This window comes from Strix aluco, chromosome 8 (assembly GCF_031877795.1).
Source record: "Strix aluco isolate bStrAlu1 chromosome 8, bStrAlu1.hap1, whole genome shotgun sequence".
Taxonomy (NCBI): Eukaryota; Metazoa; Chordata; class Aves; order Strigiformes; family Strigidae; genus Strix; species Strix aluco.
In genome coordinates, this window is record NC_133938.1 from 30,033,599 (window position 1) to 30,084,816 (window position 51,218).

The 51,218-nt window shown below is 49.3% G+C and overlaps 2 protein-coding genes across 5 annotated transcripts; both read left to right on the top strand.

The window, feature by feature from the left end:
• The first annotated feature begins 2,825 nt into the window (after positions 1–2,825).
• On the top strand, positions 2,826–25,863 carry RGS8 (regulator of G protein signaling 8). Of its 3 annotated transcripts, none has more exons than XM_074832924.1 (6): positions 2,826–2,950; positions 9,640–9,698; positions 13,644–13,745; positions 14,687–14,751; positions 23,240–23,406; positions 25,092–25,863. In XM_074832924.1, exons 1-6 carry the CDS (start codon positions 2,846–2,848, stop codon positions 25,272–25,274), a joined length of 681 nt encoding a protein of 226 aa, XP_074689025.1. In that variant the 5' UTR covers positions 2,826–2,845; the 3' UTR covers positions 25,275–25,863. The 3 variants fall into 3 exon arrangements, with proteins under 3 accessions (XP_074689025.1, XP_074689024.1, XP_074689026.1); XM_074832923.1 differs by lacking the exon at positions 2,826–2,950 and adding an exon at positions 8,754–9,026; XM_074832925.1 differs by lacking the exons at positions 2,826–2,950; positions 9,640–9,698 and adding an exon at positions 11,551–11,727.
• A 12,246-nt stretch (positions 25,864–38,109) lies between these two features.
• On the top strand, positions 38,110–44,840 carry LOC141926694 (regulator of G-protein signaling 16-like). Of its 2 annotated transcripts, none has more exons than XM_074832921.1 (5): positions 38,110–38,834; positions 40,128–40,229; positions 40,913–40,974; positions 42,283–42,449; positions 42,730–44,840. In XM_074832921.1, the coding sequence occupies exons 1-5, from the start codon at positions 38,479–38,481 to the stop codon at positions 42,928–42,930; spliced, it is 888 nt and encodes a 295-aa protein (XP_074689022.1). In that variant the 5' UTR covers positions 38,110–38,478; the 3' UTR covers positions 42,931–44,840. The 2 variants fall into 2 exon arrangements, with proteins under 2 accessions (XP_074689022.1, XP_074689023.1); XM_074832922.1 differs by lacking the exon at positions 38,110–38,834 and adding an exon at positions 38,851–39,544.
• The last annotated feature ends 6,378 nt before the right edge of the window (positions 44,841–51,218 follow it).

Here is a 51,218-nt window from a genome sequence, read left to right on the forward strand (position 1 = left end):
CACCATCCTGCGTGGCTGTGAATGAATTTGCCCTTTATTCATCGCTCTCCACCCGTGCTGAGCCTAGAGCCCTGCTCTGCTCACAGGCATACGTAGATGCTGCCACTTGCAGCACTCATTCAGCCAGGCTTCAAGACCCTGGTGCCTCTAATCCCAGACAAAACCCAGGCCATGGAGCAGGAAACACAAGACCTTTATTCTTAGCCTGGAAAACCTCAGTGGTGGTTCTCCAGGGTGTCGGGCGATGAATATGCAGCTACTGGAGCTCTTGACAAAGCTGGGTGAATAGCAGCGTTTGTTGTTAGCCCTGAACACACACTCCTCTCCCATTGGATCCGTAGCCTTCACTGCAGCTTTTCACAGTTACATAAATATGGCCTATTTTCCCCTCACGAATTAACATTTTGCTTGCTAAGTTTAGGCGTTCGCACATGTACAAAACAAGCCCTCTGATTTTTCACACACAGCTGGAAGTCCTGGCTCCTGGAGAAGCCGTCCCTGCCTGTATAAAGCCTTCACAGTGGTGACGGACAGTGGTGCTGATGGTGTCCCCTTGCAAATGGCACGACCCCGCAAAGTCCTGGACATCACACTGCAAATCATCTGAGGTGCCTTGTCCTTTCTCCCCCTGGGAAAGTCAGACCCCAGCTGTGTGGGTGTGAGGATGCTGGAGGGTCTGCCGCCCTGGCAGGCTGCACGGCGTCCTGGAGACTGGAAGGTTGACTGCTTGCTTTGGGGCACAGAGCAGATGGCTTCTCACTCCCCAGAAGACACAGATGTGGGTATTATTTTCCCCAAAGATAGTTCATGCCCTCCCCCCTGAATGTATTGGGAGATTGCACTGCAGTGTATCTGCATTAGAAACAGCCCTGTAGAGAATAGATGTCGCTTGGAAATCTCCCAGCCCTGGGGTGTAAGAAAGCTATCTCGCATCTACTGAGACTCTGGGTGGCTTTGTTCGTGCTGTAATACAGATGCACAGGGCTGGAAAACAGATGCCCACTCCCCACCTTGCAGTGATATTACTCCCTACTTCAGCAGCCTAAAGGGATCCAGCTCCCCAGTGCCGCTGGGGTCTCTCTGCGGTGGGGAAATGGTCAGGATCTTGACACAGCACCAAATCTCAGCTTCTTACTCCTCCTGTGGTGGGAATAAGGTTGTAGGTCCTGAAACTATCATCCCCTGGGCCAGTGTATCTGCTGCTACAGTCAGAGAAGCCATCCATAGCCATGGATCCACAGTGAGACCTTTTCTATTCCAGGGCTGACGGCATGCTGTGACTTGAAATATGTTCTGACAGCTCCTGGCAGTGACCCGTGAGGGAGATGTTTCCTGGAGCTGGGCACCAATGTCCTGAGGCCAGCTGAGCCAGGCAGGCGGTTGGGGTGCTGGATTCTGGCTCAGCAGGACTGGGTCCCATCCTGCTCTGCTGTAGACACGTGCGTGTGATCTCAGGTGAGTCTTGAAGGTGTGTTACTGAATATAGTCACTTAGAGATACAGGCGGACCTGGCTGTACTCTCAGGTTAACTGCTGTGGAGGGTATTGACTTGGAGACTTCCTGCACTTGCAGTTCTGTGCATCACACCCATTGATTTTTGTTAACAGCAGCCCTGCGGCTAGATATCCGTGTGTCTCTGAAATCACAAGTGGGAAACCTCAGAGTAGGGAGCTGTGGTAAATGGGTGATTGGGGGGGTTTCAGGAGGGGTTTCGGTCTTACCCTTAAGCATCTGACTTTGCTTTCATTTTAATCCTTCTGACCAAACTGAGCACCACAGGCAAGACCCAGCCCCTCTGAGCCGTAAACCACTGGGGCAGAAGAGGGGAAGAGGTTTGGGATCTTTTGAAAAGCTGAAAAAGGCATAAGGCACAAAGCTCTCACTTCCTTTCAAAGGGGCACACGCTTTTAAACATGTGATGCTTTAGAAAAACACATTGTAAAAATCTGTGGAGTGAGGAATTGGTGCCCCTTTGGGGAGGATTATGGCTAGATCTCTGAATCCCTGGCGTTTTGGGTCTGTCATTGCAGCAGATCAGCAGAGTGTCAGGGACTGCAGGCAGCTCTGCACACAGCTTTCTGTGCAACACACAAAGGGGAGGTGTTATGGCTGGAGCATCTTTCCACACCCTCCAACACCCCTGCCAGACCTTTGGACCTGCATCAGCACGTCCCAGCTAATGGGAATGAGAGGCGGGGGCTGAGCTTTACACGATGCTGGTGCTTTGGGTGTGTGCAACCCACTTTGTGTCCATCTTGACGCAATGTCATCTTTAAAAGCTCTGGGTCAGGCTAGCCCTACGCCATCCCTCGGCACAGCTGAGGAGGACTGGGCTTGGGGTTATGTTTGGAGGAAGAAAGGAGTCATCAAGGAAAAGCCGAACTCTTATCACCACAATCCTTTCCTGCCCTCTAGAACGGCCCTTTCCCTCCCTGGTAAAAGCAAACAAAGACGACAGAGACCCCAGTGCCCAGGCAGTAGTTTTCCTTGCTCCGATGGTCCATGAGGTCCTAATCTCTTCCCTGTCCCTTTTCCTCACCATGCCCCCAACCAGCAGCGGATGCTGGCGAGTTCTCCACAGGCAGCAGCCAGCCTGCAGCAATAATGAGAGCAAGTCAGGCAGTGCCATCCTATACAAGCCTCTGTCTGCTCTGCGTGTGTGCATCTGCGAGAGCGCGCGCTCTCGCTCTCCCTTCTCCCCCTTCCCTCTCTTTCATAACCCCCCTCCTTCCACCAGCTCTTGTTCATTCCGCGAGATGCAGGGCTAGGGAGCCAGGAAAATTGGCACAGTGCTGCTTCTCCTCCAGAGATAACTGTGCCCGGGCTGGGTCATTCACCCTCCCCGATGCACCAGGAGTCTGCAGACACTGTTCCTCAGGGTCCCAACCAGCCATGTCCATCAAGCACCAAAAGCCACGTAGCCACCACCCTGCTGCCAGCTGCAAGACAGGTAAGAGCTAGGAGGGCCTTGGTGGGTGATGAAAGGCCCTGTGGTCCTTCACTTGGTTACGAGTCCCTGGGGGAGGGATTTTTGCTTGCTCCTGCCCCAGTTTTCTGGGGAAAAGGATGGCACCACAGGCAAAGCAGGAGGGGAAGGATGCTGCTCAGATGTCACCCCTGTTAATGGCATGGCAGAGCTTCTCCTGGTGCATTAATCTTCCTGTGGTTTCTTATGAATGGTCAAAGGGACACAGACATCGCTTCTAATTAGCAGGCGGGGCAAGAGAGCTGCGTATTTCTTACGTTAAGCCTGGCCCAGCCCTGGCTGGGCTGATACAGGAGAAGGACTGGTTCTGGGGTGATCTCCGTTTCAATAGGATTAGCGGTGGGCCTTTGATGCTGGGAGAAAACATCGGTCTGTGCTGGTGCCTGCAGCTCAGGGATCTTCACTATCTTTTCATTTTTTCCCTCCCTTTGCTATTTTTGTTATTTTAAAATGGTGGATTGTATTTCCTTTGAATATTTGGCTATCTGTGACACTGTGACTAACACCCGGGCTGAATGCTGGGGCTGAGCTAGTTAAAAATAAGACTAATTGGTGCAAAAGGAGAATGTGTTGGAGATGAGAGAACTGCATGCAGCAGAGACTGTAGCGAAAACTTGCAGATGGCAGGAGTGTGCACACTCTTTGAGGGAAGAACTGAGGGCTAACCCGAGGGGCTCGTTTTCCTGCAGCCCCAACTGCGGGGCTGCTGTAACTCATGGGGGTCCCTGCAGTGGCAAGGGCCGTCTTTTTGCCATTTGATGGGTGGGGGGAATAACCTGGTAGTTTGGCACAGCTCAGAAATACAAGAGACCCGTTGTTCTGGCATCTTCTCTCTGTGGCTGATTATCACTGCACCCGGTTCCAGAGGAATGCAGTTGCATCTGGGGAGCATACACGTTGCACAAAGGGCTGTGCTTTCGCTGTCCTGTTGTGCTGCCCTTCTCTGAGACTCGCTTGTTCCTGCAGCTCTGGGCTCCTCCGAAGCAGCGCTGTCTGCGCTGGCAGGACAAGCCTGGCCTCTTGCCCTGCAGTCCTTCCATGCAGCTCTGGAGACGTTGCCCAGTTCTTAGCGCTTGACTGGTGCAGGCGTTGGCAGATCTTGGTGTGCATCTCTATCCAGACTGGCAGGACACAGGCGATGATTGCAGGCCAGTCTCCCAAGGAGAGATTGGTGCTGGATGCAGCAGACATTGTTATAAAAGAACCACCGTCTGCTGGAGAAAGAGGATGAGCCCATCTAACTCACTTCATTTATGTTTTAATTAAGGCTAGAGCAGCAGCCTCCAGAGATGAAAGAGAAATCCCAGCTCACCCATGCGGTTAACTCTGTTTGTATTCCATCGTACAAATATCCATTCAGCTGCTCACGTGTCTGAAGTTAAGCACATGCTCAGGTGTTTTGCTGCAGTGGGAATGACCTCTCAGTGCCACGTTGTGTATCTGTATAGTGGTTAATAACCCCAGTAAATCCTTGCTGTAGGTCCTGGATGCCCTGTATGCCCAAGTCTTTGAAATAGCAGTGATAAGAGCAAAGAAGCATAGACCTTGTTCGTCATAAATGGATTTGTGACTGCAACCCCGAGATCTTGGGGCTGATTTCTAACACTCAGTAAATGTTTGCAGTGTTCAGCACACAAAATGCAGGCTGCTTGCTAGCACCTCGAATGATCTCTCAGCAGAAAATTAACCCCATCTGTCGGCAGGCCTCACTCCCTGGCCCGTGTCGACCATCAGTTCTCAATCAAAACGTACAAGGGACGGAGCATCTGTGGTAGCGGATCTTTGCGGAGCTCTGTCTGTCGGGGTGGATCTGTCTCGACTTCCCAGCCATACACACCAACTGCGTTATAGACGCTGCCATATTGAGAGCAGCAGCGATGCTGAAAGCTGGGAGGACTCCAAGGCTGCACAGAGCAGCTCTGTGTCAACTCCAATCCTTTCTGCCTCCCTGCTCCACGCTAACAGCATCCTCTCCAACGCACACGCAGAGGCACCGATGCGCTGCTTTACGTGTAACTGCTCCTGGGCATGGGAGCACGTTTCCTCAGAGAACAATTATGAAATTGTAGTAAAGTGCTTTAAAGGGGAAATTCTTCCCTTTGATTCCTGTCTCCTGTGCTGCCCCTCTCAGCCCGGAGCCTCCCACACTGTGCTTAGCTGTTGGTTTTGCATCCTACCTGCCTGGAGGAATTGGGGAGGGAGTTGGGAGTGCACAGGCTGGGGCCAGGAGCCATCTCGAAGCAGAGGCATCTGTTCTGCTGCAGCGACCGCAACGCCCCAGAGCCACAAACGTGTCCGGGAGACACTTTTGTCATTGACACAGGGGAGAATTTAAATAGCTGCCGTGCTCTCGAGCTAAGCCAGAGACAGAACTGTGGATCACACTTTATGTAACTCATTTTTATTTTTAAACACAGTCTTTTATTTTCAAAGGGAGCTCAACTCAGCGGGTGTCTCCTATCTCCTGTCCTGCCTTGTTAGCACATGTGAGGTGGCTTCTTTTATCAACCCCTCATCCAGTACATCAGCTGCTTGGTTCCCTCACCTACTGAAAAACTGAAACTCAAGCTCTCCTTGTTTCACCTTACAGAATTTCCTGCTTGCCTGGCCTGATGTGGAAAATCATCTGAGGTTTAATGTGAATAGAAAAATTAACCCCTTAAGAGCATTCTGAGCTACACCTGTGGATGTTTCCTGATGTTACTGGAGCTCCTTTTTAGAAGAGGGAGCAGTTCTCATGGCTCTCTTCACAAGTAAGACAAGTCTATGATTTGTCTTGCAGTTTAGGAAGCTGGCTGTGTCAGTCGTAATTCCTTCCTGCCAAGACAGTCACCTTGTACTGGACCATGTGTGTTTTCCCCTGGACCCTAAAACAAGCAGGCAGGCAGCCTGGCACCATGAGCAGAGCATTGCATGTCAAATGCCAGTTATTAACAATTTTCTTCCAGCTTTAATTGCAAACAGTGGTGGAGAACAGCAAGCTCTGGAGATAAATTAATTACTAATTTGAATTACCTTGGGGTTGGGACCATATAGGTACCAGTCTGGATTCTGGATAAATTTTGAATGACCATGTGTCAGAGGAGATCAAATGACGCTTTCATGTCATGAGAGATTTACTAGGATTGTCACTCCAGGTCAAGGGTGGCTGTTCCTTCCGGTCCTCCAGCAAAAAAACAAAGCCCTCTTCTGTCACAGCAGCAGTGGACTGTGGCTGCAGGCTTGCGGTTGAGCCAAAGGCAGGCTTTGCAGCATGCAGGTCAGCTGAATTCCCAAAGCAGTGACTACTGTGGGAGGCAGCCGGCCTCATGTAATTGGCATTTTGCAGTCACAGAACCTCCATCACTGAGCATCTTCTGGAGAGATCACAGAGGCAACAGGATCTCATGAAAACATACCAAAGAATGACTTTGCCTATGGGGATGTAGCTGCCAAACATCACAGCAGACTGAAGAAGCACTTTCTTGGCACTAAAGAAAAACCTCTTGGACTAGCAAGTCATGAAGCACACCCTTGAACAAGCTCCTTGCAGCGTGGTACTAGAAAAGAGAGATGCTGGCACAGACCCAGGAGAAGTCTCAGAGTAAGAGTGAGTGCAACCCCAAAGAAGTTCAAAGCCCTTGTGGCATGAATCACTGTAAGTATGACAAAACCATGAAGTCAGAAATAAGAAGTGGAAGTGACAGTGGCAGACTTGGCATGATGGCTCGTTAAGCACAAAATAATGGAATCCCAGAGTGGCAGCAGACCCCCAAGGAAACAGAGCAAGAGTCAGAAGATAGGGAGAAGCCTGCTTAAATATCAAGGTGAGGGAGTTTATTTAAAGCAAACCCACTGGAGATGTCAGTCAAGCAAATGAGCTAGTCAGTTTAAGCATCCTCTGGTCTTCCAGCTCCAGACTGAGAAGGGTGGTCAGCTGCCAGCCCCGGGAGGAGCATCCCTGTATCTGGAGAAGCAAAAGCCACACAACTACCAGCCAGAGCTGCCTTCCTGGTCTGGATGGATATGTGAGGGCAGCCATAGTGGAAGGAATGGATGTCTTCAGGCCACGCAATTTTATCTACCAGTTGGGTGACAGAAATTGGTAGAGGTGTTTGGTCCAGAATAAGTTTTTGGGTAAAACCCCTTGAATGATTACCAATGAACAAAATATGGAATAGGCAGGGAGGCAGTTAAAATAATAGGGAAAGTGAAAAGGACCCTGGAGATGGTGGAGAGATTAATGTCCCAGGAACAGGCTGTCAAAATCCCTTCCACCCTGTCCAGTGACAGCCAACACTCCCAATGCTGCATGTGTTCACTGCTTGTGTATTTGCTGTTAGCAGGTCATGAGGAAATTGCTTTAGAGTATTTCTTGGAGAGATTTAAAATTTTGGATGGGATTCAAGCCTAATATCAAAATGAGTTATTTTATTAAAAGCTTTTAGATAGAAGCTACAGAGTAGTCAGAAAGAGGAGGGCTATTTTAGAAGGAATTTGCTATAAACCTCTTCTACTGCACAGAAGCTTTCTAAAATATTACCCTGTAAAAATATAATTCCCTTTATCTGCAATTTAATTACATTTCCCATAGTGCCTGTGTCAACACAGTTCACTTATTTTTGTTCTCTATTAACTCACACCTGGCCCAGGAAACTAGAAGAAAAAAACCATTGATGTTCAGAGTAATTTGTGGGTTGTTCCAGGATCTCGCTGAGGTCACAAAAGGGGTGTACTGATGTACTGGAGAAATAGGAACTGGGGTCTCTGTCCAAACTGATGATGGTTATGAGATGGCAATGTATAAATTGGTGTAAAAGCAGAAGGAGGAGTGGGAGCACTCACGTGGTCCTCTGATCTGTCCCATCCAGAGTTAGTGGATCAGAGTTTTTGTTCTGTTTGAGACTGCAGCAAAGTCCAAGTATCTGAATAATGGACCAGAATTATCTAGAGCTTTGTTGATTGTACGTTTTGTTGACCTCCTCCACCCCACAATGTCTGTGTGTGTAAAAGAGATCTGAGGGATGTCCTGGAAGTATTATGAAAACGTTGCTACTCGTGTCATCCTGCGGTTGTCCAGAGAGAACCTGGAAGTGTGGAAATGCTTTAAAACAAAAATGACATGTTAGAAGTTAAGCCCCTGGTGAGGTTGTATTCGGTTTGACCTGGGGGCAAGGGCTGGAGTTGGCTGTTATTTAGCTTGAACAAACCAGCCTGTCTTACCAGAGGCGTAAGATGAAACTCAACCTTTGACCTTGGCTGAGACGAAATTGTATCAGCCATGGCATTTTTTCAGTGCTTGCCTTCTGGTAACTGGAGACATGATTAATCTGAGTTAGGATGACTTGGACTTTGTGATGGGAGGATGAGAACAAGGCAAATATTTCCTTGCCACATTGAGCTATGAAGAAGGGAGATCCAAGATGATGGAGAGCTGGGATCACTGCTGCAGTGCTACTAAGCCCTGTGTTTTTGTAATAAGTTTTGCAGGATTCTGTCTTTCCCCATGGATGTTGCCTGGTGATAATGTACTATCTCGAGACATGTTTCCTGCCAGTAGCACCAGGATGTCAGGCCTAGCAGTGTTTTAGCAGAGGAGAGGCAGATGACTACAAGTTTCCAGGAAAAAGGCAATGACTTGTACAACTGCAGAGGACTTTTTTTTTTTTTTTAAAGTCAATCAACTTTGTCAGGGTCAAAAAAGCAATGGAGATCCCACAGTTTGAGCTCTCAGTGCGTCAGTGACCCACATCGGTGCCTGTGCAGCCTGCATGACACTCAGGTGGTGTTACTGTGGCTGAGCTAAGCCCAGAACTGGGGGGCTGGGGGTTAGGTTGTTGTTAGAGTCACTGGGGTGCACTGGACCCCCATATACATCCTCTGGAGGATGGAGGTGTGGGTGAGGGAGAGAAAAGGCAATCGGAGCCTGTACTGCGAGGCGAGCACCGTGAGAGAGGTTGCAGGGACCCTGCTGCGGGGCAGGGAGCGAGCAGGACTGCACACATCAGGTGAGAGAAGGGGAGACGGATGCAAGGAGTCGGTCACATCACTGACTTGCCAGGTGGATTTTTTCTTCTTTCATCCCATGCCCTGCAATAAGGTAGTCCCTTGCCTGTTAAGGAATTTATTTGGCCCTGCTGACACCTGGGCTCTTTAATTAAACTCTCCCATGCCCTTGTCTGTGTCAACTCCTGATGATCTGAGGGCAGCAACCTTCCCTAAACCTCAGAGGAGCCGATTAAAACGATGCAGGCGGATCCTTTATTCCAACATACCGAGGGTGACAACAGCGAGCGCTTTCGCAGGCATCCCCCCCTCCCCGCCCCCAGATGCTCCCTGCCAGCCTTTGGCATCCGCCGCCCATGCGGAGCGGTCCCCCATCTCCAACGGGGGAGAAGCTGGGGTTTTGTTGCCAGGTGGGTGAGGAGGGGATGCGGCGAAACGTGCTGGTCTGGTGGGCTCCTCGGCGCTGCCGCCGGTGAGCGGTGGGAGCCGGCTGCGCAGCCAAGCCCCAGCCTGCCGGGTTGGGGCTGCTTGGAGGGGTTTTGCTGGATGCGAGAGAGCTGCTCTGAGCTGCGCCCGGAGAGAGGTGGGGAGGGGAGGGCTGTCAAAGTGTGACTTTCACCCCGTGCAGCGGGTTGTCTCTGAAGAAGACCGCTCTGCTCTCTCCCCAGAGCCTCTCTGACCACGCTGTCGGCACAGACCCACCGGCAGAGAGGACAGGTCAAAGGCAGTGAGTATTTTTTTTCTCTGTGTCTGTCTGTCTGCAGTGCCTCTGTGTTCAGTTTTTTTCTGGCTTTCTCTGCATGTGAATGGATGGTCTTAATCTTTTGAAGCCCCTGAGATTTCATGTTTGTTTTGTTTTGGTTTTTTTTTTAACCTTTGTGCTGCTAATTTTTTTGCTATTGGGATGGCTCCTTTATCTTTGCTCAGGTGATCTCCCGGGGTGGTTTGATAACCACAGTGTTATAATCACACCCCTCCCTTTCTGTCTCCCAAGGAGAACCCCCCAAAACACATCCACGATGAGACTGGCAATTCTCCTTGACCGGGGTCCTTTCATAGGAGGGGGAGGTAGAATGAATGATGGAGCGGGAGGCAAAAAACCTCACCATGGACCCCTACTGGGATGCCTTTACCAGGCACCACAGATCATATTTCTAAAGTCATAATTGACTGGCTTTATTTGCAATCAGAGGGAAATATCCATGGGTATGTCAGCCTAGCAGTGGGACTGCCTTCACAGGAAATACAGGTCTTGGCGTCCATGAAGTCAGACAGACTTTGGGATGACAGGGAAGTTCGGTGCTGCTCAGCTGTGCAGGTTGTTGTTGCGGGGGCTGACGAGCAGGTGGGAGCGGGGGTGAGCAGAAGGCTGTTTCATAACAGTACCCCAAAAACAGGCTGCTAGAGGAGGCTACAAGGGAGAGGGCACCCAGCTCCACTTCAAGCTGTCACCTCGGAGCAGCAGTGGGAAAGAGGAGTAGGGGCTGCTGGACTCTAGAAAATCATGTGCTGTGGCCCCACATGTGGGTGAGGCTGTTAATGAGGAAATTTAAAGGGGCTTAAGGAATTACAAGGATTGATTTCAGTTAAAGCGTATCGAAGCAGCCGGTCAGGGTAGGGATTAAGGAAATGCACTCACTGGCATGTAGCGCAATCCCGGTTCCATTAATTTAGTTGGGAAGAGGCTTTGTGCGTTTTAATGTAATCAGGTTTTAAAAGGGATGTTGCACTGGGCAGCCCAAGCTCTGGGATCTCCCCAGGCCCCAGCAGAGCAGGGTCCTGGCTCCTTTGCACACAGTCTCTGCTCTCATCAGTTCCTTTGTCTCCTCCTCAGTTGTTCCCTCTTGGCAGGAGGACATGGATGTTACCTGGAGCATGGCCCTGTCCTGGCAAATAAGAAACCTTTGCCCTTTGCTCACTATACAGTCCTGCTCTCTGTCCCATCAGTCTCGGGGCTGGTGGATCTCGCCTTCACTCTCTGATGTGAGATTTGTTCAACCAGCTGCCTGTGTGCCAAGGCTCACAGGGACCCTGCCATCCCCTCCCTCTTTCCCTCCCCTTTGCAGACTGTGCATCTCCTTGTTGGCTCCTACAGGTTCCCACTGCCCCAAAGAGGAGATGCTTTCGTTGAGTTATTTTTTGTGTGAGTGCTTGAGCCTGTGATGGTGAAAGGACCAGCATCTGCAGACGCATGAAGTCCTCCTGTTATTTTATTTGCAGTGCCAGCTTTTCCATGATGCCTGGCCAGTAACATCAGCCATGACCTGGAGGGACAGGGACAAGAGGTAGTTTGGTCTTCTTAGCGAGGTCAGCCCGGAGCTCTGCCTGTTGAGGAGAGACCTTCAGAGGTGTTGAATGATGAGTGCGCTAATGTCAACTCCTGCCGCTCTGTGGTGAGCTGTGACGCCAAACTCAAATCACTATAGACCTGAAGCTGGACTTAACCTGCGGTCCTGGTCTTAGAAGGAAATGCTGTCTCTCCTCTGTGATCATCCCTCAACTCTGAACGTCTTCCGCTGAAAAACTGACCTTCTGCGCTAGGAGGCAAGGATCAAATGGGTTGAGAACAACTGGCCCTCCTTTTTTTTTGCAGAGGATTCTTTGATATATTTTTAAGTGCCAGGACATGAAACAGTAAATCCCTCCTTCCCGCACTCCTGCCTCCTGCAAACAGCCCCGACTGCTGTCCAAGCCAGCCAGTTAAAGGGTTAACTATAACTGGATGCCTGAATGGCTGCCTTACTGATCCCATGGAGGTAACTGAAAAGACATGATGCATCCCACACCCCTGCCCATCCTGTCACTGTCTACCTCGTCCAGTGAGCCTTTCAGCTCGCTGCAGTGTCCCCTCTTCCCTCCTGCCCTTCCCTTGCCTCTCCACCTCCTGCAGACCCGGTGGCTTTCCCTCTCTTTCTCCTGTGTCCTGTCATGGAAGTCCTCACCTAGAGACTGGTGTTCCATGAGAGACAAGCTCCTTGCTCGTGGCACAACATCTCTGTCCCCCATACGCTCTGATTCCCTGCTGCAGTCCCTTGATCTCAGGCATCAGAGAGAAATCTGAGCAGCATTGCGGTAATGCATGTCACACCTCTTGCTGAGAAATTCGTGAGCTTGCTAGAACAAACAGTGCAGGGAAGATAAAGGTTGGGGGTAGGAGGTATCAGGAGAGGTACCAGAAAGATCCTACAGTGGACTCGGTGCCCGTTCAAGCACAGCAGGTCCAGCATGCTCAGCCAGGAACATGACACTTTGCATGCGGTATTTCTGCGCTGATGTTTGAGGTTTATGTGGCACAGCATCCTGAGACCACCGGCCATGGGTCCATAGTTGGAGGCTGTGCAACAATTCCCGTGACTGAAGATCTCCAGGTTTTTGTGCTTGTTAAACGTTGCGAGCTGCCTGTGCTGCACCAGGGAGACACTCATTGCATTTAATTAACATTTAATTTGCTTTAAGATTACATTAAAATGTGCAATAATAGAAACTCTCTGAAGGGCGGGAGGAGAAGGGGGAAACAGGCGTGCTACAGATTGGCTCCGTTGCTGGTGCTGAAGTGTTCTGCAAGAATTACATATGGAAGGGAAAAATACTGTACTTCCCTCTCCAGTCACAGAAAGTATTTGACATCTGTTTGGCAGCAGGGCTCAGAAGGGCTTTCTCCAGCTCAGAAGTGGGTCCAGCAGCTGAGAAGTGGAGACTAGGTCACTAAATCCTCCTCCCATGGTCCGGATGAGAGAACGGCCTTGTTCAATGTCTGGGGAAACTAGTAGAAGAGACGCCCTTGGGCTGGAGAGGCAAATCACAGGCTCTGCCCTGCTAGAGACCGTGTAAAACCACTAACCAGCCCCTATATATTTTTGAGAGGAGACAATGCCAGTCCCATATAATGCATGTGTGTGTTGCGTTTCCCTCTCCCTCTGTGTCCCTCCTGGTCCTGGGGTTATGTAATGAAGGATGCTGCGGATGTGCCGGCTGTCCCGGGAAGGGGCTGGCAAGGATGCAAGGAACTGGCGGAGGAGCGAAGGCTCTGGGGCTGGTTTGAAATTTAGAGGAAAAAAGCAATAAAGCCATTTTCTGCCTGGGTAAGCCTGTCAGGAAAGAGGCAGTTTTAGCCTGCTTATGTAACCCTGAGTCTAAAGAAGCTGCTTGGGATCCTGGCTGGGGTCTCATGGCTCTGCTGCACAGGCTCAACTTGCAGGTGCCTTACTCCCTCTCTTCTTTCTCCACCCTCCTCCTGCCCTTAAGCCCCGGTATTTGTGCTGTTTCTGGTGCTGCTGGACCGAGGTGTCTTATTTCTGGCATTGCTGCCCTTTGCTCTTCTCCCGCACCTGACCAGAGCAGGTCTTTCCAAGAAACCATCCCAAAGCGCAGCCTTTAAAAGCCTTCTGCCAGTCAGAGCAGCTGAATGACCGGTGTGGGTGAGCCTTTGGCTGCTCTGGTGCTGTGTCCGTCCTTAGTGTCTGCTTGGCATCTTACTGGAGATGTTTCAGGGTCCCTCCCACAGATGAAGGAACCAAGGACACAGGTCTGATGAGGCACAGAGACACTGAGGTGGTTTTGGTTTTTTGTTTGTTTGTTTTGGGGTTTTTTTTGCCACTCTGGCTAGACTTATAATCGTCATCTTCTTTGGTTTTCCCCTGCTCACACCCCTGCTCCCCCACATCGACCACAGGAACAGAGGGATGAGGACTCGCCTGGGCTGCCTGTCTCACAAATCAGACTCATATAATGATTTCACAGCTATTCTTCCGGACAAGCCCAACCGGGCTTTGAAGTGAGTATAGCTGCAGCATCCCACCCCAACCCCATTTCTGTCCTTCCCCTCCCTGCCCACCACCCCCTCTAGTACTGTCTTCCTTTTATTGTGCTTTGTATAAGCTTTGACTAGTTCTTCTAGCTACAAGGAAGGAGGAAAACAAGACAGCTCTGATACAGCAGGAACAGCCTCAGAAAATACCTGGATCATTGATACGAGTTCTCCTGTGAGACAGGACATGCGCATGGTCCCCACTGCTGTACACATCCAGATACATCTGCACATATCTGAGGATGTAATTTACCCCTCTGTCATAACAAATCAAAGTCTGAGCAGCTGACTCGGTATAAGAGGTGACCAGCAATTTCAGGTCACAGCCCTCTTTAGCTAAGCCTTGCTATTAAACACTATCAAAAAGTCCTGTGTTAGTTTGCACAATGCTTAAGGTAGATGATTCAGACAATCCAAAGTCCTGATTTGAGCTGAGTGAGACGGGATTCTTCTGGTCACAAGTCACTGCTTATGTCTGAACTAAGACTCTAACCTTCCCCTGAAAGTCAGGAAAGAGAAATAAACACTTCTGCAGGGGTGAGTTTCATTTCACTTGACTTTTGGCTTTTACAATGTAAATGTCTACATCTGAACTTGTTCCCTGGGCCTCTGCTTAGAGTCAATGAGGAAAAATTGGTCCCTTTTTGGGTGCGATTCATCTGGCCTATTTTACCTGCCTACCTGGGGATATGAGATGAAGAGAGTCAAGTCCCTGCAAGTCCCTTGCTATCTCCTCACTGATTCTAAAGGGAACCCAGGGTCACTTGGTCACCTGGAGATCTCTACACTGTAGACCTCTAAAGTTAGGTGAGAAGAATTCCAGCCTTTCTCGGTGTCTTTGTCAAACAGCCCCAGAGGGGATCAGTGGCCATAGGTTGTCTGTAACTTGCCTCTTCCTTTCTTTACAGAAGATTGTCAACAGAAGAAGCAACAAGATGGGCAGACTCTTTTGATGTCCTTTTGTCCCATAAATGTGAGTAGACATCAAATTCTACGTTTTTTTTTCTTTTTCCCCTGTACCCTTAATACTGGTTGTAGCTAGGGCAAACAAAGTGTGCATTGCATAGCACAGGAACGGTCCCTCGGGTGGCCACTTCTACCCACTAGCAATGGTCACCAGCATTTATAGACAGGGCTTGTCATCTGTTAAAAGGTGAGGGAGGGAGTTTCTGTGGGTTCCCTTCCTGGCTTTGCTCCTGACTGGGTGATCACAGCTGATACAGTCATGTCCTGGTTTCAGCTGGGATAGTTATTTTGGCTGTCGACCGGGTTCAAACCACCACAAGTCAGCCTCAGCCCAAGGTCTAGCCTTCTCCAGCTCCTGGGGGTGCACTGGAGGCAGGACCCTGAGGCTGTAGCCATGCATATCGTCCTCTGGCACACACCCCCGGGTCCAGTCTTTCCACACAAGCAAATGGCAGGTTCTCAGCTTGCTAAAGCCCCCTGAGATCTGCTACACCGGCTTGTTTCCCTCTCCCTCCAGCTGCTCTTCTGAGCTGCTGTGCAGCTATGCTGTGTCAAAGCACAGCCTTTGCTGGGAGTGCCTTGACACAACAGCCTACGTGGTTCAGTAACCTTGAACAACTTGCTCTGTAGCAGAGAAATCATGCGTGGTAGCCCTTAGCAGGATCTCATTTACAGTTACTAATGCAAACCTGAAAATTTCACATCTGGAAACCTTATAACGTATAATCAGTGCACTTTGCTCCATTAAATAGATCAATCGTATCAGTTCTCAGAAAACATTATTGTGCCTCACCAACATTTTCATGCTGAGAAATTAAAAACAAGACAGTGAAGTGCACAGTGTAGGCTCATTAATGTGTTTCTATTGGAGAATAAAACAAGAGCGAGTCAAGGCTGGGGAAAAGTCAATGTGGGTGGTGAACTATTTTATTGCAATAAGGAACTGTCTGGCTTTCTTAGAGATTTGGGTTTTTCCACACTTACATTTTAAAATGTAACTGTAGAATTATATTATTATTTTAAATAAAGTGTAATTTTGCTGGATTTCTATTGAGATGACAACAGTTTTGGCAGGGAATTAAGTGACAACTTTAAACAGGCTGGCTGTCCAAGGCAGAAAAAGCAATATATAATTTTAGCAGCAGTATCTTGTTGAGATCATTGCTCTTGCAGCCAATAGAAAAAAAATATATTGGTGTAGCTGGGTATAGCTAAGAGGGAACATTTCTTTTGTGGAAATTCAACACAAAAAGGGAAAAATGCACCAAAGAGACTATAGCGTGCCTGGGGGATGAGGAGAGGGAAGGACAGGATATTCACATCAGTGTTACAATTCTGTACTCCAGCCCCTGTTTCTTTTTTACCAGTGTAAAAGTTAAAATTTTCCCTATTGGATGCAGACTGCAGCAAAAGTGCTTTGGTTACAAAGTGAATTTACGCATCTACATGCTGACATTATACAGACTGTTCCCTCTTCAGTTGACTGCTGCGAATGCTAAAACAAACCTTAGTTCAATTATTTCGTCCAACAGCCTCCAGAAGAGTGTCTGGTTTTATTAATAAATTAGCCCCATAGAGTGATAAATGAATTATCAGGATTTTTCCTGTCTCTAGAATGGGAAGTAATTCTGATAACTCTCTGGCACCTAATGAAAAATATTCAGTTCCTAATAGCAACAGAAGGTGATCTTTTAAAATTTAAATTAATCTTTTTTTATCAGCAGTCATGGTGACATTGCCTGGTGATCAGTGACAAAAAACCATGTTGTTTAATAAACTACTTTCTAAAGGAATATATTACAACTGCTCTTCAACTGAAGTTTCTGGAATTGCTAGGTAGTCAAGGGTTATAATGATGCAAATACAAAAAAGCTCTGTTGAAACAGAAGTGTTATTTTAGTTACATTGGTTTAAAGGAGAGAAGGGTGTATATCCATAAAAGGAATTATATTGTAAAATCATTGTGGTTTTAGTTATATATACTTGTATCCAAAACACGGAAGAATTGCCAAAGATCTGCTATGAAAGCAGAACAAAAGAGTTGCATTTTTGCTGTTAGAGATATGCTGATGTTAGACAGGTGAGAGAGTCTTGAGCTGTATCTGGCCAAAATTTGAGTAAGAAAAGCAGTGCCTGGCCTGCCTGCATCCGTCTGTAGTGAAGCTGCCAGCTAATATTCTACTTTTAGTGACAAGAGAAGGGCAGAACTGTTTCAGTCCAGTTTCTCTGTGACTGCCCAGGTGAACAATATTAGCCAGGGAAAATTTGAATTCATGCCTGGGGGCATGGGCTAAGCACTAGCTGGGCTCAGGGAGAATGTCCCCTGGGGCTCATGGCATCAGCAGGTAGACCACTTCTGCTTGACACATCTGTCATAAACTCTTTCTTCGCTACATGGACAGTTCATCTATTTTGGAAGAGAGATTGTGATGCCGATTTCAGGGGGTTGAGTGGCACTTTCTGGGGCAGTCAGATGTTATGGTGGTTTTGGGTCCTTTCCAGACAACTTGTTCTTTGGGGGTAAAAAAAAAAAAAAGTGCTCCGGTAGGACTCAGGAGCTGGATGTAGCAGCTGAAAATGGGACAGTCTTTGTGGGTAATATTGCACAGCATTGGACAGATGCAAAAAAGGGCTCCAAGGAGCAAAAAAGTGGATCAGAGCTCCCTAAAAGGGTCTCTGAAGTGCCAAGATGAGCAGGCTGCCCCTGTGCATGGAGGAGGCTCACAGGGCTGCAGTACTCTTTATGGGAAAGGCAAACAACTTGCACTCTTCCACTTCCTATTTTCATGAGTCTGCAAAAGGTTTCTAAATGGAAATGACCTGAAGAGGTATCATGCATTATACAGGCTCTATGGAGAGTGTCATTATGCTAATTTTTGTCAAATATCCCTTGAAGTGTGCTGGCCCTGTGGAGCCCCCTCGCTCCCCCTTCCCTCTCCCCTGATTGTTTTAATGAATGGCCTCTGTAGGTAATGTTTGATCCTGACGTGCTGCTGTCTGGCAGCATCTTGAGCGGAGGATTGAAAACCCCTGGGTTTTGAAGCAGTTGCCTGTCTCCAGACATTCTCAGGCTGGGCAATGCCCCTCTGTATGGAGTGGTCTGATTTGGATTAATTCCCCGGTTGTTGAAAGAATAATTTGTGTTGACATTAACCAGAGATTGTGAATAGGAAAGGCAGAAAAGTGCTCTCAGTCACACCCCCACCTTCCTTTTTCACTGGCATTGGGATTTCAGCAGCCCTCAGCCTAGCCCTTCTAGAGTAACCAGTGCTGAATGGTAGGATGCAGCTCAGCTCTATTTCACTGGCAGCCCCAGGTGAATATGTCAATGCAATGATATCCTTCTTGTTTCTGCTAATGGGTGAAGCAAATCAACTTGAAACCATAGGGTCAGCCAGTCGATCCCTGTTTTACAGCAGGAGCCTTGTCCGAGCTTGCTGCAAGAGGCGCAAGCACAGTGTAGCAGTGTTCCCTTGGGTCAGGGCTTCTGAGCGCGGCAAGCAACAGGAGAGAGGAGTTTGATCCTACTTTCAGCAGGGAATTGAGAGAGTAAGCGATAGATCATATTGTAGCATTCTTCCTTGGGTGCTCAGGGAGCAAAAGCAGTGGTTTTAACATGCTAGATTTTGGCGTCTTTTCCCATTTTGTGCCAGTGTGGATTAACAATGGCTCTCGTGGAAGTGGAGCTCTGTGTGGTCTGCAGAGTGTGTGTGCATGCATGTGAGTAACTGAGGAGTAATCCCCACTCTGTACCCATGCCCAGGAGGTACAGGCTGGTCAGCCAGATGGAGATTTCTTTTGACAGGCTGCTGGAGGGAAATACAAGCAATGGCATGTCTCATTCTGCATCCCTCACGGGGCTGGACACATGGCTTGTCATTTGTCCAGAATCCAGCAGGACAGTCTGTCCTCAGCCCTTAGTCACTTTTCAACGAAGCATCCAATGCAGAAAACCTTTGCACTGAATTTCCGTTTTTATCTCAAGGGTGGTTCCCCCCCCCCATTTTTTGTGATCTCTGTGTTCTTCTGCCCAAACTTTATTGTTGTCCTCCTCTTTCTGTTTTCTACACATTGCTCTTCTTCCTACACAGCACAGGAATATCCCAACCTACTCCTAGTTCTTTCTAAGCCAGAACAGCATTAGCATTAGCATTGTGCTGTTGACAGGCAGCTAACATTCAACGAAGCAATGCTAAGCAGCAGTGAGAACATGTACGTATGCTATACAGAGCACTGTGGCCTTGTCTCTTCAGCCCTGGACCCAACACGCTCCACAGAGCTAATCCATTCATCTACCAGCCATAAGGACTCTACCTTTATTCCCTACCTGAAGTGCTGATTGTCCCGATGGCGTGAAATGCATGCATTAAATAAATGGTTGTTGATTGCTTTCTTACTCTGACAGTGGCTAATGCTTGGTTATTAAGCTGTCTGCCTGAATGATTTAAGCCACTAATCTCAGCTCTTCCTAGTGTTGCTGAAGCTTGCCTTAGTTAAGACCTGTGTTGTGTTTTGTGCCAGCCAGTTCAGCCCCTTCCTCGACAGCCCTCCTTGCTGGAGAGGATCTAATCTCCATGGCCTGATGAACAACATTTGAATGGGATGTCAGGAGCCTCTGGGTCCTAACCCTCACATAGTCACTGATCTGCCTGGCAGTCCTCATCTATAAAACACAAATCTTGTCATTGTCTAATTCACAGGTGACCCGCAGGGCTGTAGCTGTACAGCGCACTGCAAGCTCTTGGGACGGGGTAATGTACAAATACTTGCACAATCCTTCCTGACAATCCTCTTGTGCGTTCCCTTGGTCTATTTGAATGGAGAGCAGGGCATTTTAAATCTTAAATTTACACTGCAAAAGTAAAAAACAAACATCTTCTACTCCTGTTTCAGACTCTTGACACTCAGTAGAAGAGCTCCATTTCTTTGCCTTCATCCTACCTGCTCTAGTCAGTACTGATTTACTCCTTTGACTTCAAGCAGGGCTCACTGCTCTTGAGTCAAATTCCTGAATAAGTGTCCAATAGTTGTCTTAAAGGGCTGTGCATCTATTATACCAGTACGTCTCTGTCTTCTTGAATGGCCGTGCCTTTAGGCTACACATAAGTATCTTGTACTGCTGCATCTGAAGACTTCTAATCCCGCTTTTAATTTCTGTGCTTTTTTGTAAAGCATCCCTTTGGAATCGCACTTCTCAGTGCTCCCACCGTCTTCCAGGAGGCTGACTCAGTAGGTGATGCTTCTCCTGCTCATATCACACTGCAACCCAGTGCTGATTGCCCGAGCAAAAAAGCTGTCCAGTTGGGTGGGATGAGCTTTGAAATGCTGACCTTCATAGGCGATGCTTCCCTGATAGCTGTCATGTGCAGGAGGAGATTAAAGTCAACATCCAGGTCAAATTCCAGCTCAGGTGGTGGCAGTCCCCATACTTAATTGCCCTCCTGCCCTTTCAATCAGGTTTGTCATTGTTCCATGATAAACTTGTGGGCCGTGATTTACTACTGCGCAGTCATCTGGGCTCCCATCTCTAAACTCCGACTGCCAGGCACAGCTGTAAAAGCTGGCAGGTAGTCAAAGGCTAAAGATGAAATCTGTGGAAAGCCAGGCAGCCTCAAGTCAAGGATGACCTCTCCTGTGTCCAAGACCTTCTCTGCAAGGTTCTCCCAGGTCCAGCCTCATCATTTCCAGCTCCTCAAAGGCTGTGAGGAGGGCATGACAGGAATATATAAAGAAGTGGAGAACAGCCAGACACTATTATTTTTCTATTCGCTGTCTAAACTTACTTCAAGATAAAAAGGAGCTGATTGACATGAGGGCAGGAGGCAGGGCATGTGGAAACCTCCTGGTCCCAGGAGGGACCCGCTGTGGCTGCTCTCTGGGGCAGGGCTGAAGCAAAAGCCTTTCTCACCTCATCAATTATCAAGTCTCCTTCTTTTAGCGGATATTATATTTTGCAGATATTTGCCACTCAAATCTGCTATTTCTGCAAGTGATCATCTGTCAGTGCTGAGGCTCTGGGGCTGTTGTAGAGGAAAGGTGGCAGAGGTGTGAGGGGGAAGGACCTCTGCAGGGACACACTGCAGAGACTGTATAGTCATAGCAGTGTGCTTGGGTGCTGGAATATTTAATGTCAAATGTCCTAGGAGGTGATTATATATAAAATGACATACATCTTGAAGAACAGCTGGTCTCTCCCTTTTGTACTTTCTTTTTGTGAAACCTGTCAGCCTGCTGTTATGTCCTCTCCTTTTCCTCCTGCAAAGACTCCCTGCTCTATTCTCAAGTCCTCCACTTGGTCCCACACAGGCCCTGTGAATTTTATAGGCATTAAGGGGGACACAGGTTTTGAAAATTTTGTTCTGTCTCCTAGATTTCAGGAAGGGGAGCAGCCCTAAAACATCTCTCTTATTCACCTTATTTACCTACCCATGGAGAGCCCCAAAGCAGCCATGGGCAGTGTGATCCTGACAGGTACCCTGCTCCAGGGGATGCCTGTGGCACTCTATGCTCCGCAGGCTTCTCTGGGGCTAAGGTCACATTACTGCCCCAGGCTTGAACCCACAATCTGCGCTGTTAATTGCTCTGCAGTGCTCATGGACAAGAGCCTTGGTTTTGTCCACAGTAGCAGTCCAAAACGCCAGTCTTCTAAAAGTGCATTAATTAAGAAGGGGCACAATGAGCTGGTATGATACAGCTATTTCTCACCCTCCTGGGGCTGACAGAAGAAGTAAGCATAGCTGAGACGGGGCGTACGGGTTTCAGTGGCCGATTGCTGTGCTCTTTGCAACACAGACCGCGGATGGAGCAGTTAGCAGTGCAGAGCCCATTAATGAAGGAGCTTTGAGAAACAGAGTGGAGAAGTTTAGCCTGTAGTTTGCTCCTGTCTGGACTAATATGTTTTCTGCCTTTCCCTTTGAGGATCTGGTCAGTCAGACATCTCCGCTGACTTACGCGCAGCCAGAAATAGGATTGTTAGTTGCTGTTCAACACCTAGGGCCATTTCTTAGGGCTTGAGGGTCAGGACCTAGAACTGAAAAATATCTTCATGTCCTAAGTTATTACCAGAAACAAGAGAAGCAGGAATAAGATTAGGACACACAAGGGAGAAAAAGGGCAGTGTTACATTGCTGCTTCTCCTTGCATACTCGGTGCAGGCAAGAAAACAAGGACAAAGCTGTAGGGGAGTTTGTGATGGATCCTGTGACATGGCCAAACCCTGTCCCTGGTGAGCCTGGGCTTGCTGTGGACATGTGAAAATGACCCGCACCAAGCATGAGGCATCACCCCTCAGGCTCCATCCCAGCTCCCACGCCCCCTGCCATGGGAGGAAGGAGGGAAGGCAGCACTGCCAAGATCTCCCACAGCAGAAGTGGGGCAGGTGGAGCCCCCAACCCACAGCACTGCAGGAATTCAGGTCCTACAAACCCTCACTGGTCTTTGTCTGTCCCTGCCAGGCACACATGCACTTGTTCCTCTCATCCTTTCGGGGAGTCTGACCTTGCCGAGTGCATTCCCGATTCCATCAATATTTTTAGACACTTGCTTGGAAGTAGCCAGTGCTGACTCAGGAGGTTTCCAGTCATGAACTACAAATACTCAGACCCTATAGCAAAAGACCAGAAAAAGTTAGAAACATGTTACTGGAAAAAAAAAAATAGAAGCCAAATTTATCCCAAGGCTAAAGGAAGGAGAAAGGGCATGTGTGAAACCTTCAGCTACTTCAACTCTGCTGGCGCCATTCAGGGAAAGGAAATAAAAAACAATAGCTGTGTCCATAAATACACCCAGGCAGGGCTTTAAGAGGACACAGATTGCCTAATAAATCTTTCCGTATTTCTAATCTGCCCCAGCTGACTCAGATTACATTACTGAAATGTCACAATTGCTAAGCATTAGCAAGTGATAAGAACACTTTTACCACTGACTAGACAAGTAGTAATTATGCTGTGTCCTTTCCCTCTCCCCTTTATTGTAGCTGTAACAGTTAGAGTCTCCAAGATCCTTTCTCTGTTTAAATAAGAACTAAAAATATGTCACAAGGCAATAAAGCAAAGTGACAGAAAACATAGGAGACAAGTCCACAGATGCTATGTTTTATTAAAGGTTTTTCTTAATGACAGATAGGACATTACAAAGTGTTGCATTAACACGCACAAGATGCTGTGACAAAGAGACTGTGTCATCCGGAAGGTTGATGTTTTCAAGTGGAACTTTTCAAAGGTTAGGTGCCCCAATCTTGAAGAAGGCCTTTTGCCACGTTAGCTGGCAAAACACTTTTTCAGAGCAACAGCAAATGATGTTTGGCTTTGTGGCAGCTCACAAGAGTCCAGCTGATGCAATGGTGTAAGTTATGGACATATCCTGGGGTCGTGGACCTTGTGAGGAAAATCAAATGGTCTTTGGTAGACAGGGGTGGATGGAGGGATGTCTATTAAAAGAGACTGCTCCCTGCCCTCTTTCTCCTCCCATTGTAACTCCCCGCATCTCTCTTGCAGATGGGCTGGCTGCTTTCCGTGCTTTCCTGAAGACAGAGTTCAGCGAGGAAAACCTGGAGTTCTGGCTCGCCTGCGAGGACTTCAAGAAGACCCGCTCAGCAGCCAAGCTGGCCTCCAAAGCTCAGCGGATCTTTGAGGAGTTCATCGATGTGCAGGCTCCTCGAGAGGTGGGTATGCCAGCACCCCAGGCAGGCAGAGCATCCCTGTGGCACAGAGGGAAGGTCTGTCTCCCCCAGCGGGGACCTGCGGGGTGCCGGGGCATTGGGGAGCCCTCCCTCCCCTCCCAGAGGTGATGGTGAGGAGTGGGGGATGGCTGCCTCTGCTCATGGTGACTCATCCCCTGCTGAGGGCAACTACTTTGATGGTACTAAGTTAGTCACAGCCAGTGAGTTCACTGATAACTGCAACCTACATTTCCTAACCTCTACGAGCTTCCTAGGAATATTTCACCTTGTTCCTCTCATTTACTATCAATCCCTGAGCAGGCTATTTGGCTCATTTCTCACAGGACATTTTGCATAGAACCATCCTACGAGTGACTAACTTGTTGACTCTCTAGGGAGGAGTGTTTATTTGCTGACTAACTCCCAACTCAATTAGACCTCATAATATATGCGAGCAATAACTCAGAGCTGAACAAAAAGTGCAGTCACAACCTGAAGCCTGGAATTGTTAAGTTCTCTTTCAAGTACTGACAGGCTGATGTGACTGTCAGATCCTGTGTCGTGATGTTGGGTTGAGTTATTGTATTTATAATGCAACCAGGAGGGTGCTTACTGCACCCTCTCTTTGACAGCAGTCCTCCTGCTAGATTGCACGTGTGCTTGTCACAATACAGGTGCCTGTGAGGGGATCCCCCTAAAGAGGCTCTCCTTACTCCATCTTTGAACTAGGAAGGCTGCTGAGAAGCACCCAGATTTAAACCAAGGAGTGTGGGTGTCTCGGGGTATGCTTCAACCCTCATCACCCTCAGTGAGCATCTTCCTGCTGTTAGTCATGAAGCTGGGTAAGATCTTCAGGGCTACAGGGCTGAATCTGGATTCGAAATGTGAGCACAGGTTGGATGGGGTCTTTCCTAAAATTTAGTCCTGTTACCATAATTTTGCCATGCTAGAAATGACCCTTAAGTGACTTAGAGAGCTAAACTATATTGCGGTCATCTGAGTTAAGGCAGACAGCTTTGCTTTCTAGGCTCATTTAAGTTTGGACACTGGGTTAATAACAACAAATAACATTTTTTCAGCCAGGTTTTAAACAATAACCCTAACAAACGCTGTCTGCTTTGCTAGGGAAAGAAAACAGGAGAACTCACATGGTTGGTTTTGCAAAAAAACGGCAGTCATAACATGAGGGTGATTTGTTTTTTCAAGTCCCTGCTCGAGATATTGTAACATGAAGCTGTTATGGGAAAAAATCAAACAATTTATTTTATAACAACAGAGTTTAAAAACATTTAATAAGAATGTACTAATAGTTTAAACCCAGCTAAAAGTTCATTCACCCTTATATTAGACATGTAGTGAATAATCTTGGTTGACAGAAGAGAGGTTAGGCTGAGTCAGCATTTTTACATGTGCTACATAAACTTGTGCTTAAGAGCCAGAATAAAAGTAATTTGATTTTAGAAGTGCTCAGATCACTACAAATCTAGTTCAACTTTTCCAAATTTGGGGCAGGATTTGTAATGTTGGATGGTTAAACCCCGCAGAGTTTGGGGGGCTCTTTAGGCATGGACGATTGTAGGACCTTGGTTCTGCGGCAGCTTTTACAGCCATGGCTGAGGTGAAATGTGCCATCTGAAGCAGGCAAACTGGTCACTCAGTACCAAACTCTCTTCTGCTACTTTTCCCAGGTGAACATAGACTTCCAGACACGGGAGCTGACAAGAAGAAATATGCAAGAGCCCTCCCTCTCTTGCTTTGACCAAGCTCAGGGGAAGGTGCACAGCCTGATGGAGAAAGACTCTTACCCCAGGTTCCTGAGATCCAAAATTTACACAGACCTGCTGTCTCAAACCCAGAGGAGGCTCAGCTAGAGCAGTGATGGGGCCCTCAGAAACCATGTGCTTCCCACAACAGCCAAAACCCATGTCTAAATGTGAAGCTTTCTTGGTGTTAAAAGCAGTGGGAATGAGAAAAGAGGGAGAAAGGGAAGAGGAGGCTTCCAGAGCGTGATCCAGACGTGGTATTAGGACTCTCTGAGTTTCTGTGCTTTTTTTGGTTAGCAGTAGCATCTTGCAGTTGTTGCCTCTCTCTAGCACAAACCCATAATTGTCTCTAGTCATGGGGTCATCTGTTGGGAAGGCAGGTTTCCTTTAAAATTACTACACTGGTTTGTGTGTAAATAACACCACTGCATCTTTCCATCCTTCCAGACATCTCCCTGGCTCTCACCTCTCCCCTGTGTTTGGAAGGGCCCTAAGGGCAGTTCTGAAACTTGTGAAGCTAAGTCCAGTCCAAAGCATTGTCTCCCACACTGGCTGCTGGGATCTGGATACAGAGACTGTCAGGAGGGAGAGAGGGGAGGGAGAGAGAAGGCAAAGGCACATGATTCATGCCGCTTCCCGGAGTGGAAACCATCAGCGAACTCAGCTCACCTTTCCATTTTGGTTGCACACCTTATGACACCAGCTGCTACCCTGTCACAGCCCTTTATCTTCCAGGGATGGAGACTAAGTGTTCTTTTCCATATGACTGTCAAGGAGGTGAGTTTTTCTCATGAGGAAGGTAATCCCAAAAGCTCTCACTTTGGGAGACTGTCAGCCAAGTCTTCTAGTGCGACTGATTGTTTTTCATTAATGTTACTTATTTGTACTGTAGTTCAGTCTCAGGACTCCAGTCGTCATTCAGGCTTCATTGTGCTAGGCACCGTACCAAAACCTAACACAAAGAGGCTCCTGGCCACCAGAGATGTTAACAGGCTTGGTGGCTTCTTGGGAATGACCTGCCAGCTGTTGGGAAAGAGTCAAAGAAGGAATGTCCCGTCTGCCCCATGCTGAGATGTAAGAAGAGCACAAGACCTGTCTGCTATGCCAGATAGCATTTTTCATGTAGTACCTGACCAGCACGTGGCAGGCAGAAGTAACATGAAAAAACACAATTATATTTTTGTTATTTACTGATTATTGACTGTTGTTGTTACCTACCGATTGTCCACTGTGGGTTCAATGCCATGTAAAGAACTACTAAAGACACAGACCCAGCTGCATGGTGCTTGCTTAAAAACAGGACACAGGGAAGCATGCAGTGAGCAGGATGAGCGTCCGGGTGTGAAGTGCTGAGTGAAGTATACTTTGGCCCTATTCCCATAGCCTGGATAGCCAGCTGCAGGAGAAGGCTCTGTGTGGATGTCAGTTGTGTAGCACCTCCTCTGTGCTGTGCAATAATACTTACCATCTGAAGGCTCCATTTCTACAGCATTGCTGTCCCAGCTTATCGGCTGTCAGATTCTTGCAATATTTTCTAGCGGAGAAGCAGACAGCCTGTCTGTGGATTTAAGCCTACAGACCAGAGGTTTATTTTCTTAGTTTTATGAAGGCCTGGAAAGTGACCCCATGGATCTTTTCCTTCTTTCAGTCACCCACAGGATAGAGGCTGTAAACCTCTGCTCTAGTCGAGAGCGGTGGGTAGGTTTGATACATCAGAAAGCTGGTGATAAAGGTTTGGTGGAGTGTGGTGTAAACTAGGTAGGCCAAACTCTAAAGCTAAGTATAACATGTTTGGAACAAGATACAAAAAGCCTGCATGGATATTAAACATTACTGTCCATGCATTAAGTAGGAAGCAGGTTTTGAGGCTCTTTGTAAGGATGCTGTGTAGGACATTAGGACAAATAGATTTAGGATCAAGATAGGGATGGTAAGCATCTTTGTTTTATTTTGGAGGTGTATTCCTGTGGTCTCTAAGACACTAAAGTCTAAATATGGTGCACGTGCAAAATTTATGTTCATTAGGAAAACCTGCTTTTCAGTACCTGCTTGGTCAGCTCTAGAATTCTCCAGATGTTTTGTAGAAAAAGATCAGTGAAAGGTGAGCACTGGAAAGTGCCCCAGATTCATCCAAGTGGTCTACATCATGCAGTGGCTCAACCAGCTGTGAGTTTAGCTGTTCATAGGCCCATCGCTTTATGACAAACGAGGTACCTGGCAAAGAAGGTCTAATGGGACAGGTGTCTGGGGAAACTTGTGCAATGCTCTGGAAGGAGTCAAAGACAGAAGCAAAGGACAAGGAGTCCTGCACCCAGTGGCTGTCCCTCGTGGTATCTGGGCTATAGGAAGTAGAACAGAGTCACATCACCTATACAGTCCCCTCCTGCTATAGGTGAAAGGGAAGGAGGAGGGCAAATCGCCCCACATTGTAGTGAAACACTCTCAATGCTTGACCTGTAAGGGTGGATGCAAAGCCACTGACTGCAAGGAGGAGCTGGAAGAACTCTCCTTTCCAAGAACCACTGTGTCTACCACACCTGCATCTAACACAGGATGGACTGGGATCTCCTGGGGACACGGGTTGCTTTGGCTGAAATAGTTCCCCTTGAGATGGCCTGTGGTGCCAGTTGTATCCAGCACCACAGTGACCACAAAATGGCCCAGTGACCGGTGATCCAACCGCTGCAACGCGGCAGCTCAGCTTCCTGCTGCTGCGGCGTCAAACAAAGGTGTGTTGCAAGGGATGGAGGGGGGCCACTTTGTCTGGCCCTGCCTTCCTCTTGGCTGCACATGCAAAAAGCATCCCACTGCTGCCCTGGATCTGAGAGATAGGAGCAGCAGGCTTATGCAGTCCTTGCTTTTAAAGAGAAGGCAGAACGCCATGTTAACTGCCTTGTATTTCTCTTAAAAGCCACGGCTACATCTTCTGAGTGGGCTTGGCTGATGCTGACCTCTAGTGCCAGCCGAGGCTTTTCAGCAAAGCGCCCAGCCAGCCAGGCGATGAGGAAACAGCAGAAACAACGTGTTTGTGTCGAGGAATGAGGAACAGAAACTCAGAAGTGAGGACAATTCCGAGGCTTCCCTGATGGCTACAAAGGCTGGTCCTGTTGAGAGTGTGACTCCAGAAAGCTCAGGAGGTAACATCTCTCAGCACGCTCCTCCAGCGTCGGTGCTGTCATCCTTTCAGTTCGTGTCAGAACTCATGGAAAAACTTCAAAGTAGCCAACACCCTGTAAAAGCCAAGCTCCCCTCTCTCCTCCATCCACCTGGGGAATTCCTTTGAGCGGGTGCATTCAGAGATGCCATTGCTGCAATGGTGACAGGAACTGTATTCATTCTGGCTGATTCAGGAGAAGTGTTTTGCCCATTTAAATTGGTGCCAGGTAATATCCTCCATGGGAAACATCCTTGAGCATAGAGTGGAGCAAAAGTATTGTCTGAGGCATATGAGTATCACGGTTATTTTTGTTGCTGCTCTTACAGTATGTCTCTCTTGAAGGAAAGCAGACTAGTTATTTAAAGTAAATTATTTTTTTTAAAAAAAACAAGAAATTGGCACCAGCTGCTTCTTTTATGCCAAATGTCAGTCTGAAGTGAATTAAAACAGGCAGCTTATAGCTCTTCCCCTTAAACCAGAGTCTGATTAAGGAAATAATGACTGAGCCAAAGCTTTGGAAAGCACTGAGTGATGACTAATCCCCATCAAGGACAACTACCCTATCTTTGATTCATCCCTTACTGATGTGATAGGGGTATTGATAACTTCATAACATAAACCCCATTTCCCCTCTCCACAAGCACACACCTCCAAAATTTTCCTCCTGTTTCAAGCAATGTCAGAGTGTACCATCACATGAAGAGAGGAAAAAAAAATCATTTCACTCAGCTCTTTTTATTCTGTGTGTTTGCTGGCACGTATCCAGCCAGCTCCCAAGTCCTTTGACAGCAAAAGGGAAGAAGAGTTTACAAATCGCCTTTCCTTTTTCTGTAAGCTTCAGGTGTTGTTAACTCCAGAAGCAGATGCAGAATCCTACTCTGCTTTGAGTTTCTTTCTCCTGCTTTGGCCCGTCAGCCAGGTTTGGGATGATTTCAAGCACTTTTACTGGACTTGTTAATGTACCAATGGGTCCCTGCCCTCCACGTGGGGAAGGTGTGAAGGGCAAAGTCCTGCTAGTCTAAGCAGGGGAGGGAAATCAGTGTGTGTGTCTGCTGGTGTGGCTGGATGAGAGTGCATGTGAGTTCATGTATATGCTATTTAGTGTCTCCTACTAGAGGAGCTTTTCTGAGACCTAGATGTGCATGTTAAAATAGGAGAATTAGGCATAAATGACATAAAATGAGATTTTAGCCAGTGTTGTGTTTGCCTCATGTGTAAGTTTGACTAGTAATAAGAGATGTAAAACTCTGCTAGGCTTCCAGTTACCCATAGGAGCACATGTATCAAACTGAACTGAATGTTCACTGATAGACACAAAACCAAAATGTTTACAGCATTCAGAGCAATAGCAAAGCATACCTCATGCCAGTCCTGGAGTGCCTCTCACCCATCAGTGCAAGCTCTCCCCTCCCTGGGGGCCTCTTGCTTTTCCCTCCAAACCCCTCTCTCCTCAGTCCAGTCCTTGTGGTCTTCCCTCCTCCTCCTCCTTACAGTTTTCTCCCTGAAGCACTCCTGTCCATGCCAACCTTCCTCTCCACCAGCACTGTTTGTCCCCATATATCTGAGCCTGGGTCTCACATAACCTCCTCAGGTGCCCTCCTGTTTGCATACCCTCCACCCCCATCTATCCCTCCTCTCTTTGCCTTTTACTTCCCCAGACACTTGTCTCTGGTCTTGCCATCTCTCTCCTACATACCTCCTCCCACTGTCACTATAAAGCTCCTAGTAGCTATTCCTTGCTCATTATATAAGAAGAAAACACTTCACATAATTTCTGCATTATCTTTCATTCCTGGGGCTTCTGCTGCAGTTGTCTTCTTTCTTGGTACTGTGTTTTCTGTGGCATTGAAGCATTATATCACGGAACTGGAATTAAAGTACATTTTGCTGCTAGACCAGAACGCTTTTCTCTACCACACACCCCTTGGGCTTTGCAGAGGCTCGTCTTGTCCCTAGTATTGTGTTGTCTTCTTCCATCCACACTCCACGTGCTGTGCTTGTGCCAGGGGCTGGCTAGTGGAGAGGGCAGCCGTGCTGCGCAGAGGCAGCGGCTGCTTTGGCAGGGTCACAGCTGTGCTTCCTCTTGGCTTTCTGATATGAAAAAAAAAGAGTGTAAATAAAGGTGTGTGTGTTGTATTTGCTTAGTGAAGTCAGTTGTCCTACTCTGTGCCTCCTCTTGGTTTTACTGGAGGGATGTATCTCTAACTTGAGACTGCAGTAAACTCAACTGGAGTTCGGGGAACTGAGGGCATGGGAGGGAGGTAGAAAAAGGGGATGAGCTTCTTACTGAAAAAACCCAACATTTCTGGCAAAGAGGCACAAAAGAAAAGGCAGTGCCTGCTTCTGGAGGGACCTGGAGTACCAGGGAGGTTTGGGGACCAGCCGTGGTGTGAATAACTTGTCTCCAGTAGCCCCACACCTCTCAGTTTGCATCACGTGCTGTGTGCCCCAGGCTGGATCTAAAACACGATGGATGAAGAGATGCTTGACTTTGCATTTACAGCATAGATAACGGCGTTATCCGAAGAAAAATGTCTTCATGTCACTCTATCATTGCCCGCTGTCACCAGCTAAAAAGCAATCAGGGGAAGGAGGCACCTTGCGTTGTGTTGACTTATGCAGTCCTCTGCGGGACTACTGGTAATGAAGACAGCAGGGTACAAGTACTTCCTGGAGTAGATCCCTTTTCCTTAAAAACCATGATCAAAGTATCTCATCTTCCTATAACCTCTCTCCCCCCTCCTCTACAAGCAACCCAAGTCAGACATGCAGAGTTCAGATTTTTCTTTAAGCTCTCTGGCATCTCCATTGTCGGTGGGATGGCAGTGTCTCACCAGCAGGAAGGGGCCTTGAGGACCCAACTCCAAACCCAAGCACTGAGTAAGGCTGTCTTAAATAATAAAGATGTCTTGTTCCTTGGGAAACCTACTTGGGGATGGCTCAGAAGAGATTTAGGAGGGCATTACTGTACAGAGTGAACTCAGAAGCGAGACACCAGCTACCTGGGTAGAAAGACCAGCTCTTTTAGGACCTTCTCTATGCCACATTTTTATTTTAATTAAGTCCTGATGCTGTAACTTCCTCCGCAGTGTCTGGGTGCTGCTGGTGTTGGTAGATAACTGCAGGAGCTGTTTGGGCAGGACACGTGGGCTGTTCAGTCTGATTCCTTCCCATTCAGAGGAAGGCATGGGCTCGGGCTCGTTTACCTTCCCTCAGCATTAGCTGTCCGTTTGCTAGGCTCACCTTTCCCCAAGAGGCTGGAGAAGTTCCTCAGCCGTACCAGATGTCCGACCAGTGATGATACCCACCCTGAGTCATGTCACCACATTGTAAAGTGTTACTCACCTGTACCGTATAGAGACCGTGAGGACATAATAAACAGCCTGAGACTACTTGCTCTCTGCCTGAGTGTCTGAAAAGGTGCGAGTCGAGCACATTTTCCTGCATGGAGAGGAACTCAGGAACTGCGAGCCCAGAGTTGAAAGGGTGTCTCCTAGAAATGTTATTGAGCAGGGAGAAGGATGGGAGAAGCCTGTGCCTTCTCAGACCCTGCCCTCATCCTCTGTGTGCTGGTTTCACTGGTGCAGACATGCTGGATGGGGCAGCAAAGAAGGGACGTGTTAACTCTAAGCAGTCTCTTCTGTCAAAGCAACATAGAACCAGTCTCCCTGGAGGTACAGTTTGGGGAGATGAGTCAGAAACATTGCCAGTGGGATCTAGGAGACTGCAATGAAGGTAAATCTGAAGAGCCTTCCACCAGTGCATTGCTGTCCTTTTCTGGGTACACCCCACTGCTGCCTGTGATGGATTGCCCACCCCAGACCCCAAAACCTAGAACCTGAGTGCAAGCAGCATCAGGAGCAGCTGTTCTTGGAGTAGGCTGCAGCAAAGCTTCCCTGCAGTGAGGGGCTGCTGGTGTCTGCTCGGGGAGTAGCTGCAGTCAGAGATGAGTGGGAGCAGGAGCACTGACTTTGGCTCGGGGAGGCAGGCAGCACAGAGAGCAGTGATGGCCAGCGCAGATGGGTGGTGTGAGCAGCCCTCCACTGCAGACAAATTACCCACTCCCCTGAACTGGGTACCTCGTGGAAACACACATAAATCTGTAGGACCTTCCTGAAGGGGATGGGCTCATTCTGCTGCAGCCAGAGCAGCAGCACCAGGTAACTGCTTGTTTGGGAAAATGGAAAACCAAGCACTGTCCCTGCCAGGAGCATGGCAGGGGGACACAGGGCTGCCAAGGCAGCGGTTGGCTCCCTCCAGCCCAACCACCTCCGTATGCATCCTGCTGTCCTGCGGGAAGAAGCGGTGATGGCTCTGGAGCAAACGCTTTTTATCAGCCAATTAAACCCACTGACATGCAGCCAGAAGTGGCCGTGGTGAAGGTGGCACAGCTGGGGCATCAGCCTTTGCCATGCACCTGGTGCTGCGGTGGCATGGCTCTCACCTGCCCCTCTAGCAGCGTTTCCATCACACTGCCTTACTGCCAAGCATGGAAAGTGTCGAGTCTGCTGCCCATACCAGGACCAGCAGTGGGGACTCACAAGCAAGGTCTCCCAGAAAAGGGAGCAGTGTGGATGGATCGAGTGTGATCAGGCCATGAGGAACAAACAAATCCTTTCTCCAGGCTATAAGAAGCAGCCTCAGACTCCAGCAGGCAGCTTGCATCAACGTCTCAGCTTGATCCATCCTTGGGGGATATACCAGGCAGAGATGAGCAGGAATAGGCTGGTGAGTCTCTGGCAAACCCCAGGGTGAGGGCTGGCAGTGGCAATGGGGACAAACAAGTAAGGAACAGGAAAGGCAAGGGCCAGTTCAGCAGGCAGGGAGAACACATATGGGGACCAGGGGATGCATGAGCTAGAGATGGGCAGCAAGAGCTGGAAAAGTCAGAGCGACTCAGGGGGTCCTAAGGGCCAGTTTAGGGAGTCTGGAGGAGCCTGGGCTTGCTAGGGAAGGGTCAGGCAGCATCTGAGGGCAATCCCAGGTACTAAAGAGAGAAGGGGAGGTGTTAGCAGGGGCAAAGACCAGAGTGAGGGCAGCTGAGGGAGGTTATTTTAGTGTTAGTAGAAAATTGCATGGTGGGACATCTGCTGCAGAGTGGGGCTGCAGCAATGCAATGGAGGCTGCTGCCCGCTTGGACAAAGGGCTGAGGCCAAGCAGAGCATCTCCTGAGCAGGTCTGGCAAGCAAAGGAGAGCAGTGACCTGGATCCTGCCTGGCCCTGGGGACACCGAGGGCACTCCTCGCCTGGTGCACAGCCCACCCTCCCTGCCAAAAGGTGAGTGTTTGCTGCGTGGTCTGCACAGGGTTACATTAAAAAACAAAAATTAATTGAGCTTGTTTTTCTTTGGAAATTGGTGCAGTGGAATTTAACAGTTCCTCTGTCTCCTTTCTATCCCCCTTTTTTTGCCCTAATTCCCTTCTTTTATTGTTTTTCCTTTTCATCTGCTGCTTCTTCCTTCTAAGCCTGTCTCTGAGCCAAAACAATTTGCATGCATCCAAGGAAGGATCTGCCATTAGTGCTGCTCTGTCTCTCCTCTTAGTTAGGATATATTTAGCCATCATCTTTGTTGGGGCTTTTTTGCTGTTCAGTGGCTTTAAAGAGCAGGTGCCAGGAACAGAAAGAGAAGATTAAAAATACCTGCTGTCAGATACCTCTCCCTACGCAGATGTGCTCCGGCGCTGTGCAAAGCAAGCACGTGAGCAGAGTGGATAACAGCTGCCCCTTGAAAAGCTCATTTGTAATTCTAATTTTTTTTTATTTCAATAATCTCTTTCCGCACTGCTACAAATTTCCAGAGCAGCTATTTCCTCTCATGCTTCATGTGAACGCAGAGTGAGCTTTTGTTGGGAATCAATTAAGCGCCCTGTGGGTTAGGCTGAGGGCCTGTTGTCACACAGAGGCCGCCAAGGGACAAGCACCGCTGCCTGCGTGGGCAGCTGCCCGTCCTGGAGTGGGGTGGGGGTTACCCTGGGTGGGGAGGCACGAATGGAGCAAGGCTCACGTGGACATGGCATCCCACAGCAGCCCCTCACCATCCCTGCCTCATAAGCTCTGCCTGTGGCCAATACCCACCTGTAACGTGGCTCCTTGGGGACTCCTTGCAAACACCCTTCTGCTTTCACAGCCTCGGTGGCTTCCCTGCTCCTCCCGGCCACCATCACCAGCTTCCGAGCGATGCCATGCTCCTGCCTGCACAGCAGCAAACTCCCGTCATGGGCGATCCCCTACCAGCACCCCTTTCATCATCTTCTTTGCTGACATCTCTCCTTAAACACAACCAGAGCTTAACAACAGCTTGCTGGTGGAGGAAGGGGCTGTGCAACACGAGCAGTGCCTTTAAGTCTTTCCCTTCTACTCCTTTGCATTCAGCATCTCCCTGATTTCATGCAGACTGCTCCAGGGGACTCATTGGGCTTCTGGCAGTCTCTGCTGAAGCAATGCAGGGAGCATGTGGTGCTGTTTTCAGGTTTTACCATTCCTGATTGCCACTGCTGAGGTTCCCCATCAGTTTGGGAGAAATCAGGTGTCAGTGAGTCTGTCTGACCCACATCTTCTGCAATGCAATGAGACCCCAGCAGCGTGCCTCACCCTGGATCTTCCTTTCCTCCTCTTCCTCCCTGCCTTCCCTTCCATCCATTTCTGTATTGTCCCCTTCTTATTCCACCCAAACATATAAAAATACCTGCTACCAGAAACCCTTCTCAGAGCTTGTCTGTGCTTTGGGGCACATGTTCAAGGATGCTTTTCACCCTGTCACCATTCCCTCCTTGTTTCCCAGTTACCCACCTCATTTGGTAGTTTTGGGGCTGAAAACTGTATTTTCCTATTTTTCAAGGTTGCTGGCACTTCCATAAATGCTAATCCAAAAACAACAGCAGCAATACCTGGGGCTGAGAGGTTTTGTGTCTTGCTTCTGATGGGGAAGCTGGTAGCTGTACCTCTGCAAACACTGGTGCTGCGCTGGCAAAGGGTGGCTGTGGATGCAGCTCTCCCACCACAGGTGCCTCCGTGGTTCAGCCATCTCCCAGCCCAAGCATGCACGGTCCCCCCAGTGCACCCTGTCTGGGTTTCCAGGACCTCCCTGGTAGAAATTAAACCCCGAGAGGCCCGTTCCCCATGGATGGGAGGTGGGTTTCATGCTAGCAAGGCTGCGGCACCATTACAGGAAGGGAGCCCGGCCCCTGGCATTGCAACATAAATGAGGTCTTTTTGTGTTCCAAAACAAGGACTGATAATACAGGCAACTGAGCTGGAGCTGCGGGAGGCTGCTAAGCTAAATAAGACAGGAAGCACGTAATTAAATTAGATATAGAGCGGCATAAAGACATCTGAGTACACATACGTCGTTGGGCTTGGAGGCTATTGCATAACCCTACTGAAGAGCTCTGCGTTATAAAATATTGCACCCACTGCATCCCACACTGGCGAACTGCCTATCCTTGAACAGCATCTCCTACCCCATCGAAGGGGAGAGTTAAAAGGGATGCCCCAAGGGAGCAGAGCTGCCAGCCAGTGGTTTGTGCAGGGGGCTGGTGGCCACAGCAGAGCGGGCGGAGGGTCTGTCCTGGCCTTGGGAGGGAGGACGTCACCTGAACAGCCTGATCCCATTCCTGTGCCTGGGCTCAGACCCACACACGTGGTACTGGCACTGCACCGTGTCCCAGAGCCGCATACTGGTTCAAGATAAAACAAGATAAAACCATACACGCAGCTGCCCAATGCACCTTATTTCTATGGGAAAATGCAGTGGGGAGACAGAGGCTGAAGCAAAGTGCAGGCTGTCACACCAGGGCAGAGATGTGCAGAGTTTCTCCACCCTGTCTCGCATCATCAATGCTCCTCTCCCATGGGCCATGGCTGTTGCTGCTGTCCTGGCCGTCTTTTTGCCATACAGTTACATTTCCTCAGCTGCTCCAAACAGCACGTGGCACCCAGCATTACAGCTGTCTCGGGGACCATGGACTTGCTGCCAGAAGTCATCTGTCCTGTGTGTCTGTAACACGTGCCCGTCCTCCTGGAGGTTTTCCTCTCAGCATAATCCACTTGGGGGTGCCTCGAACACGGGGGGAGAGCCACCAGAGCATCCTGTGACTTTGCAAATCTGCAGGTGGGAGAATGGGCTGCAGCACGTGAGCATGGTTTTAAAGGGGAAAAAAAGATACAGATGAAGTCCTGCTTAACTCCAGGCATGCCCCAAAATGATGAGACAAAACAGTGTCTGGGCACCACTGAGCACTGCATCTGTGCAGAAAACTGGGGAGGAGGTGGAGATGCAGGAGAAGGGCCATTGCTGTCCCAGGCCTGTGGCTGTTGTTAGCCAACCCCTAAAGCTGGGAGGTGAGTGCAAAGGGTATGGGTGCATGGCCAGTGCCAAAGTACCCTGATGTGACCCTCTCCTGCAGGTACCAGGAGCCCGTACCCATGTCAGCATGGCACTGCCACTGTGACACCAGTGCTCCCAGTGTGACAGTCAGCTGGGGTGGAGCACCAGGCTGATGTGGCCAAGCACTTCCAAAACCTGTGTTAAATCAAGTGATGTCCACGCTGTGGGCATGCACAGACCTTCCTAGCATCTGTACAGGCTACAGCCTCTCACCCTTACTCTTACCCTTCTTTCCTTAAACCCACAGCAAGGATCACAGCTCTAATCATGGCTTTAAGGCACATGGAAGACATGAACAAGAGCTTTCTGTAGCTCCAAATGTTTATCTGTAGCTGAATATCTGCTAACCAAGAAGCCTTAAATGTGTTTATTCAAGTGAAAAAAATCCAGAGCTGTTGGGAAAGAGGCTGCTCTTGTCATTAAAGCTGAGACAGGAGCTAAAAATGTGTGTATGGTCATTAGTCCTGATGCATTTTTTCTGGCTAGCCATGGGCAAGGCAATTCAGTGGCTTTTTCTAAGCGGTGGGAAAAAGACAGGAGTCCCCATTACAGTTTGAGGGAGCTGAGGTGCTTAGTCTCCTCTGAAAGTCTCCTGTCCTGATATCCTCATGCTTCTGCTCCCCAAAGGCAGCTCAAGAGGAGCCTTTCTCTTCAGCCTGGGGCTGAGATGGCTGTGTGCTGCCACCTCCCCTGGCACGGCTCATCTCCCACTGGCAAGACGCTCCAGCAATGTCCCATGTGCGATTAATGCAGGCAGCAAGGGTAGGAGACAACCTGAGCTCTGGAAAAATGTCTGTGCTGGTTGCAGAGCTGGTAATAGCATGGATTAAGAGGGGAGGAAGGAAGAAGATGAGGAGTGGAGGTGGCAGTTCTTTGCCCTGGGATGGCTGTGGGCAGGGGAGTTTAGAGTCGCTCCCCCACTGTGGTGAGCTCCCTCCCAGCTTCACTGACAGGAATTGCAGGGAGGGCAGCTCCGCGGGCCCTGTGTGAGCCTGATCTTGGTGTGGGGGACCTGCTGGCTGTCATGGACCTCTGTTTGTTGCACCAGCTCTTGGGGTTTGCTGGTGCACAGTGTCTGACACTGGTTTAACTCCTTCTCTTCATCCTTCTCTTTTGCTGGTTCAGTCCTTCCCCTCCAGTTTCCAACCTCTCCCCTGGGTTTAGTCTCTTCTTTCCATCTTCAGTTCTCATTAGGATCCACCTTTACCGGATGCTTTGCTCAGACTTTCTTTGATGTGCATCTCTTCCCCTTTTCTTGTCCCACCATAGACCCAGCAGAGAATTTGGGATGAAGAAGTGAAACTGCTGCCAGCGTGTAGGGTCAGACATCGGTCTCCTTATTTATTCTAGCTGTGGACTGGCAGTGTAATTTGTGGGGGATGTGGAAACATTACAGCCTTCTGCTCTATCTGCAGTGCGAGGCAGGGAGTACTGCGTTGCCCTGGGGAGTGCAAACCCTTCCCCCGGGCTTTGCATCTGCCCCTGGGATGCTGCAAAAGAGCCCGACTCTGCTAGGGACTGGCATCTCCTGCTTAAACCACCTGGGGAAAAGCGTGCTGCTGCGATGCTGCCACACCAGCCCTTGCAGCGCCGGGAGGATTGGAAGTCCTCGGGCGGCAGGACAGAGCTGACGAATTGCTGTGCGTTACGGCGTCTGTCCTGTCCCTCTCGCTCTCCCCATCTGCGTACCCGCCCGCCGGCAGTTACTCAGCAAGCTCCGCGCGTCGGTGGAAATGAGCCTGTTTTTTCCTGTTATCGAGTAAGCAGTTATGACTGTGATGCTCAAGGACAAGACTCGGCCTCCCACTCCCCCCTCCCTTAACAGCACAAAAGAAACCTACCTAAGCCGTTATCTTCACTGGGTGCTGCCAGAGCAGTTTTTGGTTGGCTGGAGGCTGGAGCGATGCTGGGCCCCCCTCCCAGCTCTCCCGCCTCCCACCCGATATAAAGCACGGCTCCTCGCTGCTTTTCCAGCTGACAACACACGACTGCGGGCGCAGGTGGTGCCGCAGCTGCCTGTTGCACGCCGCTGCCGTAAGGACCTGATGAGTTGCTGGGTGCCTGGGTGCTCAGCTCTCAGCATGTGCCGGGGGTTAGCTGCGCTCCCCATCGCTTGCCTGGAAAGGTAAGGGATCCATGCTGCAGTTCTGGGATGGCAGAGGGGTAGCTGGAAAGGATGCACCTAACTTTGGAGCGACTGGGCCAGCCTCTGCTGCTGTGGCCATGATGTTTTGGTAGAAATTGGGGTGCAGACCACAAGGAAACACACAGCAAAGGATGGGCCGAGTGATTTGTTTTGGCTGTATCCGTCCTGCTCCCCAGGAGGGGAACACAGAGGTAAAACATGCAGAGGGAGAGGAGGCTGGATAGGGCTGCCCTGCATGTGTCCGGGCATACAAACACAAGGGTTGTTTCTCTGGCTCTATTTCTGCAGCACTTGCTTCGAGTTGACAGCAGCAGGACTATTTTTGTCAACACACTTGAAATGTTAAGTGACATGTTGCTCCTCCTGCCAAACATGGCTACAAAGCCCCACGCTGCCAGCTTGACATTTAAACACTTATTTTTGTATGAGCGCCTTGGGATGCCTGAATGAGCTGCAGCACACAAATAACAGTGGGACTGCGGGCTGCCTTGGGGGGACTCCGGGGAGAGGAGCCAATTTAGCAGCGGCTTTTGCTGTAGTGCCGCAGAGACCTCCCGGCAGGGAGGTGCCTCTGTGCCAGCGCCGCAGAGCCACGGTGACAGGCAGCCGCGTCTCAGGCACTCGCACAGCGGGCTCTGGCACAGGAGCATCGTGCTGCCACCGGGCTCGCTGGCTCTCGAAGGCATGGGGTAGGTGCCACCGGGGAGCACAGCCATCTCTGTGGCATGGTGGCAGGCTCCTGGTGACTCAGGGGCACCCTAGAAAAGAAAAAAGCAGGGGAGCATCAGCCTTGCTGCAGCAGCCTTGCAGCAGGGAGATGCTCCAGCAGTCACTGTGTTTTTCCAGTGCTTTGAGAGCAGCGTAGCACTGCTGGGAGAGGGGGATGGAAAAAAGAGCCAGGTTAGCTCTGGGGAGCTGGGGGGGCTGGGGGGGGCTCCAGCTAAGCACTCAGCAGCTGCTCTGCTACCTGCCCCAGAGGAAAAAGCTGACCGTGCTTTATAAACGCACGTGGCGTTACCTGGAAAGCGAGCAGGAGGAAACAGTCCCCTGGGCTTAATGCACTGCTAAGTGTGGTTGCCAGGGAGCAGAAAAAGCGATGGGGAGAGCATTTGTTTTGTACATCAGAAGGCAAAGAAGCAGCTGAAGCTGAGGAGTGAGGGTTGCACCTCCGAGCTGTATTGGGTCTGTGGGGTGCAGCCCCTGTGAGGCAGGGGGCTGGTGGCAGCAATCCAGTGGCCCAGCAATCCCACCTCTCCCCTTCCTCTCTTCCAGAGCCAAGGATCTGAAGACCCGTTTAGGGATCCTGCTTCATAAACCAGAGCTGGGACACAGGATCAGGACCTCCAGCAAGCTGCAGCTGGGCTCCAGACGGAGGTAAGCCAAGCAGTGCCATGTCCCAGGTTCAGCCTAGGACAAGTCCCCTGTGGACCAGGCTCTCCTGGGGGATGCTCCTGCCTGTCTGCGCAGCAGAGAGACCAAAGCGCAGCTCACCCTCCCCACAGTCCCACCCCAGCAGGGAGGGAAGGCGGATCACTTCCCAGCTCCACCAGTTATAAAATCAGACGGGGGAACTGATGCTCTGGCATTAGGCACAAGAGAGCAGGGCCTTAGTAACAGGCAAGAAACCCAAAGAGCTTCTATAGTTCCTGGTGTCTCAGACCAACACCCGGGACCCCTGGGGAATGCAGGCAGCATTAAAAACTAAAATACTAAATATTGCTGCTGAGGAAAGGGTGTCCTCTTGCAGAGGAGGCTCTGCTGGGCTTGTACCAGCAGAAAAAGGCTTTTCTGAGTCTCCTCTACCTGGCCAAAGCTGCACTATGGAGCTGAGGTCTGGTGAGCCATCGGGGAAGATAAAAGAAAGGGAGAAAGGAAAGAGAATCCACAGGTAATGGATACTGGGGTCTTGCTTTGGTTTCCTACCGAGCGTCACTGCCTCCCTTCTGGCAGCATGTCCCGTTAATGGGGCCGCTTGACTGAAGTGCTCCCATCCTTCGCCGCAGGGCAGATATGTTGTCGGTGGAACAGCGAGCCTTACATCCTTTTGTCTTTTCCAGAGACTCCTCACGTGAAGTACTCGAATGGAGGGAGTCCTTCGACCAGCTCCTGAAGAGTAAAAGTGAGTAGGATCTTGTTTTCTTCTCTTGGTGAAAGTGCATTGGACAAGCATGCTTCCAGTGAGCAAGGGGGTGACTGTATGCCTGCAGCCAGTGTATGAGAAAATCTTGTCTTCTCCTCAAACAAAATGGTCTAGGATTTTGAAAGAGGCCCCTTTTCTGCCCTGACAGAGTTGATGCATGGGGCTCATTGCCTGGCTTGTGAAGCTGTACCCTTTTTTTCTGGCTGGGTGTTTTTTATGGGGCACAAGCGCTCTCTCGCAGCGCCTTGCTGCTGCCTCAGGACAGGAGCATCGGCACGGGCATCCCGTGTGCAGCAGTCTGTCAGGGACAACGTCACGCCATGCCCTGACAGTCCCTTTCGGGAGAAGACAGAGTGTTTGCTCTCAGTGTCCTCCTTACAGCCACCTCCCCACAGGCTTTTGTTGCTCAGAAAACTGTGTTGCTGCCCTCTGCCTGTCTGTCCTGTGCCTCTGGGGATGGCTCTTCCACAGGGAGAAGAAATCCGGCTGCTTTACTGAGTTACCCGTAGCCATTTTCCCCTCCAATATTTGCTATACGTATGGTGACGCAGAGGGTTCCTGTAAGGTGCTGTTTCCCTCTCCCCCATGCAGACGGTACCTCCGGACCGAAAGAGGGGACCTCTTTTTGAGTCCCACACATAATCCCTTCCTTACACTGGGCTTTACAGAAGGTGCACAATGGTAAAAGTGTCAAATTTTAATAGTACTTGTCTTAAAAGCTATTCCACAGCAAGAGAAAGTCCTTCCACAGTGCTAGTTTGCAGCAAGGTGGTGGGTTTTTTTTCCAGCCCTCCTCACGTGCTGTGATGGCTAACAAGCATCTCTGGCTTTGTAAGTTAATACATCTCCCCAGCCTCACTCTGAAATCTTTGCTGCAATTGCTCTCCCATACTCCTCCGCATCTCATTTCCCCTAGATCTCAGCTGAGAAATAAAAATAAAGCCATCACTGCTCGGTTCTTGCAGGCATACTGATACGTCAGTGAATTTCTCCTTAGGTAGAATTAGCTCTTTTCCGAAGCTGTAAAGAAAATACTCTGAAGCCTCATTACAGAAAGGTCAGATAAATAAAACCAGAGGATTACTTGTCTGTGGGAAAGGATTTTATTGGAGTCTAGAGGCCAATTAGCAGCGTCTCAGAGGGTGGAATTTGCCCTGAGGGAAAAGAAATCTGCAGATGTCATGGTCTGAGCTCCCAGGGTGATGCTTGCTGGGCAGCGCCACGTCTGGCAGTGGTCCTCTTCCTCCTGCTTCTGCCCCATTAACGGCTCTTCTCTTCCCTCCCCAGGTGGGGTGACGGCCTTCCACACCTTCCTGAAGACAGAGTTCAGTGAGGAGAACCTTGACTTCTGGCTGGCGTGCGAGGACTTCAAAAAGACCCGGTCGAAAACCAAGCTAGCCTCCAAGGCCAACAGGATCTTTGAGGAGTTTGTCCAAAGTGAGGCACCCAGGGAGGTGAGAGCATTTTCTGCCTCTGTCCTGTGGCATCAAATAGGGTGGGAAAGGGATAAGATATCCTGGTGGGTTTTATAAAAGTGGTCTCAGCTCAGTGGGAAGTTGTGCTCTTGTTTATGACAGCTTTCATTTCTGACATCACGTGGTCTACCAACATGAAGGGATATAAATGCTTGTGAGCATCTTCACCCTCATCTGAAGAAGGAGAAAACAGTTTTCGTGATGCCATGGGAGGGGAGTTAATGCTGAGTTAATGTTTGTGGATACTGCTTTCTTGTAGGTGAATATCGACCACGAAACCAGGGAGATCACCCGCAAGAACCTCTCGGGTGCCACCTCCGCTTGCTTCAACGAAGCCCAGGCCAAGACCCGCACTTTGATGGAGAAGGACTCCTACCCCCGGTTCCTGAAGTCAGCCTCCTACCAAGACATGACCAAACAGGTCACCAGCCGCGGCATCAGCAAGAGGTCGCATACCTGACCTGAGCCCGAATTCGCCGCGGGGGGACGAGCTGGGGGACCAGGCAGAGGTTGAGAGACAGTTTGCAAGGGCTGAGGTCCATGCGTCGGGGTTTTGGCTGAAGTCCTGGCATTTTAGCAGGATCCCCAGGACCCCAAGTGCTTCCCACTTCCCACTGAGCTCCTGGGAAGAGAAGTCCTCCCTCCCTGGAGGAGCGGAGCGGGTGGGAACCCGATGCCTCCCCTTGCAGCAGGCCTGCAGACCTGCACCACCGCAGGGACAGAAAGAAATTGGATTTGAGTTGCAAGCCCAGGAGAAAGAGACTGGATTCCCCTGAGCATCTGTAACTGGAGGGCTCCCACCTGCTTTCAGGACCCTGCCCCTGACCTGCAGCATCAGCCACCGGCTGCAGAGCCAGCACAGGAGCCTGCAGTTCCCGCCGTGCCCTGGGCAACTACCCCAGGCCTTCCCGCGGGGCTTTTCCTGTGAGGGAATGGCCAGAATAAAGACTACCTGGCAATTTCAGCTGGAGGGACCCTGTGCCTGCCTTCTTCTGATCCTGAGATCCCTTCTGTAGTTTCCTATGCATGCTCTGCAGCAAAGCTTTACACCTTCTTCCAGTACAGCGCATCCCTAGCAGTGACGTTTTTATCCTTTCCTTAAGCTACATGACCTTTAGATTGCACATAATCTTAGGTCACGTGCATAACTTTTTATTACTATTATTTTTATTTATTTTATCATTATTATTATATATTTATTACAAGAGCACTGCTGAAAGCATACACACGTCCCTTGCGCTGAGGAGCTTGTAAATTAAATTATTTCAGATATTGTAGCACTTAGCATGCCTCCCACCTCTTCTGTATAATAATTTGAGAGATGACCAGACAGATCTGTAACATGACCATGGAGCAAGGTATGGAATAGCAGCAGCAAGAGCTGCAGTCTGGCAAGGACTGCGAGAGGGGTCCAAGGCGTCAGGTTTCCCGTGAGCTCGGAGGACCACTGATGGCAGTAAAAGGGTGCTTTGCAGTTTGTGGTGTTTCCTTTCTCCCCTTAAAGATGTGGACGGCATCTCAGCATGTAGACTAGCAGCTTGTCCTAGACAGAGAATAGTGATGTAAAACAGGCACTTGGGTGAGTGATCCTGTTGAAAACTTATTTTTTACATATGGGAGAAAACCTGGGGCTTTCCCCTGGTTTAAAATTGGGCTTGCTGTTCCCTTGGCTGATGAAACCAGTCAGCAGCTATAGCACTTTACCAGAAACCTGGGGAGCCGAGTGAAACAGCGATGTGTGCCGTGAATTCAGTGTCTTGGGGGAGCGACAGGATGCTTCATCCTCTCAGACCTCTGGGGCGAGCTCTTCAGAAAGCCCCTCCGAGCAGGGATTTCTGGGTCCCGTTTGGCAGCAATGGTGCCAGCAGCCACGTGAGTGGGTGATGGGCAACCCATGGGCATCCTGTGCTGGGTCACAGGGAAGGGGGAACGTGCCACCAGCATCGTTTCCTACTGAGACAGCCTGAGGCTGCCACATGTGCCTGTTTATCCCTAAAAAGCAAACCTTGAGGTCTTTATCCCACTGGTACTCACTCCTTGCCAAGAGAACCATCTTCTTCCCTCCCAAGCATTAGCTGAAGCACAGGATCGCTTGGGCTTTTTGTGGCTGTTTGAGCAGAGGAAGGGACCGAGGATGAATGTGGGAATGTTATTCTGAGTCCTCTTCCACCTTCCCCATTCTGGTTCTACCTCTGAGCCTCGGTGGATCCTGGCTGCGTTTACAGGGAGATTTTAGCTGCTTTCTTATTTATTATTTATTTTTACAACTGGAACCACCTTTGTTGTGTTACTGAAGTGAATGATGCATAATGCTCAGTTTTCATTGCTAACATAGTATTGTCATTACAAAATAAAATGTAAAGAGGAAAATACCGTGACTGCATGGATTTTTTGGTTGTGGGCTTTCAATTAATTTTTACACTCTAATTTTGGATGACTTGCAAAGCATACTAAAGCAAGCTGCTTGTGTTGGATGGCTCAAGGGGCATTTACAGTCACTTTAAAAGTTGCAATGTCAGGAACAGAAAAGGAAGGGGAAGACTTGTGAAGAGTAAAGCTTCATGGTATTTAGCTTATTGAAGAGAACTAAACAGTTCACAGCAAGAATGAAAGCAGAAGTTAAGTTCTGAATGTATTAATTGATGGGTTGTTCAGTACTGTTTGTATGGCTTGCCATTTTCTGATCATAGGACTGCTGTTCCCAATACCTATTTAGTATCAGTAAGACACCCTTGTCTTAAAAGCGTGGGAGGACTCGGGTGAGAGCTGCTGTTTGCAAAAACTGCTTTTGGGTTGCTGCCATAAATAATATTTGATTGTTATCAATAACTCAGCTGATGATTGAATTCACTTACAAGGGGGAATGTATCTGGTGTTAAAGGGGTTAATAGAAAATGTCCTACCTCTGTCACAGAATGTGCTGTCTCCGAGGTCTGAGCCGTCCCCTGTGTCCCTACGGGATGTTTTGGGAGGGCAGAAGTGGGGTGTGTGGTGTGTGCACCTCCAGGGACCACAGGAGCATTGGAGGGCTCCCTGCAGCACGAGTCATGCAGGGAGGGGAGCATCCAAGTGTAGCTCAGAGATGCTAATGCTCCAAATAAAAATCAAACAAAACATGTTTTTAAGTTGTCTTTCTAGTTATTGTATGTTTTGGAAGCCAAAATTAACTGGCCTCTGTCAGCAGAGAAGACTGAGTGAACTGCCAAGAAGTTAGCATCACAGGTGATTGTAACTTAGGAGCATTTAGGTTTTGAGGTATTACTATTAGCACGAGCCAGCCTCTGCCATTAAAAAGCCTTTTACATGCAACTGCATCTATAACAAAGCCTTATGTCTCTTCTCATACAGCCATCCAGTGTCGTGGTTTGAGCTGAGAGGGCAACTGAGCACCACGCAGCCACTCACTCACCCCTTCCCCCTCAGGAATGGGAAGGAGAAAATAAAGTAAAAGGCTCCAGAATTGAGATAAGGACAGGGAGAGGTGACTCACCCATTATCCTCACAGGCAAAAGACAGACGCATTAGGGGAAGGTAAATAAAAGAACATCAATTTAATTTAAACACTAACACCACCACTCAACAGGCGGTGTAGGACAGTGAGAAGCATTACCACATCTTAAAACCACATCTTAATAACACCTTTCCCCCTCCCACCCCGCCCTCTTCCCCTGCTCTCCACCTCCCCCCCTCCGGCAGTGCAGGGGGCAGGGAATGGGGGGTGCGGTCAGTCCCACTGCTCCTTCCTCCTCAGGGGGAGGATTCCTCGCGTTCTTCCCCTGCTCCAGCGTGGGGTCCCTCTCACAGGAGACAGTCCTCCACGAACTTTCTCTGATGTGAGTCCTTCCCATGGGCTGCAGCATTTCCCGAGCTGCTCCAGGGTGGGTCCCTGCCACGTGTTGCAATCCTCCCCGTGCCAAACTACAACAGCGGGGGCTTCTTCCCTCAGAGTCCCGGCCCTCTTGGGGTTCATGCCCCTGCTCCAGCGTGGGGTCCTCCACGGGCTGCAGGTGCCTCTGCTCCCCCAGTGACCTCCATGGGCGCAGGGGCACAGCCGGCCCTCCCACCACCGGCTGCAGGGGGGGTGCAACGGGCGCCTTCCCCCCCACCCCTCCTTTCTTCCTCTGACCTCGGAGTTTGCAGAGGTGTCCTCCTTGAAACTCCTCCTCGCAACTCCAACTTCTCCTCACAGGTTCCCCTTCTTAAGTACGTTACCGCAGAGGCGCAGCCACCGTCACTAATTGGCTCGGCCTTGGCCAGAGGCGGGTCCCACTTGGAGCTGGGGGAGCTTCGAGAAGATTCTCACAGGGGCCTCCACTGTAGCCCCCTCCCCTGCTACCAAAAACTCCACCACACACCCAAACCCAGCACACCAAGGATCATCATTCATAGTAAAATACACCAACTCTTCTCCATTCCTGTTCTCTACAGTTGTCATCCACCTAACTGGAGGAAGGCAGTTTAAACTTCCTCTTATCTTTTATTCACTATTTCATTAAACGTGGCCTTGTCTTATGTAAGACAGGCAGTTCGGAATGGCAGCAGTTTGCTTGTATACCTGATCTTAGTGCAGGGAGAAGGAAGAAATTAGCTAAAAGGTGTCCAGGAAACATTTAAATTATCTGATAAGAGAGACTTACAGCAGCAAATTGGTATAAAAGCAGCTAGAAACATTTTTTTTTAAAACTGCAGCTTCTAACTGAAAAAAATGAATATTTTGTCTTGCACACCTTGAAATTAATTTAAAACTGATTCTCCATTAAGAAAATACTTAAATTGACCAAGAGAAAAAGTAAGAAAGATTCAGAATTAAAATCTTTCTGAGCTTTCTTTAGAAGGAAATTTGGGGTTACATCCATTCTTGATGCACCATGCACAGAAATGGATGGTCCAGGTTGAGTCTCAGCCTCAGTGGTAGTACTCAGTCCTCACAGCTGATACCAGAGTATCCCATTTGCAGCATAGTTTCATCTCTACAAGTCTGAGATGCTTCCTGAAGAGAAAACTTGGTCAATAAAACCATGCTTGCATCCAGCGTGTCCATGATTGCTGGCAAAACCCAGTGGTAATATAACAAAACCTTTAAAGCCTTGGGGGGATAAAAAACCCCAACCCACAAAACTGCACTGAGAGAGAGGAGCCGAAGCTTCCCGCAATCGCCTTTGGGCACAGCCAGCTGCGGTTGCTTCCAATAAACCACAACCGAAGTTTCCCAGGGAGGAGGCTGCGAATTTGGAAACAGCTGAGAAGATTTGAGCTCCGGGGAGCAAATGTGGGGGCTGGCTCTGGCCCCCCCCCAGGCGCAACACATACTTGCTCCAGGGCCAGGTTTCCATGAGCCGGGATGGGGGGATGGATTTATTTGGTGGAAAAAACCACCCGTTTCCCTCTGCTCTGGGACCCGGCGTGTTCCCATCAGTGGCTCGGTGGGGTGGCATTGTCCCTCAGCCACGTTGTCTCCTCCTGCAGCCGGGGGTCCCCACTCCAGCAGGACCAAGCAGCCTTCGGGGTGGTCTTAGGGCACCTACTAGGTGCACGAGCGGCCCCACAAAGGCAGGTATTTGGGCAGGTGGATGTGCATGTATAGGTGTATGGATGCTGAGCTTTCTGTGTGCATGCACTGCAATGGATACACATGCATAACAACAGACATACGCAGGCAAATTCATATATATTTGCGTGTGCACATCCATGATTTATTTTTTCTTTAAGACAGTCTGCAAATGAATGCTATAAAATGTTGCTTAAATATGTTTTTGAAGGAAGCTCACCAGCAAAGGGGATGCACCGAGCCATTTCAAATACACCTTACCCAGGGTTTTGCAGCGTCCTGCCAGCCCCCGTGCCAGCTGGCAGAGAGGGAGCAGCTATATCGCATTGCTTCCCACTCTGCGGCTTTCACCTTCATGGCCTTGGCCCGAATAAAGCGCCATAAATCACACATAACATGTTTGGATATGGCTCATGTCCCCCTCACTACATATACAGCTAAATGCCAAGGTTGCCAACCCAGTCCAGCTGTGTGCAGGGATTCTTACCTCCAGGGTGCCTTGGGAAAAAGTAAAAAAATAATGGTAATATTGATGCTTTCTGACACTGGTGGAGTGCTGAGGGCAGTGCCGGGCTCTGCAGCCCTCCTGCCTCCCTGGGGCTGGGCTGCCTGTGCTGGAGGTCAGCTCTGACCCAGTGCCCCTGCAACCTGGGCTCAGCCTGCTGGGAGAAGCCAGGGATGAGAAACAACTGGGAGAAATGCTGCTGGGGAACCACCTCTGCTGCTCGGGAAATGCATTTAAGCTCAGGTCCTCGTCCTGGCTCTTCATTTGACCTATTTTGGTTGATCTGGGATGCTTTTTATGGACCTGCTCTACTCTCCTTGCCTGGGGACTGGGACACGGTGCCCTGCTTGGTGAGGTCCCTGCCTGCCTTGCTGTTGCCCTCACTTCTTCTTCCCAGCGCGCTACTGCTGGAAGATATGCTGGTCTTTTTTTCTGTGCTGGTGAGGATTGATTAGCAGTCTAAAAAGCTAGCAAATGCAGATTAAAAATGTAAAAATACTCCATGGCAAAGTGAAATGTGATTGATGCTCCTGCACGAATAGCATCACCTGTCAGTGTTTAAATCGCATCCTTCTGTGGACTATTTTTCCTGGCTGTGTTGCAGCACTGAAAATCACATCAGCATGGCCAAGCATATAAACCCTGGGACATTCCCATTTGGAAATATAATAAGGAAGCAAATGCAGGGAACATGAAGAAAAAAGACATCCTACTATTCATAGCTACTTTAAAAATTATTTTGACTTTGGCAGGCAGTTTTTGTTGCTGCATTTTACCTCATGTTTATTTGTGGCTGGTGGCCAGAGTGTGGATGCCCGGAGATGTTATCTCAGGGGATGGGTTGCAAAACCAGTGTAGGTCCATCAGCGTGGAGGAAAAGGAAGATTTGCTTAATTGTGCCCTTGATTTCCCTGATGACTGTGTCTCTGCAGCTCATCTCCTGAGTCCCTGGAGGTAGGGGGGCAAATAAGGACTCTGCAGAAGTGCAAATACAGCAGGAACTACATAGAATGTAGGCTACAGGAATGGCTATGGAGAGGAGCTCTGGGACTCCCATGCTTTAGAAGACCTTTGAGGCCCTTCTACTCCCCATAAACTGCCTGTCACAGAGACTAAGAGTTTAAGCTTTTGACTCTATGGAAAACAATTTGGATCAGGGAGGAGAGATAGTGAAATCGTCAGCAGCAAACCGTTCTTTGCTGGGGTACAGGCCCATACCTCTGCCACAGCCCTGCTGGTTGCAAACACCTCATTCCTAGCATCCTCTGGTTTTTCATCTTCCCATCACAAGATAATGAACTACTTTAATTAAATCAGCAAGCTGAAGAAAGCGTTTGTACTTGGGTGGTGGGGTATTGTTATGTATTGTAACGCTGACTTTTTTTTGACATCTTTATTGTTGGCTCTGATCCTGTGATGTGCCCCTGATATGCTTTTTTTGTCTCTTTTCCAGCCTGCAAATGGGTAGTTAAATGCTGGCAGCTAGTGCCCCAGCTCTGGTCAAACCGGGAGAGGTGCTTGCTGCCAAGCTCAGCAGATTTCTGTGAATTAAAATGGGATCTTCAGAGCCTTGAGAGTGATTTGAGATTGTTCCCTGAGTTTTCACAGTCTTTGTCCCTGTGGGGCTGTGTCAAGGTCTCCTGTGGCAACACAAACTCTGTGAAACTGCATCCAGAGATCATGGGATGTTCCCAGACCTTTGCGGATTTGCTGCATGCTGTGGAAAGCAGGATGCTCAGCATGACCTGTTAGGTCAATAATACCTGTTAGGTCAATAATACCTGTTAGGTACAAAGATGTGACTCCTGCATAGGCAGAGCTCTTGTGAAAGCTGGCATGCAGATGTGAGCAAGCAATGCAGGCGTGCACAAGCATTTGGAGATGCACATAAAATGTGCTGGCCTGCATCCATGCACCCCTTTAGGGTGTGCTTTTCTGCATTCGTGCCCTTGTGTTTGTATCCAGCCCTGTCTCCATGTACATATGCAGATGCCCAGTTTCTGCATGTAGCAGCATCCTGTGGAAAGCCAGGTGTGAACTCACTGATGCGATTTCATCCCTGTTTCAAGTGGGATCTGGATCTTGGAGGTGGCTGGGGAGGTTGCATGGACTCTGCACGCTGGTGAGCTCATCTTTCATTACAGGGAAGTGGGGGAAACCGGGTGGCATGTCACAGCCCGAGTTTCTTCACATATTTCCTGCACATGCTTTGCTGGCAGACGGGAAAGGCTGGAGGACAGGGCTCCCCTGGGCAGCAGCGTGGTTACGCAGAGCTGCCTGCTTGCCAGCATGAGTGTGGTTAGAAACATGACAGCTGTGGCATAAACCCACCTGGAGCTCCGTGGTTCCCTGGTTGAAATTTAGCAGCGTGGCTAGTTTCTTCATGTGCCTGGATTTACCAAAAGGTGAGGAAAATCTTAAAAAGAAACCCCATAACAAACCCCTGTCCTGTCTCCCCCTCACCCCAAACCCAGCACTGGTACATTTAATGTCTCTCTGCCTTCAGCTCCTGAACCACTTCTGAGCCCGTGTAAACAGTCTGTGTGTGTAACACGGTCTGTGTGTGTAAACACGGTCTATGTATGTGGGAATCTACGGAAAGAGCACTTTGCTCATGACCGCTCTGCTGTGTGCTGAAAAAAAAGTCACCAAAAGCCCCAGCAACTTCCTGCAAGTGGATAAAATGCTGCCGGGG

What these genes read in the sequence shown, in the direction of transcription:
- RGS8 (XM_074832923.1), top strand. Translation starts at nt 8,853, where the DNA reads ATGGAGGTGTGGGTGAGGGAGAGAAAAGGCAATCGGAGCCTGTACTGC. An exon ending in AAGCCCAACCGGGCTTTGAA is followed by an intron (nt 13,746 to 14,686) that starts GTGAGTATAGCT and finishes CTTTCTTTACAG; the next exon opens with AAGATTGTCAACAGAAGAAG. An exon ending in ATGTGCAGGCTCCTCGAGAG is followed by an intron (nt 23,407 to 25,091) that starts GTGGGTATGCCA and finishes TACTTTTCCCAG; the next exon opens with GTGAACATAGACTTCCAGAC.
- LOC141926694 (XM_074832921.1), top strand. Translation starts at nt 38,479, where the DNA reads ATGACTGTGATGCTCAAGGACAAGACTCGGCCTCCCACTCCCCCCTCC. An exon ending in CCCATCGCTTGCCTGGAAAG is followed by an intron (nt 38,835 to 40,127) that starts GTAAGGGATCCA and finishes CCTCTCTTCCAG; the next exon opens with AGCCAAGGATCTGAAGACCC. An exon ending in AAAGTGAGGCACCCAGGGAG is followed by an intron (nt 42,450 to 42,729) that starts GTGAGAGCATTT and finishes GCTTTCTTGTAG; the next exon opens with GTGAATATCGACCACGAAAC.